The sequence below is a fragment of the Glycine max genome, chromosome 7 (genome assembly GCF_000004515.6).
Source record: "Glycine max cultivar Williams 82 chromosome 7, Glycine_max_v4.0, whole genome shotgun sequence".
Classification (NCBI taxonomy): domain Eukaryota; kingdom Viridiplantae; phylum Streptophyta; class Magnoliopsida; order Fabales; family Fabaceae; genus Glycine; species Glycine max.
The window spans coordinates 39,954,172-40,015,119 of record NC_038243.2 but is presented as its reverse complement, the minus strand read 5'-3'; the positions used below and the strand labels follow the sequence as shown (position 1 = coordinate 40,015,119).

The 60,948-nt window shown below is 35.9% G+C and overlaps 5 protein-coding genes and 2 long non-coding RNA genes across 12 annotated transcripts; 4 read left to right on the top strand and 3 right to left on the bottom strand.

The window, feature by feature from the left end:
• Positions 1–294: 294 nt before the first annotated feature.
• LOC121175206 (uncharacterized) lies at positions 295–1,140 on the top strand. Its single transcript, XM_041017543.1, has one exon. It carries the CDS (start codon positions 295–297, stop codon positions 1,138–1,140), a length of 846 nt encoding a protein of 281 aa, XP_040873477.1.
• A 4,060-nt stretch (positions 1,141–5,200) lies between these two features.
• LOC100787801 (GPI mannosyltransferase 2) lies at positions 5,201–9,194 on the bottom strand. Of its 2 annotated transcripts, none has more exons than XM_006583860.4 (6): positions 8,575–9,194; positions 8,103–8,298; positions 7,211–7,389; positions 6,773–7,017; positions 6,134–6,309; positions 5,201–5,797 (listed from the first exon to the last, which is right to left on the bottom strand). In XM_006583860.4, the coding sequence occupies exons 1-6, from the start codon at positions 9,105–9,107 to the stop codon at positions 5,630–5,632; spliced, it is 1,497 nt and encodes a 498-aa protein (XP_006583923.1). In that variant the 5' UTR covers positions 9,108–9,194; the 3' UTR covers positions 5,201–5,629. The 2 variants fall into 2 exon arrangements, with proteins under 2 accessions (XP_006583923.1, XP_006583924.1); XM_006583861.4 differs by having other exon boundaries at positions 6,134–6,306.
• Positions 9,195–9,822: 628 nt separating this feature from the next.
• LOC100794501 (uncharacterized) lies at positions 9,823–14,936 on the top strand. The gene is made up of 3 exons (XR_415280.4): positions 9,823–10,058; positions 12,657–12,745; positions 14,729–14,936. It is a non-coding gene; the product is annotated as an uncharacterized lncRNA (long non-coding RNA).
• An 8,688-nt stretch (positions 14,937–23,624) lies between these two features.
• On the top strand, positions 23,625–26,377 carry LOC100305815 (glycine cleavage system H protein 2-like). Its single transcript, NM_001250152.3, has 3 exons — positions 23,625–23,756; positions 25,458–25,717; positions 25,943–26,377. Exons 1-3 carry the CDS (start codon positions 23,678–23,680, stop codon positions 26,069–26,071), a joined length of 468 nt encoding a protein of 155 aa, NP_001237081.2. The 5' UTR covers positions 23,625–23,677; the 3' UTR covers positions 26,072–26,377.
• Positions 26,378–27,253: 876 nt separating this feature from the next.
• LOC100793972 (UPF0047 protein YjbQ) lies at positions 27,254–30,233 on the bottom strand. 2 transcript variants are annotated; one of them, XM_003529378.5, is made up of 7 exons: positions 29,939–30,233; positions 29,775–29,835; positions 29,408–29,502; positions 29,271–29,304; positions 28,857–28,911; positions 28,719–28,761; positions 27,254–27,510 (listed from the first exon to the last, which is right to left on the bottom strand). In XM_003529378.5, exons 1-7 carry the CDS (start codon positions 30,104–30,106, stop codon positions 27,439–27,441), a joined length of 528 nt encoding a protein of 175 aa, XP_003529426.1. In that variant the 5' UTR covers positions 30,107–30,233; the 3' UTR covers positions 27,254–27,438. The 2 variants fall into 2 exon arrangements, with proteins under 2 accessions (XP_003529426.1, XP_014633665.1); XM_014778179.3 differs by lacking the exon at positions 27,254–27,510 and adding an exon at positions 27,999–28,449.
• A 5,800-nt stretch (positions 30,234–36,033) lies between these two features.
• LOC121175174 (uncharacterized) lies at positions 36,034–40,845 on the bottom strand. Of its 3 annotated transcripts, none has more exons than XR_005892380.1 (4): positions 40,672–40,845; positions 37,140–38,245; positions 36,419–37,038; positions 36,034–36,324 (listed from the first exon to the last, which is right to left on the bottom strand). It is a non-coding gene; the product is annotated as an uncharacterized lncRNA (long non-coding RNA). The 3 variants fall into 3 exon arrangements; XR_005892381.1 differs by having other exon boundaries at positions 36,419–37,010; XR_005892379.1 differs by having other exon boundaries at positions 36,419–38,245.
• A 6,368-nt stretch (positions 40,846–47,213) lies between these two features.
• LOC100786724 (chaperonin 60 subunit alpha 2, chloroplastic) lies at positions 47,214–55,244 on the top strand. Of its 2 annotated transcripts, XM_003528501.5 has the most exons (9): positions 47,214–47,545; positions 47,636–47,801; positions 48,743–48,864; positions 48,966–49,173; positions 49,262–49,407; positions 49,954–50,260; positions 50,847–51,097; positions 53,751–53,951; positions 54,608–55,244. In XM_003528501.5, the coding sequence occupies exons 1-9, from the start codon at positions 47,471–47,473 to the stop codon at positions 54,893–54,895; spliced, it is 1,764 nt and encodes a 587-aa protein (XP_003528549.2). In that variant the 5' UTR covers positions 47,214–47,470; the 3' UTR covers positions 54,896–55,244. The 2 variants fall into 2 exon arrangements, with proteins under 2 accessions (XP_003528549.2, XP_006583922.1); XM_006583859.4 differs by lacking the exon at positions 47,214–47,545 and having other exon boundaries at positions 47,664–47,801; positions 48,743–48,844.
• Positions 55,245–60,948: the final 5,704 nt, after the last annotated feature.

Genomic DNA, 60,948 nt, shown 5'->3' with positions numbered 1-60,948 from the left:
ATGGGCTGAACTTTTCAAAATTCACGCACGATCCCATAGGGTAATTGATCATATAATTCCTCTGCAGGATGGCAAGCAAAAGGCGCCACCAACGGAGGAGGAGACAAAACTCTGGTTGACACTAGACGCACCGTTCTACAATGGATTTATGCCACCATTTCTTAGGATCTTTTAGATACTATTCTTGAACTCGACACCACGGCAATGGAGGCTTGGAATAGGTTGCGTGATATATTCTAAGATAACAAACACTTTCGTGCTGTTACACTTGAGTATGAGTTCTCCCACACAACCATGGAAGCCTTTTCAAGTGTCTTTGCTTACTGTCAACATCTCAAGTCACTGTCGGATCAACTCAAGAACGTCGACTTTCCGGTCGATAACAGTAGGTTGGTTCTGCAATTGGTGTTCAGTCTCACTGAACCCTACAAGAGAGTGGCCACACTTATCCGTCAAAGTGATCCCTTGCCTCAATTTTATCAAGCACGGTCGATACTTGTTCTCGAAGAATTCTGCCTCAAGAAGGCGGCTCAGACCTCGTCCTCCGCCATGGTGGCTCGTGACTTGGACGAATCTCAAGAAATGTCTGATCATTCATCAGCACGCCTCACAAATAATGGTGGAAAACAGTATTCAAACCGTGGCAATTCTAGAAAGAATCGCAACAACACTGGTGGTTGTGATAACTCAGGCGCTGGCAAGGGAGGCTTTGGTGGCGGGGGTAAAAGTGGCGGTGGCAACAATCGTGGGGGTGGACAACAACAGCCCCAGAACAACCCCTGGCCTGCAGGACAGCAATGGCCTTGGCCATGGATGCAGTGGGTTGTTCCTCCTTGTCCGTACCCAGCTACTCCATGGGTCAGGCCCAATTATCAGCAAACTCCACGCCAACAGCCCGGTATTCTTGGGTCTAGACCTCAGCAGGCATACACAGCCACAACTCCTACTCCAACAGGCATCGAGGCTGCAATGCACACCCTCGATATTACTCCTCCAGATCTGAATTGGTATATGGACACTGGTGCCACCTCTCATATGACGTCCACCTCAGGTAATCTCACGTCTTATTTTAATATGAGCAATCATCGTGGTATCACTATTGGTAATGGTCAATCAATTCCTATTCGTGGTTATGGATAGACTAACTTGCCTTCCCCACATCCTCCTTTATCCTTGAAAAATGTCTTTGGGTTTTCTGTGAAGGATTTTTAGACAGCGATGCCTCTAATGAGGTGTGAGAGTCGGGGCGCGCTTTATCCTATCATCGAGTCCACCACTCCAGCCACTTCTTCCTCTACTTTTGCTACCTTAGCTCATTCTCTTTGGCATGAGCAGTTGGGACACCCGGGAGTATCTATCTTGCATTCTCTTAGGAAGAATAAATTTATTGAATGTAATCAAATTAGAGATTCTCGTATTTGTCATTCATGTTCTCTTGAAAAACATATTAAGTTACCATTTGTTTTGTCACATTCTCATACTCTTATGCAATTTGATATTGTTCACACTGATCTTTGGACATCACTTGTTTTGAGTTCCTCAGGGCACCGATATTATATCTTGTTGTTAGATGATTATTCTAAATTTTTGTGGACTTTTCCTTTGTCAAACAAATCAAATGCTTATTCCACATTCATAAATTTTAGAACTTTCATCCAAACTCAATTCGAACGGGAAGTAAAGAATATACAATGTGATAATGGTAAAGAGTTTGATAATAAGCCTTTTTGGGATTTTTGTAAAGTGAATGGTATTTCTTTCCAATTGTCTTGTCCTCATACTTCTCCTCAAAATGGGAAAGCCGAAAGGACAATTCATACAATTAACAATATTGTTCGTACTTCACTTGCCCATGCGTCATTACCTTCTTCCTTTTGGCATCATGCCTTGCAAATGGCGACTTACCTTCTCAATATTCTTCCTCATAAGTTATTGAACTATAAATCTCCTCTTAGGGTTCTTTATCATAAGGATCCGACCTATTCTCATCTTCGGGTTTTTGGGTGTTTATGTTTTCCTCTATTTCCTTCCACTACCATAAATAAACTTCAACCCCACTCTACTCCATGTGTTTTTTTGGGATATCCTTCGAATCACCATGATTATAAATGCTATGACTTATCTTCTGGGAAAATAATTATAAGTCGTCATGTCATTTTCGATGAGACAATTTCCATTTGCTAAATTACATACTCCTCATTTTCAGACTTATGATTTCTTAGATGATGGCCCAAACCCATACGTGGTCCACCATTTAGTGTCTCAATCCACTACTCCTAATGCTCAAACTCCTGGTCTAGTTCCATTTGGGCCCAACTCCCCTAATATTGCAACCGGCCCAACCATTGAGCCAAAGAAGAATATTGTTAATTGTACGAATTGTCCAGCGACTGCTTCCCCTCCTCCTAGTCTAGCCCTTCTTCACGTCCTAGCCCACCTCTTTGGGCTGTTACACGCAGCCAACATGGGATAGTTAAGTCAAAGAAGATCTTTAATCTTCATACTGCTGTTGCTAAATCCCCTCTGCCACGTAACCCCGTGTCGTCCCTTCGGGACCCGAATTGGAAAAAGGCTATGGATGATGAATTTGATGCTCTTATTAAAAATAAGACGTGGGAGTTGGTGCCCCGTCCACCTGATGTTAATGTAATTCGGTCATTGTGGATTTTTGCTCATAAAGAAAAATCTGATGTTTCTTTTGAGAGGCATAAAGCCTGTCTAGTAGGTGATGACAAAACTCAATAGGTTGGCATAGATTGTGGTGACACATTTAGTCCAGTGGTCAAACTAGCAACTATTTGCATAGTTCTGAGTCTAGCTTTGTCTAAGGCATGGCCCATTCATCAACTTGATGTCAAAAATGTCTTCTTACATGGTGAACTTAATGAGACTGTCTACATGCATCAGCCTATGGGTTTTAGGGACCCGCAAAAACCAAATCATGTTTGTCTATTAAAGAAGTCTCTATACGGGCTTAAACAGGCACCACGAGCTTGGTATAAGAGATTTGCTGATTTTGTGCATACACTTGGGTTCTCTCATAGCACTTCAGATCATTCTCTTTTCATCTATTGACAAGGTACTTCTATGGCTTATATTTTGTTATATGTGGATGACATCATTTTGACTGTTTCCTCTGATGAGCTTCATAAGTCCATTATTACCCTTCTTAGCTCGAAATTTGCTATGAAGGACTTGGGACAGTTGAGCTATTTTTTGGGCATTGCTGTAACTCATCATGCAGGTGGTTTGTTTTTATCTCAAAAGAAATAAGCCATGGAGATTATTGATCGTGCTGGCATGTCTTCTTATATGTCATCACCTACCCCTGTTGAGACTAAACCAAAGCTTAGTGTTACATCAAGCACTCCATTTGAGGATTCGACTCTCTACAGGAGCCTTGCTGGGGCTCTACAATACCTTATTTTTACCAGACCCGACATTACATATGCAGTGCAACAGGTGTGCTTATGCATGTATGACCCAAAGGATGAACACATGCACGCTCTCAAGCGCATATTGCGCTACATTCGGGGTACTATAGACCATGGTCTTCATCTTTATCCATCATCTACATCCACTCTTGTTTCTTATACAGATGCTGATTGGGGTGGATGCCCGGATACGAGACGGTCTACTTTTGGGTATTGTGTATTTCTTGGTGATAATTTGATCTCTTGGTCAGCTAAACGATAGGCTACTTTGTCCAGGTCTAGTGCAGAGGCTGAATATCGAGGGGTTGCCAATGTAGTTTCAGAGTTATGTTGGTTGCGAAATCTGCTTTTGGAGCTTCATTGTCCGATCCAGAAGGCTACATTGGTTTATTGTGATAATGTAAGTGCGATATATCTTGCGGGCAATCCGGTTCAACATCAACGCACTAAACACATTGAGATGGATATACATTTTGTTCGTGAAAAGGTTGCCCGTGGTCAAGTTCGAGTTTTACATGTCCCGTCTTGTTATCAGATTGCAGACATATTTACCAAAGGACTTCCTTTGACGTTATTTGAGGATTTTCGAGATAGTCTTAGTGTCCATCGACCTCCCGCTTTGACTGTCGGGGTGTGTTAGAATATATGATAATATATTCTGATTTTATATAGTTATTATATCTATTGGGTTTATCTATAGCTTTATAGTTATTATATCTGTTAAATTTATCTTTAGTCATATCTTTAACTATTAGGTTCATCTTTAGTTTTATAGTTGTTATATTTATTAGATTTATCTTTAGCCATTCTATTAGATTTATCTTTAACCATATCTTTATCTTGTAATCTTGTATATAAACAAATGGTGCTTAATGAATTATTCAAGGAAATAATTTCTTTCAATTTCAATCCATAAATTTAACTTAACAAAAGTATTAAAATTTAAGTGATTTTCATTCGATAAGAGTTAATTAAGGTTAAATTACTAAGTAACTTTCTAAAATTAGTTATTTTTGGTACAGTTTCTAAAGTTGGTTTGTGATAACTTAAAATTATAAGAAAATAATAATTTATGATAGTCTTAAAAATTATAAAAACTCGGTTAAAAAAAATACATGATAAGAATTAGATTAAAAATAATTTAAGGACCTATTTAATAATTTAACCTTCAATTCAAATCCAAAACTTAATTTTCCTAGACTTTTTGTTATATAGAAATTAATTAAAATACATTTTCTACTGAGAAATTATTCATAGAACAAATTTTATAGAAAATAACAAACTTACGGTGTTTCTAATTGGGGTTGGATGAAAATTCCAACTACAAAAATCCACTTTCCAAATTTCATCCCCCGAGCCTTATTTGTCCGACGTAATGTATGTTTTAAAAAGTTACAATACATTCTTTAACATTTCATATAGTCTTATTATTTAAAATATGTTAAAAATTACAAAAAAAAAATCATTAAATTCTGAAATTTTCAATAAATTTTAACTAATGAGAAAAAAGTATATTCAAAAGTGTGTTAGAGAAAGTCATCAAACATTTCTCTTTGTTTTATTCTTACACTTATCTTTCACGAGATATTTACATAATAAAATCAGTTCAATTCTGAAGAGGAAAATGAATTTCATCTATGGCTATGTTTCTAAGATTTCAGATTTCAATTTTCCTATGATAGAGTTCTATTATAGAAATACTTTTCTATTGTAAAATACAAGAAAATTGGCTTCTATACTAAACATAAAATATATATCTATAGAGATAGATGATAATTTGAAACTAGATAAATTCAAATATGGAAAAGGTACTCTAGGGGGATTATTTGTCTTTTCCTAGAGTCCGATTCACTTTGGCACTCATTGGAAACAAAGTGGTCTTGAACTTCAACTAAAGCCATCGAACAGAAAGAAAAATAATAGACAAAAATGAAAATTACAACAAAGGAAAAGGATTTCTATTAGTTTACTCATCTAGATGATAAGAATCCCGGTTGACCAACGTAAAAAAAAATTGCTAATTTGAGGGAGGGAAGGGGGCATTTTCTCCACTACTCAGGCGTGTAAAGATCAAACAGCAACCAGCAGAAATCTGAAATTCAGCAGCAACGCTTCAGGGTGGATAGTTATGCCTTTGTGCATTGCATGGAATAAGAAGACCAACAGCTTTCAAGAACCATCTACCTTTCTTCTCGTTAAGTAAAAGGATAGAAGTTTGAAAACAGCAAACTGCCAAGAAAAATATATGCTATAGAGTATGCCCACATCACGTATCCCCATCTAGAGTATTTTCCAGGATATGCCATTATATATGAAGCAAACCAATAAAGTGGAGGGCTGGCAGACAAGAAACGAGTTGAAACCTGTTAAATGTCAATTACCAAAAATTCCCATTAGCAAACACTTTTCGCCATTCTTAAGCAACAAATGGATATGATAGAAATTGATTAAAGGTGCAATGGGTAAGAGTAAAGTGGGATAGCAGAAAATGAAGGGTGCATATATACTTGTGGCCAAATACTATGTCAATTTTCATTACCCATTTTTCACCAAGTACAAACTCGATAACCAAGTTTAGAACATTTAAGCAATATTCAGGACCAGGTCTTAAAACATGATTACAAAAGTTCAAGATCACACTGGCTAGTTTTCTTAACATGATAAATAGAAGCAGAAGAAAACAAGACAGTTGACACTACCTGTACATGCATGATGAAGAAAGCAGTGCATGCCATGAATCCCAAGTGTAACACAAATGGAAGAACAGAAGCAGACAAGTATCCTGGCCAAATTGCTGCTGGCTCAGATTCTAGGTGAACATTAGCAGCATCTCCCTTGCTCACATTCTTTCTTCTCCTAAGATTGGAATGTTCTGCTGCAGGAGTGAGTAGTGTTATGGTTGCAATGATAAGATATAACGTTTTATTGTATATCCCAAGTCACAAGATTATACATGCTGTATAGAACAATGAATGAAGGAATTAAGCATTCACTATTATCACCAGGCAGGAATGACCTGACAATTGAGTTATGCTGTGTAATACTGTAATTGATTATATGTGTATAATCAATTATACAGCATAACAACGAATGAAGTAATTAATTATAACTGTACATATATCAATTATCACCAAGCAGGAATGACCAGACAAACAATAAAATGGCTGAACCACAAATGTGAAAGAATGAAAAAATAGCGCCACCACAAAAAAACTGTTGGTGGATGATTTAATTGTTATACCCAAGTCAGTGAATTACTTATCACCATTCCTCACAAACCAATGTACTTCCAACTAATGCAAAATAATTCTAAAACACAATCTGTTTCAGAACCATACCTTCTACCCTAACAGAGGATTTCTTCACACTTCGGGCTTCTTTGGACCTTGAGAGTTCATCTAATAAAAACACAACTCCACGGCTCTTTTCTTCCATAGGAGCTAAAAAACCCAGTGAGAGAAAGTTTTGAGGCCTTGACTTAGCATAATGGACAACTGAGCAAAGTGCCAGAGACAGTATTGGGGAAGCAAGAAGAAAGTTAGGCAACTGTTTCAGCTGAAAATATCTCAAGAAACCTACACCCCTGGCCAATCAGAAATTAACCTTCACTGAAAAATCTGATTATTTAAATTTTAAACATACAAGTTCCAACTTTATAGACTACAGAGAAAATACATCATAATAGGTTGCATAGACTAGAGTATAATAATTCAGCCAATAAGATAGCATTGGCAAAATAAATCAACAAAACTATTGTAACTTAAAAATAAACTTACCAATAATGACTTTGGATGTAATTGTAAAGTAATGGTATTCTTGCCTTGCACCATGGCCTTATTTCATCAGGAGAACGTCCAACACACATATTGTAGTAGCCATAAGCCTGGAAAGCTACAAATGGAGCAAAAATACATGCAGTACGTAAAGCTCCAGCAATAACAATCTGCAAAGCCAACTGGTACAATGACAAAGAATCAATCAAGTATTCTAGTTGATAATTCAAACTAACAGCATTTGAAATCTTTTTTCTTTTCAGCTGACATGGAAATCAATCCTAGAACATCTACTCTAACTACTTGAGTTACATCTATATGTCAGTTTACAAATGTTCCCATACCACATAGTTAAAAAACAAAATTCATCAGGAAAAGAAAAATTATTAGTTCTATGCATATTTACTTTCTACTCTACTCTATGACCTATCACGTGAAAAATCCACAACAGCCAAAAAAAAGACTCAAACTTATTTTTTTAGGATACAATATGTCACCCTCACCAGTCTCACACCCCCCAACTTCCACACCTAATATCATAAGCATCCATACTCGGTCAATAAAATTAGCCATCAAACACTCCAAATAAAAAAGAAAAAAAAACTTATTTCTTCAGACAGTAAGAGCTAGAGCTAGCAGCCATGTTCATAGAATTCACCCTCTCTTTTACCATAAAGCAGCAATGACTATATTCATAATTTCGCAAGTGCTTGAGACAGTTGCTTCAAATTCACAAGCACAGAAAACCGATTCTAATATTAACAATCACAGTCATGTGAGACTGAACGCAATCGACATTTTCCAAATTCCAACCCACTTCCATCAAGGGCAAAATAATTAATATAGATACTCTCACATGACAATGTAGGAAAGAAGAAAGAGTGAAGAAACTAACAGTAACACGCTTTTCTTGAAACATAGCATGATAAGCGCGATGCATAGTCTGAAAGCAGAGATAGCCAGCATTCAGCACCCCATTAGACCTAGCACAACCGGAGAGCGCAAAGAAAAGAACAGCCAAATTGTTCCCACCAGACATGAAGTGGTACATTCCTCCGAAACACAGAAGCGCGTACAAACTCTCCGAGTATCTGCCATCACACAAACCAAACACCAAGTCACAAAGAAACATAAATATGAATTCAGTCCCTGTAAGTTCGCGTTTTTTTTTCTTTTCAATTTTAGTCCTTGTAAGATCGTGTTTTTCCAACTTTAGTCCCTGCACAAACTTAGAAGCACTAAACACACTTAAAAGACCAAAATTGAAAAGGCACACAAACTTACAAGCACTAAACAAAACACTTACGGGGACCAAAATTGAAAATGCGCAAACTTTTGTTGTTTTCAAATGGAGAAAAGAGCATTACATGGATGAATAAAATATAGAGGCAGGATTAAAGCAGAAGAAAACGGTGGCCCGAAGCGCTATTTGGGGGTCCTTCAAGACGGTGAGGGAGAGCTTGTAGAAGTAGAGAGCGGCGAGAACGAAAGCCATGTTGTTGATGACGTAAGCGGAGAGAGCGAGGAGGGGCCTTTGGTTTAGAAAGGGAGAGAGAAAGGCGAAGAGGGTGTGAGAAGAGAGGGAGAGAGAGAGAGGAAGGAGGGGTAAGAAGGCGAAGGTTTGTTCGTACTCGTAGCCGCATTGGGCGATGCGGAGGAAGTAGACGGAGTCCCAAACGACGCCGTTTTCGAGGGGGGAAGGGTGGGTGGTGGAGTTGGGGTTGGGGGTGGAGAGGCATGGAGGGTTTAAGGATGCGGATGTGTCGTAGGGGGAAACGAGGGTTCGGAAGAGGATGATTAGGGTTACGAGGAGGAGTCTCGAACATATTGCAGATTTTAGAACCAAGACTTGGTGATGGTTAGGAGGAGGAGGAGTATGGTGTGGTAATGTTTCCACCATTTTGGAATGAAATGAGCCCTGCTAACTGCAGGGCGTCCACTCCAATATGTATTTCTTATTTTTGTTTTTCTAGTAGATCGATTATGTATTTCAAACACACAAAAAAAATGCTTTATTTAACGAAATATACAGTTTAATTTTTAATTTATTTTTGGGTACACCATGGAGGGAATGGTAAAAGCAAATAAAGGAGTATGCTTGAAAATCAAATGAAAAATTACTTTTAAGATAAAAGTACTTTTGTAAAAAGATTAGGACTTCTTGTTTTTATTTTATTTTTATTTTTATTTATTAGATCTACATTGAAATGCATAATGCAAAAATAATTTCAACTGTAGAACAAACATGTACTAAGAAAGTAAGTGCTTCTATTAATTAATGGATATAAAAAGTATAAAAAGTTATGCTATCAACCATTATTATAAATAAATTTTGGTGTACTTTCTAGGATAATTTATCAAAGTCAAATATATCATTTTTTTTTTGGAAGGAAGGTATTCCATATTTAAAAGTAATGAGACTAACGCTTAATACGTAAAGATCATCGAAGGAATCAAATTTTTATCGCTCGTTTGGATACGTCAATTCAATCGGATGATTCATTTTTATTGGACAATTTGCTTTGAAAAAAATATTTAAAAGGAAATTAAAATATTGGTATTTTTATGGGGAAATTAATTATACTAAATCAATGGAATTTAAAATACTCCCAAAAATAAAGAATTTAAAATTCCACGCTGAACTCACTCTCACCGTCTCGCAACTTCATGCTTAGAACCCTAGCAACACTGTGACCCACTCTACTCTCGTGTGATGGTTCAGAGTGTGTTTTCACACTCTCATGCAGCGGTTCACGCTCTCACTCTCTCTCACGGTGGTTCACACTCGCATTGTGGTTCAGAGTGTGTTCTCATTCTCTCTCACACGGTGGTTCACGCTCTCACTCTCACGGTGAGTTCATATGTTCATATCTTGTCTCTGATTTTTGTTAATTTGTGTTTTGTTATTTAACTTTATTGATTTCGTTTTTTTATCTAGGGTTTGGTTTTTTTATTTTGTGTTTGATTTGTTTGTCTCTTTCTTTTCATCTCTCATCTCTATACCAAAATATGTTATTTAAGGGAGAATAATATTTCCAATTTATAGCTCCCTTGCATTTGTGCATGTTGATATTCTACAAAACGACTTTGGAGAGATCCTTTGCGTATAAATGTTGTAGATTATTGCAGAGGGCCATGCTAAACAAAGTTTATTGTTGTTGTGCATTCCCCAGTTACTAAACAATGCTTTGACGGGATTCAAAGGATAAGTAAGGTTCCTAAAATGCTAACCATGTAGATTTATTCTATAATTCCAGTAGTGATTGTTCAATGATAGAGTTGCATATTGTTACTGCAAATTGAGGACTTTGCAAAGCTCAATTTAGCTTCACAAACCAAGTTTATCTTCTAGTCCGTTCTTGTTATTCCTATTTTTGCTAGAGAATAGTTTTTATGTTTCCGCCAATTATGAAGGAAACAATAGGCATTGAAGAGAGCTTTCCACAGTCGACGGATAATTGTCCCATTTTTATGCTAGTTACACCACAAAAAATGTTTGGGGTTCTGCCAACTGTGGTTAGCAGTGTAAAAGGAAATGTTTCACTTGAAAATAAGATACTAGCTAGTTTTAGTCCCATGTTTGTAAATTTTCACAGTTGCACTTGTCTTGGATGATTGCTTTTCACAATTGTACTTGTCTTGGATGATTCTAACTTTTAATCTGCAAAAGCACCACTAGTTGATACTTGTGTTACTGGATAGATATGAACTCGTGGCACACGTTTTCATTTGTCCTCTTGGAACTTGGAAGCATACAAGATATTGAAAACAAATCTAAATACTCAGCTTATGCTTCACGTATGCTCCTTAGGCCTCTATTTCAGAAAACTGGGTTTCTCTGATTACATTTTGCATGCACGACGCACCAAATATAATTATCTATTTTTTTCTTATTATCTAAGGGACCATTTTGTTTGAGAAAATGCTTGTTGTTTTCATTTTCAATTCTTACTCTGTTTCTTGTATTTTGAAGTTTGTGCAGGAAAAAAGTGAAAATGAAAAACAATAAAAAGTTGTTTTCACTGTTTCTACACTAAAGGTTTAGCATTAGAAACTGGTTAGTGTGTATCATTATAAAGGTTCCCAAAATTTAACATTATTAAATTATTAAATTACGATACATTAGGATTATACCGAGGGCGAGCCCTGGTGCAGCGGTAAAGTTGTGCCTTGGTGACTTGTTGGTCATGGGTTCGAATCCGGAAACAGCCTCTTTGCATATGCAAGGGTAAGGCTGCGTACAATATCCCTCCCCCATACCTTCGCATAGCGAAGAGCCTCCGGGCAATGGGGTACGAAAAAAAAAAAAAAACATTAGGATTATACCGTTGTATACCAGCTTCTGATAGAAACTTAGCTAATACATCAGTGTCAAACATTATTTGTCCATAATATACTTGTTCCTTTATTCTTGGAGTCTCATCATAGCATAGAAATAAGCAGAGGAAAAATTTATTCTACTAACACTCTGATTAATACATCATCGTTATACAAGACAAAGAAAAATTAGGCACAACGCACCTTCAACTAAAGTTGGGCACATGCAAAATATTCAAAGTTAAACAACACACAAAGGCATACTACAACAATTTGGATAAGTGCAAGTAATCAACCAATGATAAGTATATGAAGGGGATTTTACAAATTCATAGATAGATATGAGTTTGTTTGTGCATTGTAAGAGACTTATCTGCATGTTACTACATAAAGTGTACCTTATGCTATTTATGTTATTTTGCCATCATTAAGAAAAAGCACATACAAAAAACAAAGAGAAAGAACTCATTTTACAAAGAAGCCCACAATATTACTGTTAGATATGATTATAGAAAGTAGTATTAGAGATCAACTCTCATGCTTGCACTGTACTTTTCCTTCTTTTTTTCTATTTGGGCTTTAGTTAGTGGTCTGGGTCAAGCTTATCAGCTAGCCCATAGTCAACTTCTATCAGTTGTAACTTACTTTTACAAGAATAAAAAATACAATTTATTTTCAGTTACACAAATCTTTTTCTCTTTGTCTAAATTCTATTAGAATTAATGTAAACCAAGTGATTATAGGTTGATTATGTAATTAGTGATATCATGCAATTATGGTATTCATGTAACTATAAATCCTTGTATGATATAGTTTGGGTGTTAAATTGTGATATAGTCTTATTCCTTATTTTGATTTGGAAGTTAAATTGTGATAGCTGCATAAATCTGATGTAGACCACGAATTAGGAATTTCATATCCAAATCTTGAATTATTTTAGTCTATCTTGTTTCTTTATCTTTTTCTATCTTAATAAGATCTTGATATCAGAATCTTGATTCAGATCAGATCATTATTTTATCCATTTGGATAATTGTTCGGGATATCTTTGTAGCTAGCCTATTTAAAGGGGAAACTTGATTGAAATTTCATCAATGAGAAATAACATTCTGAAAAACTTGTGTTGGTTTAGGAGGTGCTCTATCAAGGTCGAGTTTACTTCTCACTTTAGTCGAAAGAAGGACTCTTTTGTATCTAGCAGTGTCTCGAGCCTACCCAAAGGTTCATTCTACTCATTTTTCTGTTTAATTTTCTATGCCTCAAGAATATTTTTTTAATCTTTTGTGCATTCTGATGATGCATTATTCTTCTTGTTGAGTGAAGTTCCCTCTTCTGACATTAGGCCTTAGATAATTCATCACTATATTAAATCAATGCACAAAATAATTAATAAACTTTTTCTGCCATGACTATATTAAATCCTCACTAATTAATTGGAATAGTTAGTTAATTTGGACAAGTGTTCAAGTATATATATACCTACACACATAGGAACTTGCCTGTAATTACTAATTTTTTTAGAAACTTCATATTTGACAATTTCACAAGGGTTTGGATTGGGAAGAAATTGATGCTAACATAGTTGACACCGCAATTACTTCAAGAAAACCTAAAAGAGAGGAATTTAAGAAGATAATTAAAATTGCTTTTGTTTGTGTCGTTTATATGATTATGGGTGTAGTAGCATGGCATGATAACAGTCATTTTGTTAAGGAACCAATCCGTAAATGGGAATTGGAACGACGCAGTCACCTTAACCGTCTCATTAGAGGGTTAGAAATAGATTGTTTTGAACAACTAAGGGTTAGTAAGAGTGTGTTTTTCAAGCTTTGTAGAAATTTACAAGAAGGCGATGGATTAGTAAGAACAAGAAATGTTCCAATAACTCAAGCGATGGTGATGTTTTTACACATCGTTGCTCACAACCTTGAGTATAGAGTTGTGCATTTGGATTATTACAGATCTAAAGAAACAATAAGCAGTCAATTCAATAATGTCTTGAGAGATGTAATGAAAGTGAGCGAGGACTATTTGAAGTTTCATACATATAATCTAGAAGGTTTAGAGGCAATTAAATGGAGTTGGTTTGAGGTAAGTTGATCAATAGTTAGGCTAGATTAACTAACTATAAAGATTTTTCAAAAACTAAATATATTAATAAAATTGGGTTGTTTGTAGAATTGCGTTGTAGCACTTGATGGAACACATATTCCGGTATTAGTTTTTCTTGAAGATAGGCCTAAATATCGTAATAGAAAAAGTAATGTCTCTACAAATGTGTTAGCAGCTTGTGGTCCAGATTTAAGGTTTATTTATGTGTTGTCTGGGTGGGAAAGGTCTGTTGGAGATTCTCAAGTATTATGAGATGTTTTATGTGGTTAAAATAAACTTGAAATTCCAACTGGTAATATCTCTTGCAAATAAAATTTTATTTAACTTGTGTAGTTCAAGCCTATAATTTTTTTTAAACCATTATAGATAAGTACTTTCTTATGGGTGCTGGATATACCAATGGTCTTGGATTTTGAGCACCATATCGAGGGACTAGATATCATCTTAATGAGTGAACTAGAAACACCCCTCAAAATTACAAGGAGTTATTTAATTTTGATCATGCAAGTGCACGAAATGCAGTAGAAAGGTCGTTCGGGATATTGAAAGAAAAAAGATGGAATATATTAAGAACACCTTCATCTTTCGATATAAAGACACAAATAAGAATCATCAATGCTTGTTTTGTGTTACACAATCTTATAAGAGATGAGAAACAAATTGATTAACTTTTAGAGGCTGGAGATTTAGAGCTTTTATTCATTGTTGATCAAGTGTTAACTCGACCAACGGAAAGAGTTCAAAACAATGTGACAAATGATGTCACAACTATTCAAGTCACTGAAGAGTGGACAAGATTTCGAGATACATTAGCAACGAACATGTTTGCTAATCATCAAGTTAGAAGAAACTTTGCATAAGGAGTGTTTTATTATGTAGTTTTTTTATTGAAGAGAGACTTTTTTATGTACTTGGTTTAATTACATACTGTAATTTGCTACTTTAAGAAAAAACTTTTGGTGGCTGCCATGTGTTTCTTCAGAAAAAAAGTATTTATTCATACACTCTATAATTGTGCATTGTATGTGATATCTGTTATGTGCGGGTTAATCAAGTTAATAATGTGTTGTATGTGATATTTGTTATGTGCAGGTTAATAGGTAGTATTAACTTCAATGGAGCCATCCAAAGGAAACATCAAAGGGAGAAGAAAGGTGACAGGAAAAAAAAAAAAATAGGAAACAAGAAGTTATCTTAGATGGAACTTGGACATGAAACGTGTGTTGGTTGAAGTACTAAGAGATCAAAGAAATCTGGGCAATAAGAGCGGCAAAATATTTTTTGGTAGAATAATATAAAACTTTAATTTTTTTTTCATTTGTTGATAGAAAAAATATTTTTTATTTTATCAATTAATTACAAACTATTATAAAACTATTTTTTCATAAATATTATAAAGCTACATAGTAATTTATTATTAAATAGTGTACTATAAATAAATAAATAAAAAGGCTTCTATTGAACAAAACTTTAACCTTTAACTTAAGTTGCATATCAAGGCTTTCGAGCTTGAAAGGAAAATCGAGAAATTGCAATCGTTTCCAACATTTGAACTAAGACCCACATGCGTACCAAACATGACTTCAACCTTTGTCCTACTAACAGTAGCCTTCCCAAAATAAGGTCTACCGCAATTGTCAGAACATTCTTTAGATCTTTCTATACTTTCCATTTTCCAACTATACCATCATAGAGAATGGCATGTGTGAGCCATAAGTAAATGCTCAAGCCTTAAGCCATTTTTTTTTTGTGGACAATGGAAACTAATTAAAAGAAGAAGAAGCAGGCTAGAAACCCCAGCATTGTCAACTAACAAAGCCAAGTCCACAAAATCAGGGGGAACATGGAAGATCATCTCTATGGTTTGCAAACTCAAACCATCGGAGGGGGAACATAAAAGATCATCTCTATGGTTTGAAAACTCATGATTTGCAAAAACTCAACAACTTGATTTGCCTCTTAGTAAGCATGAATCCAATGAATGTGACCAAAATGATGAGACACCCAACTGATGAGACACCAAAATGATACACGGAGGAGCCACACCTCTTTGAAATGACGTTTCAATCTATTTTAGAATTAGGCTCAAGCCATCTTGTGTAGTTCACAAGGAGTAATTGGAGCATTATCTTCTTTATGGTTAGAACCAGAGGATTGCGTCGAGTTTTAAGTAGAGTTTTAGGAAGAGCCTTAAATAGACAGGTTGTTGATGATGAGGAAGAAGCCCCCTCAACGTTGAAGGTCGACAACATCAGCAACATTGACAAGGGCAACTGCTTTTTGTTTTTGAGTGAGCATGTGGATCATGATGCTAACAAGGTTCATGAGAAGCCTTAGGAGCCAATTACGAATCATGTAGGTGTTGATACTGTAACATCCCAATTTTCATAAACTAGATTAAAAACAATTGTTATTTATAAATAAATAGAATTTTAAAAATAATGATGAGATTTTATAAATAAATAAATAAGGAGATATAATTATTAATTAAAATAATGATTTGAGAGAAAATAAAAAGAGTATTTTATTTATTTGTTTGATAGAGAATAAAATAAAGTTTGTTTTTATAAAATAATAAATAATAAATAAATAAATAGAGTAAATAATAGGTCGAAAATGCCCCTAGCTATAAATAGCAACATGATAGGTCAGTTTCAGACTGCCTCCTCTGCCTCACAATTTCGTTTTTTTTTTCTCTTTTCTCCCAAAACTCTCTCTTTTTTTCGTAGGCCACCTAACCTATCTCAGAAAAATGACGATCTCAGACTCATTCACCGTTGGATCGTCGTGAAATTTGGGCACCACGTTCGCAACCCAATTCCGAGCATTCTCACTGTTGGGAATTTCGATATTGTGTCTGAGCTAAGAGAAATACCCCTCACATTGTAGTGTTTTCCTTTCCCGCAGAAACCCAGAGCTGTCTCGAAAAAACTACGATCCCGGTTTCGTTAACCGTTGGATTTTCATGAAATTTGTATATGTTGTTCGAAATTCAGTTTCGCACGCTTTCACCGTTGGGATTTGCGAGATAATATTTGTGGAGGGAGAAAAATAAATCTCATTATGACAGTACAAGTGGAGACTTCAATCCCTTCTCTGTCTCTTTGACGTTTGGGAACTCTATCGGAGCAATTAGGAAAAAAAATTGGAGGAATGTCACGGAACCGCTAGAGATGCTGCTATCGCTGGCTGAAGACACGTGAGCCCGCTTAGAGGTAAGGGATGAGTTATTCACAATTGGGAATTAGTGAGAACATGTGTAGGGATCCTTAGAGATATCAATTGGAATGAGTTTTTGGGTGTTTTGCAATTTTCATTTTATCCTTTTAATTATTACAGTGAATTATATATGTTTGATGAATCAGTTGATGTCCCAATGAGAAATTGTTATGAAATTGATGTGTTTTTGTGTTGAGTGTGAACTCCTTGGAAAAATTAAGCTCTTTTTATTAACGTAAACTATATTTTAAATAATATTATTCAATGACTTGTTTTATATAAATTATTATCTTGCTCTAATTTTTCTACGACGATGATCAACATGTTATGTGTATATAATTATTGTAATACTAGAATAATAAATTAAAGAAAATGGTAAGGTTAATGTCTAGTGATAATTTCTTTTGACGTAATATTAAATTAATTGTTATAGAAATCCTTTGATAAAAAACAATGTAGTTTAATTTACTATATACATATACATATATATGTTTTGTATCATGCAAATATTATTATTGTGTGATGTGTATGAGTTATAAGGTGTAATAAGTTATTATAATGATATTATAATATTATAGTGAAAATTGAGTAGTACAAAGTTGAATGTGTCAATTTGCGAGATACATATAAAAATAAGATGATTGATGTGATGTTATGAGATGTTAAATTGTGGGCATGATATTTGATTGTGAATAAGTGTGTGTGTTTGACACTTGATGTGACAATAATTATATTGTGAGCTATGAATTATACAATAACCCGACCAGTGTTATCTTGAGAAAAGCGTTGACGCGCAGTGTTTAAGAGAAAATGTAAGTTTCCTAGTTAGGAACCAGTGTTAAATTGTAGTGCAATTGTGTTAAACATGTTTGAAACATGAGTATGAGGTCGTGATATTGTATAATTCATGAGCAGTGTTTATAAATGAAATATGTGATGAATTATGGAATAATATGTTGCCTTGAGATTATAATATTGTTATTGAGATTGAGTAAAAGTGTAAAGTAGAACATGTGTTGAATTGTGAGATATGTGAAAACATGTGATGGTGGATTGTGACATTATGAGATGTGAAATTGTGAATGAGTTTTGGTTGTGAATAAGTGTGTGATTAACTCTTGATGTGACATTATTTGTGTTGTAAGCTGTAAATTGTACAATAACCCGACCAGTGTTATCTTGAGAAAAGTGTAAATGCGCAGTGTTAAAGAGAAAGTGTAGGTTTCCTATTTAGGAACCAGTGTTAAAGAGAAAGGGTAGGTTCCTATTTAGAAACCAGTGTTAAATTGTAGCGCAATATGTTGTACGTGCTTAAGACACGAATGTGAGATCGTGGGTATTGTATAATTCACTAGCAGTGTCTGTGTGCTAAAATGATTTTAGGGGTTGGACCTGAATCAGGAGAGAGAGGCCCTCACGGACTCTTCGGAGTGTAGGCCTTGGGGGCCACCGGGTTTGAGTGCTCCTTTAAGCCTATGTTGATCCCATATGGTTGGAGCATTCTCGCAAAACATCGTGACCCTGACTGGTCTCCCTATGATCTTACTTAGTGAGAGTGACCTGACAAACCCATTGTATGGTGTGTCTTGTTATGTACTCCTAAGCACCCCAGGGTGGTTTTTCACTGACATGGTACCACATTGCATGTAGGCTTGAGTCTTAGCATAATTGTCTCATGCGCTTGTTAATTGTTTATTATGAAATTGAGGTGTTATTATGTCTTGATTAGAACATGTGATTCTTGTGTAATGTGATTGATGATTGAAAAGTGTGATTGATGGATGAAAAGTGAATTTTGAATGACAAAGTGATAAAATAATGTGAGATATGCTAAGTAAATTGTATTTGGCTACTATATGTTGTTTTGTTTCTCTCTAATAGTTAGGAATGTGATAGCTCACTCCCGGTTTGCTGTTTGCGTTTGGATACTGTGATGATCTTGAACCTTGTGTTCGGGGGAGTAGATGACTAGGTGAAGTGCTTAAAGGAATCTTGTGCTGAAGGACGTTGAGACACAATGCTCTGATAGGATGTGACAGTGAGACATAAGTTTTAAATTAATTGCATAATGTTAGTCTATTTTATTTTATCTCACTGATTTAACAAAATATTTTTGTAAATTTTGAAGGCCTTGTTTCGAGCCGAATATATTTTTAATAAGTTTTAATTGATAATAGTGAAGTGAACGTGAACCTTTTACCCGTGTGAATTTGGTTACCGATATTTTTATATATTTTATTTATTTATATGTCAGGGTAGAGGGTGTCACATTTAGTGGTATCAGAGCAGGTCGAACCTTTCGGCCAGTGTGTTATGTGCTTATCATATTCTGGTGTGCACTCTGTGTGATTACTTATGACTAGTTTTGTTGAATATGCTTGAATTATTATTTTTATTTTCTCCTACATGATTAAATGAGACTTAATAATAATGCTTATATGTGTCTTGCATCCTTAATGTTTGTTATACCATAAATCCACTGTTGAGTCATGAGTTATGAGCATCTCAGACAAAACTAGTCACGCAACACTTGTAGGCCTGATTCCTCCATGTTTGAGCATCTCAGACAGATCAATGAGTTGGGATCCTTCACAAGAGTGTCTAATTTTATTAACTTCAAGATTTTTTTCAGGCCCAAATAAGCCTGTTATTTTCTAAAGATATATATAATTTTGATTGTGGGTCCTCATGTATTTATGATAATAACTAGTCAATGAATTGACCTTTTCTATTTATTCAGAGTGATCTTATTTTGATGGGAGCTATTCAACCCCTATGCTGTTTGAGAAGCTACCATAAATAAATCAGGAGGGGTCTCAGTAGACAAACTGTGAAATAAGAGATGTTATCAATTCAATTTATCAAAATTTAGACAAGGTAGATTCATACATATCTTTTGTTGTAAAAGCTTCTTTATTATGTTATTTCATTAATTTTGGAGACGGTGGCTGTCTAAATTTTTACCTATATCATGTCACTACTGGATCAATTAACTTGTTCAAATAGTCAAACTATAGATGGACTGCGTTTAGAGTTCAAATATTATTAGCCAAACTATATATATGTAGTCACATGACTAGCTAATTAAAATAGTGAAGGTAGTAGTCAAAATTATGTGATAAAAGATTATTCACTGCCTTGGAATGGAAAACCATATTTTGATAAGTCAGAGAGAGAGCAAAACTTCTTGAATTTAATTGGAAGAAGTTAATTTTTTTTAAAAAAAAAACATTCTAAGATGGTTTTTTGGAAAAACCATTTTAGAATACTCAATGTATTTTAATTTTTTTTTAAATAAAAAACATTCTAAGACAGTTCTTCAGAGAACCGTCTTAGAATGATGACATTTAAAGACGAGTTTTAGCTAAAAACCATTTTTGAATGCTACCATTAAAAACCGTTTTTGAATGCTACCATTCTAAGATGGTTCTTATACGATTGTTAGATAAGAATCGTCTTAGAAGAATCGTTAGATAAGAATCATCTTAGAAAGATACGTTTTTCTAAAACGGTTTTTATGAAACTGTCGTAGAAAGCTGAGACTTTCTACGATGTTGCCTATGACGACGGTTAATAACCAATGTCGAATGTGTAAATTAACCAACGTAAATAGCGCTTTTTCCAGTAGTGTGTTCTGTTAGACAAGTGACCTCAATAACTTAATAGGGGGGATGAATTAAGTTTCAAAATTTTCCCATTAACAAACTTTTAATCTCCTTCTAAATGATAACCTCATAACGCAGAAGAAGAAGCAGCAATCAATTTAATAATGTTCTTTAAACATGCAAGACAAAATTGATTGCAATAACATAAATGAGATAAGGGAAGAGAGAAATGCAAACTCGATTTATACTGGTTCGGCCATTTCCCGTGCCTACGTCCAGTCCTCAAGCAACCCACTTAAAATTTTCCACTATCTTTGTAAAAAATCCTGTTTTTTGTTTTGAGGCAACGCTTGATCTTTATTGAATCTTGAAACAAGGCTTTGTTTGTTGAAACAATCTTGTATTAATCTTGAAGCATTGTTTATCCTTTGAAGCAACCTTGTTTGATTCTTCTTTGGCATCATCAAAATCATGTATGCATACATTCACATTCTCCCCCTTTTTGATGATGACACTCATTATCAAGCAAATTCTTTTTGACATCATCAATACCTGCATGATTTACATTCTCTCCCTTTTTTATGATGACAACCACCTGTAGGTTAGGAACAACAACAAAAAATATTTATTTGTATGTAGTTTACTCTCCCTTGGTTTTGCAATGATAGCTTATATGAGACAGTTGAAGATTTCATAGATTTCATATATAAAAAGTTGTCTCATAAAGAATAGATAAATTATCTTACTCTCTTATCTTTTATCTATCTCTCCCCTTTTGTCAACATAAAAAACAAATCATGAGCAGAGAGGAAGTATGAGATTAATCAATCAATTATTACATACCTCTTGTAAGGAAGTATGAGATTAATCAATCAATTATGATATTTAACCAGATTATAGGCATGTTTTTCATGCATGGGATATGCAGTAGCACAATCAATACAATGTACAACATATGATAACAATCAAATATCAAAGATGTGTATCAATTGCAAACAAAACAACTAAAACAAGGACCTAATTATTCTTGTGGTTCTGATTTATCTATCTTAAAACTGAAACATAAGCCCACGATCTTGTGGTTCTGATTCTAACTCATGGGAGGAGTGTTATATTGGGGTCACTGAAATTTAACTTTTCCAAGGACCTAATTATTCTTGTGGTTCTAATCTTTTTTAGGCACATGACAAGACAGCCTCAAAATTAACCCTAAACCCTAATTTAATATCATTTTCATAAATAATAAACTAATTTTTATTTTTAAAAATTAAAATACATTCATGCGGATCAAGTTGATCCGCAAGCTTCATGCGAATCAACTTGATCCGGATAAAGCTCGCGGATCAACTTGATCCGCATGAAGGAACTTCATCGAAAATACTCATGCGGATCATATACCTTGTACTTGATCCGTATGCTAAACCATGAATCTGGCGAATCAACTTGATCCGCATTCAGCCTCAGAGAACCTTACCAGCGGCGGATCAAGTTGATTCGCATAAAACTTGCGGATCAACTTGATCCGCCTTAAGCTTCACATAATCCTACCAAATGCGGATCACCTAAAAACTACGCGGATCATCTACATCCCTAGCATTACTGCGGATAAACTATAACGCAAACACGAAACACCTAAATGCATACGCGGATCAACTACCCTAAGCACTACACAAAGCAACAATGGAAACGAAACGATAGCGACGGAGGAGTGCTTACCTCGACAATGGCGACGTGCTGAAGAAGAAGAAGAAGAAGAAGAAGAAGAAGACACAAACAATGGCGCCGCGGAGGGAGAAGACAACGATGGAGAACGGAGAGTTGCGGATCAACTTGTTGGGTCGCACACGGTTGCAGAAGAAGGAGTCGCGGGAAGAAGAGAAGCCAATTGCTGGGTGCAAATGTTTTAAATAAATAAGCAGGGGCATTTTGGTCTTTTGTGCTTAAGTGCTGGGTGCACCTAGCATGAGCCCTCTACTGCAGATGACCTAAATCCCTATGTGGATCAACTAAATCCCTACAAACTACACTACACCAGCAAAAATGGAAGCACAAACACAAAGGAAAGGGAGAAGAGGCTTACCTCGACGTCGATGAAGCAACACGAACAAAAGAAGAACGTGCACAGCCGAGGTGAAAAGCACCACGAACACGCCAACAATAATGCTGAAGAAGAACGTGTAGTAGAAGAACGGGCTCAAGAAGAACACGCAGAAGAAGAACTCGCAGTCGTAGAAAGAAGAAGAAGGGGCTCATGAATGCAGCGCGGAAGGAAAAAGAATGTGCTGAATGCACAAATGTTTTTAAAAATAGGGCAGGGATATTTTAGTCTTTTTCCAATAAGTGCCGGATGCACTAGCGATAATGTTGAATGCACCTAGCATCACCCACCATTCTTCACCACTATGGCCCTATGGGTCTTTCTGCTCATGTTGGGACTGTTTAAGATTCCTTCGGCTGAAAAATATTAATCCAAGACTCGCATAGCACTTATTTCCTAACGAAACACAAAGACCCACATAGCACTTAGTTCCTATCTTCTGTAAATATAATAACAATTTGCTTATGATGCATAAAAAAGTAACAATAACAGAAAAATATACGTTCAGTTTTTCTATATTCTAATTCTATATGAAAATAATATCATTTTAGAAGTATTCCGTATATGTTTGATTAATATAAGTATATGTAAAATGTGAAACTGTATATATTTTAAAAATATTTAAAGAAAAAAAAACTATTAATACTAAAAATACAAATTAAAATATAAAAATATAAGTATTTAAATTTAAAATTTACAAAAAAAAATTAAAAAGTGTTTTCAATGATAGTATTTACATGTAAATATTGATTAATATACTTATATTTTGATTAAAATGATTGAAAAGTAAAATTAATTTTATTGAATAATTAATTTAATATAAACTTTACAAAATACATGTCATAAAATAAAAATATGTAATTCTATAAGAAAGAAAAATTATATGTAAAATATTGCATCAAAGACTCAATGAATCGATTTGATTGTGACTCATTAAACAATAATAAAAACAGAAAGAATTTTTTTTTTTGTATTAAAAGGGATAAAATATTTTTGAAGGAATAAAAAAAGAACAAAAACTTTCACCAACCCCCTCAATATAAATAAATGGATGCTCAGCATGACCACAGCATAAGTGTAGAGAGAGAGAGAGAGAGAGAGAGAGAGAGAGAGAGAGAAATGGCTTGCAGGCAATTGTGGGCTTCAAGAGCTGCCTCTTACCTGAGGATCTCTGTGTTTCACAGAGGCTTTTCTAATGGTAACATCTCCTTCTCCTTCATCCTCTTCTTCTCTCTGTGATCTGCTTTTCATATGTTTTGTTTCATTGATTGATCACTTACGATTGAGTTGTTGTCATGTCATGTCATATGTTATGTTGTGGATCTTGATCCGTGTCCTTTGAACGTTTCATTTTAAATCTCAGGTCTCTTCTCTTCTGGATGGGAAATTCACATTTCTTATGTTTTCTGATGTATAATATGATGCATCATAGTGCTAACATATAGTGTTGTTTCAGCCATGCATAGAGATCTCTCAGTGTCATGGTCTTGTTGACATTGCTCTTTCCACCTTTATCTATCTATCTATATATATTTTAATGCCAAGGAGCTTTCTAAGAGGTGGTGGGAAGGCAAAGTGCATCACCCAGTCACCTACCCCCCAACAAAATAGCTCTAAAAATGCTATGTGTCCAATTTCTTATGATTTTTTAACCTTTATTAGTGCTCCACATTCTTAATGGCATGTACTATCTGTGATCTACTTAATGGACTGCATTCTGAACCTAGTGAACCTTATTGGCCCAATTAGTTACATTAATCTAACAGCAGAATGACAAGGGTGGAGCTGGTAATGGATAGTGATAGAAGGAAGAAAAAAAAAAGAGATTTTTTTAATACTAAATGTATAGAAGAAACTAGGATAAATTCCTAACTTAAAATTGAAAATATTTCATGTTTGTATACGTTTTACAGAGAGTTTGTTTCTGAAAGTTTGAATCTCGGGCTGTAGCTATGCCGTTTGTTACATTTTCAATGTTGAAGCTTCAGTATTACTACATCAGAACAAAAGTCTGTTTCTCGTTTTCTAGTGCATATTTGGAAATTTGGTGGAGAATTCTTTTATGTGTTTTGGTCTTTTATAGCAAATTTTACATCAAATAAACTATTACTTTTCATTGCCGTTTTTACATAACTTTTATCAATTGCTTCTCATTAAGTTTTTTTTTTTTTTAAAGATATGCTTCTCATTGAGTTATACATTAAATTTTGCCTAATTCAATACAAATAATACTCGTTAATTGGCTGGGTAAACATTACTTAACAGTTAACACACAACTCATTGCTTCGAGGTAATTTTTCCAAATTAGATTCTGCTCAAAAGTAATTCTCCTCCTTGAACCAAACAAGCCCTTTAGTATTCCACTATTCACTATCCAGATCTGATGGGATCTTGAAGTTGCTTAAATTCTGTTCTTTCCTGAACTAATATTAGGTACATTACATTGGAGCTTTATATGTTAAAATTTATGTAAAATCAAATTCTTGGATTATCAATGTCATTGTTTGCTAGTAAACATTTTGGGAAAGAAGTAAACAAAATTGCAATTTGTAGGAGGAAAATTATCTTGGTATGAGCTTGCCTGATTGAAAATGCCTCCTGAGTCCTATGTGCCTATTTAGTTTTATATCTTGAATTTAAACATCTTATGGGTTTTGGTGATTTTCTGATTCATTGCATATTCACATCTCCAATTATATGCTAAATGTAAATGTGCATTTGAACATGTAGGATATGAAAATTATTGTTTTTGTAGTTGTTGCAACTAACATTTCTGAAGTTAATCTACATAATGGCTTCAAAATGTGAAAAGAACACTTTGCTTAAAGAGATTAAGATCATTGTGTTTTAGTTATCCCTCTAACATGCCTTCTTGGCTTCTTCTATGTTGTACCTCTAGTTGTTAAAGATTTGAAGTATGCTGATTCTCATGAGTGGGTGAAAGTTGATGAAAATTCTGCAACCGTCGGCATAACTGATCATGCCCAAGATCATTTAGGTGATGTTGTATATGTTGAATTGCCAGAAGTGGGAGCAGCTGTAACACAAGGAGGTAGTTTTGGTGCAGTTGAAAGTGTGAAGGCAACTAGTGACATTAACTCTCCTGTTTCAGGAAAAGTTGTTGAAGTTAATGAAGCGCTTAACAGCTCTCCTGCTTTGGTGAGTTTTATTGCCTAATTCTTAAAGAACTTTTTACATGAAATACAAGTTGTGTATGCTGAGTTTATGTGCATTAACTATTTTTTTCTCCTTTAAGTACTTTGTAGTTTCTACATGCTACATCTTGGATCAGTATGCCTATGCAATGCTGAAGTATTGCAATGAATTCTTTTTTTTTTTATGAACACCAAGTGTTTTCATGTTGTCCTACATTTCTGCATACAGATCAATTCAAGCCCTTATAAAGATGGATGGATAATTAAAGTTGAAATAAGTGACAATGGTGAACTAAACAACTTGATGGATTCAGATCAATACTCCAAATTCTGTGAAGAAGAAGATTCCAAGCACTGATGATCTTGGCAAGATCTTTCAGCACTCTTCAATCTCCATGGTGTAGATCATGTTTTAATTGGGAAAGCTCAATTGCTTATTCCATTTTCTCCTTGTGTTATGTCTTGACTGCTCTATTTTTATTTTTCGAGGGCTTATGATTCAGTGGAATGATATTTTTCACTCTTTGCAATGGAAAAATGAATTTGACAACGTGGCAAATTGATGATGATAATAATAATAACTTAAATAGTTTTATTTTAAAGTTATGCTATTGTTGTTAGATGACGGCTATAATAGTTTGATAAATAAGATGGACAGTAGTTATCAAGAATTGAGATTTCAAGTTTCCATATTCTTTACACAAGATAGACATCATTTGCGTATGTTGCATATAACAAATTATTCTTATTGTTAGTTTAGAAGCCGATGATCTTGTCACTAAACTCCGTGGATTCTAAGCAATTTCTTCGATGATCATGTAGAGGTATCGTTCCTTAAAATTTCAGAAAGAATTTAATGGGAAAAAACATGACTATTTGATATATATATATATATATATATATATATATATATATAAATTTACTTGATGACGCTAAACTGAGTTTAATTCATGAAATTATTCTTAAGTCCGTGCTACGTTTCTTTCTTCACATCAGCCACTAGTCAATTTATGGTGCCCTGTCAGTCTCATCTTTCACGCCTCAGATCCACCTATTGTGCGCCATATTCATTCATAATTTTGGATACTCTAATCTTATGGTGTCTCCATAATGGTAGTGCAAAACTTTCGAGCCATTGGTGATTGATTGTATATGGAAAGCAAAATTTGCTGAAAGGTAACATCTTTATGAAATGAAGGATCCATCTTGTGAAAGAAATTAAAGGCTCAACGGCCCTGTTTTTCTTTTTTTTTTTTCCAAGTAGAATAATGCCATATTATTCAAGTGAAAGGATAAATGTAGTACATCAGCGGCTAAAAGGGGTTCCAATTGGTAAAATAAAAAAAAATTAGGTAAAATATATTTCAACATGTATAACGATATAACAATACAAGTCATGGAAGGTTTCTGTTAATGGAAGTATATAGTATTACGTTATATTGAGGGAGGTTTGTAAACGTTAAAAATGGGAAGGGCATCATGTATAAGTGTTACCTTGTTGAATCTTAGAGGATGTTAATGTAATTAGCCCTCATAATGATTATTTGGAATACTTATATGCATTAAAGGGTCATAATGCTATCTGCAGTTGTGTCCATATCATATCAAGGCACTCAAATTACATTGGCAAAAAAGGTAGATCTGTAGCACACATCCTGTTATAAATTACAAAGCGAGATTGTCTTCATCACGAAGGTGAGGTATAGCAAACAGATCTTAGCACTCTCATATTCCATTAAGAGTGACAACAACTCTTCGTGAGGTAGGATGATCCCGATGCTCGCAGAGCCATATACCCTTGAACATAAAAGAAGAAATAAATTATTATTAACTTGGATGCAACAACTGAATGCAGTGCTAACATCTGCAGAGAGTAACTAAATAGTTATTCGTGTCAACCAAACCAACTCCTTTATCACATATCCTATCATAAATATAGTAAACCAACACCAATGCTAGATACTAAACACTACCATATTAAAATTTTATTTTTCAATTTATAAAGATCAATTTTATTGAAGAAAACCCCAGTACACAACATATGAAATTTAATACTTCATGTCCTCAAAACCTACAAAGCATAAATGGCTCATAAGCAAATCAAATACAGAGTTATTTATATTGTTCACACACACTCAACACACTCAACTCCTGTGAAAATCATTTTTTCATCTGTTCTTACGAGAACGAATGCATGTCTTGTTAGTTGTGCACGGTTAAGTTCAGGCATCATGTAGCAAATATACTCTTCCAAGTCAAAATGGATGAAATGTCATACAGTGATATATAAACTTCAAATATGCAATGTGAGAACTACAGATCCTGAAGGACAGTATTGTGAGATTTTAAATTTGTTCGTGAAATAATAGGTTTGTCCTAATCACAAATAGTATATAGAGTATTATGTATCAATCATTATGAAATAATGAAATATATATATATATATATATATATCCCTCTCCCAGTATATGGCATCACTAGTGAATTACTGGAGACCAGTGTTATCAATGACAGATGGCAGAATATAGCGGAAGGCCAAAATTCCACCATATAAACACACCATTGCGGCCTATGGCACCAGCATAGCAGGCCTCCCTTCACAAATTGCCTATGGCGGTCTGGAAAAATCCACCACACCATTCCGCCATGGTGCTGCCATTTAACAACATTGCTGGAGACAACTACTTTTGGAACACTATCGACAATGGAAGCATTGATTGAACTCCTTGAATGTGCCTGTGCATAAGATAAACATGGGTAGCTGCTGACTTTTCATGCAAGGCCATGATTCTTTTAAGAATTGGTCAGCAACAGGAGTGTTCATGGATGGATTCAAAAAAATTCCAAAAAGTGCAGTGAAAATTAATTCGTTATCACAGAGCACTTAAAAGGAGTTCTCCCCCCTCCCCTAGTCTCTACATATATCTGTGCTCGTGTGCATGTGGGGTAACAATATAAATATTAATAAAGATCATTTTGGATAGATCATTGCAAAGATGAATTACCTGCCATGTCCCCATGTTAAGCTTGCCATTTGTAATCGGTATCCTAAAAAAGTAAAAATATAAGATGCCAGTAGTTCATAACATTACCATAACTTTTCAGCATGATAAATCAAACTGAAAAATGGAAGTATTGCTCACGTGAGTGTACAACCAAACATCGATGATTTAATATGAGCTGGCATGTCATCTGGCCCTGCAAAATTTCAAATCCAAATCAGAAAAATATGTATATTATAATGGAAAACTAACAGCCTAACAGCAGCATTACACTTAATAAGTAACAACTGACTTATGATGTTATGAGTTATAACAAATACAATATATTAGCACATAAACTTCAATTAGAATTTCAGCAGCTAAAAGAAACATGTTCAGGTGAGAGGTTAAGAATGGACTATAAAATTCATCTAATCACAGAGGCTTTCTGGTGAATATATTAAAGTATAATAATGAGTCAAAAACAGAATCACATTATTGAAGCTAGATCAGCTTCATTTTATTCAAAAATTAAAAAAAACGATCACACATATTGAGAAATCACCAAGTACTAACCCTCTAGAGTATGCTTCCATGGCGCAGATGACCCCTGCCCGAGACATTAACACACGAAAACTTGATATAAGGACATGTTGTGACACCAGAGAACAGTAATAATGAATACATCAAATTGGTGATAGAAAGAAAGAAACCTCGGGAACTATCCGATTGAGGAAGGTTTCGGTATCCTCGCGAACATCTGAGTCATAATTCTCATTGATGGTAAGAGAAGCACTGGTGTGCTGCACTGTCGTTTTAATTTCACATCACAATTTCCAAGTTCAATGAATTGAAAACAACTTAATTATTCATGTACCTATGCATGGTTTTAAATTGCTATTGCGGTCGCGGTAACTCAAAAATCCTTCACGTTGGGGGCAATTGCGGCCGCCGTGCGGTTGTGGTGAATCAAAATATCTTTATTTGCGGCCGCAATTGCGGTTGCGGACCGCAATTTAAAACCTTGTTAATTAACCTATGTATGTGTATAGTGTATAGTGTATAGTGTAGTATACTCACAGAAGAGATGAGCTAGGCCACACTTGAAGCCGGAGAGGTCTTGCTCAATTTCCTTCACTATCTGATTTGGACCAAATCAATCCCAAAATAAATGATTAGGGTTTTGCCAAAATTATTAAAGAAAAGAGAGAGAGAGAGAGAGGAGGAGGAAATGGAAATGGGACCTTGGAAGTGACAAGATGACAGCCGCGCCGGAGAGGGGGCAAGCTGACGGTTTTTTGGGCCCACTTGGGGACGGTGCACTCGGCCATGGAGTCTCTCTTCACGGTTGGGTGCTGCTGCGCCCTTACGCCAAATGGAAACTTGGCTACCCAGAACGACGTCGCTTGCATGCTTATGATGCTTTCCAGTGTTAGCCAAAAACCCGAGTGGGTTATGCAACAGCACGAGCCTGAATGAACCGGGTCTAGTCTCGTCCTCACGCAGACATTTACTTTCTCCACTTTATCATATGCTTCATACACTTCTCTTTTTTGGTTGTGTGGACATAAGTACCCTTAATGAGCTTAGTATTTCCTTCATCAAAATAGGCTAATGCTAGGTGCATCCGGCATTATTGCCTATGCACCCAGCATTTTTTAAAAATGTCAAAATTATCCCTTCGTTGTCTTTTTCTTTTAAAAGTTGTTATTTTAAAAAGGTTGTAGGGTGCTTAGTGTTTTGCCATATTTTCTTCGTTTTCTCTCTAGGTTGTGTTTTTTTCTTGCGATCGGTGAGCTTCAGTGAAGGTGAAGGGGTCGGTGTTCATTGTTGCAGTGGTTGGTTCGTCGGCGATGGCATATGAGGTACGCATTTGTGCTGGATGTGCGTGAGTGGGTGGTCCGTAAATCGTACGGATCAAGTTGATCCGTAAGGTTGATACGGATCAAGTTGATCCATATGTTGATATTAAGCATACGGATCAAGTTGATCCATAAGCTTATACGGATTTTGTATTTGTAACATTTAGTTAAGTTTAAATTTTTTTTAGTTATTACCTTATTTGTATTATCATTTTAAATAATAATTTAATTGTTTATATGTGTAGAATGATATAGGATTTTTGCATTTTACTAATCATGAGTTATTGTGACTGACAGTAAAAGATGGACGAAGTTATTATGTAGTGTTTTCTATTATATATAGTGTGTGGTTAGGTGTTGTATGTTTGTGTTGAAATTTATGATTTATTGTTAAGATGGACGAAGATCAAAATGAAGAAGAATGTGGTGTGAATGAATCACATGTTGATTGTTCGGATGCGTTCAATATTTCTCAAGTAATAATGTTCATTATTGTGAGTGATTTAATAAAGTGAATGTGTTGTAGAAAACTGAAATTGTTTGGATTACTTTGTAGGTGTTTGACAATCGAGACGATGTTTTGCAGTGGGCTCGATCCGTTGTTCATGCAAACGGATTTGTGGCGATCATTATAAGGTTTGACACAAACACTAATAGTAGAGGAAGGACTTTGTTTGTGTTAATTGGTTGTGAAAGGAGTGGCAAGTATAGGTGTAGGAAGAAAAAATTTGTTAGAAGAGATACTAGGACTAGGAAATGTGGGTGTCCCTTCAAGCTTCATGGTAAACCAGTGGTTGGAGGACAAGGTTGAATGGTAAAGTTGATGTGTGAGATTCATAATCATGAATTGGTCAAGTCATTAGTTGGACATCCATACGTTGGGCGATTGACTAAAGCTGAAAATACACTTATTGCTGATATGACCAAGTCAATGGTGAAACCAAGAAATATCCTGCTAACTCTGAAGGAGCACAATGTCAACAGTTGTACAACCATCAAACAAATATACAATGCAAGAAGTGCATATTGTTCCCCCATTAGAGGAAGTGATACTAAAATACAACATCTAATGAAACTTCTTGAATGAGATCAATATATTCATTGGCATAGATTAAAGTATGAAGATGTAGTACGTGATATCTTTTGGTGTCACCCGGATGCTGTGAAGTTAGTCAATGCATGTAATTTGGTGTTTTTGATAGACAATATCTACAAAACAAACAGGTACAGACTCCCACTGCTCAATTTTGTTGGGGTGACACCAACTGACATGACATTCTCTGTTAGTTTTGCATATCTAGAAGGTGAACGTCTTAATAATGTGATTTGGGCTTTAGAACGATTCCGAGTTATATTTTTAAGATGTGATGCCCTCCCTAGAGTTATTGTGACTGGCAGAGACCTAGCATTGATGAATGCAATGAAAACTGTATTTCCTGAGTGTACAAATTTGTTGTGCAGCTTTCACATAAACAAGAATGTCAAGGCCAAATGTAAATCATTAATTGGTTAAAGAAATGATTAGGAGTATGTCATGGATGTCTCTAGTTGATTGTCCTTCAGAGCAGCAGTTTGATGAGTGCCTGAAGAAGTTTAAAATGGTTTGTTCACCTTGACCAATGTTTGTTGACTATGTCATGGAAACATGGATAATCCCACACAAGGAAAAATTTGTTACCGCCTAGACGAATAAGGTGATGCACTTAGGAAACACAACAACAAACATGTATGAAAGTGTTCAATTATTTCTATTAACTTTGATGAATTGATGGAATTTTATTGTTGTATATGTTTATTGTTATTTGTGTATTTGAAATGTAGGGTTGAATCTGCTCATTGGGCTTTAAAAAGAGTGTTACATAATAGCCTTGGAGACTTATGCAATATCTGGGATGCCATGAACAACATGATGATGCTACAACACATGGAAATTAAAGCATCATTTGAAACAAGTACATATGTGGTTGGACATGTGTTTAAAAAAACCTTATACAAGAGGCTTCTTGGAATGATTTCAAGGTATGCTTTAAATCAGATTGTAATTGAATTTGAGCGTGTTCATTATGCTAGAAAAAATCCTTCCACTTGTGGTTGTGTCATGAGAACCGCGCATGGTCTTTCTTGTGCTTATGAGCTATCTAAATATGGTGTTGGTTGCATCCTACTGGATTCAATCCATATGTTCTGGAGGAGACTCATTTTTTCAGACCAAGGGTTATCTGAGCCCGAAATAAGCATCAAGGAAGAGATGGAAACCATATCCAAAAGATTTGAAGAACTTGATGTTTGTGGTAAGTTTACTCTGAAGAGTAAACTTCATGAAATTGCATACCCTGATCGAAATTCGATGTGTCCTCCTCCAGCAAAGGTTAACACAAAAGGTGCACCGAAGAAACCGATGAACAGAAACCCAAGGTCAACAAAGCGTGACCCATCTTACTGGAAGTATGTAGATGCTTTTCATTTTGTGCAAAATAGCAATTCGCCAGTGAGGCATAGTGCATCATCTTCTGAGCAGCCCAATCCAAGAAGGATCATGCCTATGTTGGATCAATTTCAGTCATTTATCCACGACTTTATTGATAACATTGTTGATGTCAAAGCTGATGGAAACTGTGGATATCGGTCGGTTGCCAGTTTATTAGGTATGGGTGAAGACTCTTGGTCGTTGGTCCGCAACCATCTGCTTAAAGAACTTGGCAAATTCTCAGATAACTATATCAAACTCTTTGGTGGCACGGACAGATTTGAGGAATTAAGGATGTCACTACTTGTTGATGGGTTAACCAAGGTATGTAATTTATGTTTTGATTTTTAAGACTTAACTTTAAAATTAGCTTTAAGGTTTATATTTGTTTCATTCAGGTGACTATGGATAAGTGGATGGATATAACCAACATGGGATATGTCATGGCATCAAGGTATAATGTAATCCTTGTATCCTTGTTTCAACAACAAAGCATGTCATTCTTTCCTCTTAGAAGTCAACCATCGCCAGATTCTTCAGTGCATCGCATAATTTGTATTGGTCACGTGTATGTCAATCATTTTATTCAGGTACATTCTAGATATAAAGTGTTTTTTTTTATTTATGCAATCAGTTGTGTACAATTGAGTTAATATTTTTTTTGCATGTACAACAATTTATTTAAAAGACCGTTGTCCTTTACCGCCTGTAGCATTGTTATGGTATAACAATTGTCATCCTTAAGCGAAGTAGTGGTCAACTCCATATATTAGTAAAATGCAGCATTACAGAAGCTTCATGATGTTCAAAAGAAACTATATTGACATAAATGATGATTGAACATGTACCTTTTAATGACTGATCGTTATGAATTTGAATCTCAAATTAGAGTTATCTATCTTTGTATATTTGTTGCGTTAACAAAAAAATTATTACTTAATTCTTGTGTTAAGAAAAAAATTAATCGGTGCAACTAAAATAGAGTACGCATGTATGATAAATCGTTGTCTGAGTTGACAATACATTGTGAAATGCATGCTTGTTAACATAAAGCGTGACAGGACATTGTAAGAATTGACTACATATTCTGATCTGATGCAAGATAAAGCATGTCACGTCATTGGTGTAGTTGACAACACAAACAGAAACCATGTGCACGTGTATGTATTTATTTTAAAAAATTAAAGCAATGATACTGAACTCATCTATATATATGACACAACCGAACACTTTAAAAAATCACACGTTCTCTCCTAACCCAATTCTTAGAACAAAGTATGACATTCTTGGGAGAAACAAACAGTCAGACAATTGTGAACTCGACATTAGGTTTTATTTTTCCAAATGGATCCATTGTTCACAACAACAGTGGTGTTTATTTTCAAACTTCCACTCCAGTACCCATTCGAGTACCTAACGCTTGTGATTTTCAAACATTAAAAACCAGAATACACAATATCCTTCAGCTAATTGACAAAAAATATTTGGATGAAATTTACTACTAGCAGTCATTCAAGATACAGGTAACCAATTTCACTTTCAATATATGCAACTGAAAAATTATGATGATGTTAACACAATGTTAATGTGTAATCATCAATTTTCATGTATTGGTCCGATTGAGTTATTATGCACCATTGGTAGAACACACTAGATGATATATTAAACGTACTTGAAGCCACTATGACCCCTACTCATGATGCCCTACTATATTACAATGGGAGATGGAACATGCCACACTAAAATGAGTTTGTTGGTTACTCGTTCGCAGGAAAAAATCTCAAAAAGTTTGACATTCCTTCTAGATGTACCATGGATGAACTGAAGGATTTGATCAAGCAAGTTGCGCCTCATGGGATTTCCCCTTATGGTATTCATGAAACACAAACGGTAAGGTGATTGTTTTTTTGACAACCAAGCCACTTTGAGTATTCAGATAAAATTATCAAATTCAAAATTATTGAACTGAAAACCAACGATGACGTGCAAAAGATGTTAGTGCAGTCTAACTACTGGAAAAAATTTGGCCCAATAGAAATTTTAGCTGTTTTTAGTAAACATGTAGTAGAAATGGAAGACGACATGTCATTGTCGCAAAATTAGCATGACTTAGTTGTAGTATTTCATGCAAAATTTATTTCTTTCCACTATGTTGAAGTTAATGTAATGTTTGAATTCATGTCCTTTACCGTATGATGATTATTTTATGTTCATGGTTTACCTAAATCAACAAATTCATTAAACTAAAATGATAACAATGGGACCAGAAAATAATTTTGTTGGTAAATAAAAAAGTATAGAAAGATAAAAAAAACAAAGAGAGTAAATATAAAATAAAAAAATAACTCCCCATCTATGAACTAAATAAAAAACAAAGAGAGTAAATAAAAAATAAAGAACAAAGAGACTAAATAATAAATAAAAAAATCTATGATCATACTACTTGTATGAAATTAAAATCCCATGTCGGTTTCAACGTCAAATTTTTTTTTTTTAAAAAAAATCAAACTAATTGTTTTATGTAAACTAATTTATCTTATAACTTTGAAAATGCGTAATAAAAGTTGTCAAATAATCTAAAGCAAATAATTGTATATACATATTTTTTATTTTCATAATTTTACTGAAAATTTAATTACAAATATTTTCATAAAATTTATTAATTATTAATTAATAATTTAAATTGAAAATTATTTTTAAATGAATTAAAAATAAATTAAATTAAAAGTGATTTAAAAATGATGTGATTTATGTTTCAATGTTTTTATAATAAAATCAAATGGAAAATAATATTGATGAGATAGAAATGAGGTAGTTTGCTTCAAAATAGATTTTAGTAAGAGAATAAGAAAAACAATTTCTAAATTAGTTACATCCATATTGTATTATTTCAAATTATTTTTTAGTTGTTTGTTTCAATTTGGAATGACATTCATACTATTTCAACGAATTTCGAATGAATTTGGAATCAAGTAATTTAAAAATAAGATTTAAACGAAAACACTAATATTATAAACCAAAATAACTTAAAACATACAAAATGTTCAGTAAAAAACTAAATGTTTTCAAATACAAGAAAAGTATATACATCGTCCAAAATGATAATATAAAATGTGTAAAGACACTATGGCTGATCCGTGCGACGCCTACGTCGAGACCTCACATCCACAATGCGGTCTTCTGTGACACCCCTGGCAATCCTAATGCATTCTTCCATGACCTCGTGTGTCGCTATGCCTTCCGTGACTATCCTAAGGTTGAGCAGACACTTCAACCTTTCAGTAATCGCATGGCAAGCCTCCTGTGAAATAGAAAACAAACAAATTACACAAATTAGTATTAAAATAATTGACGTAAATGACATTTGATACAACTAAGCAAATAGTAACACTTACCATTGCATGTCTGGGCTACTCCACATCAGAACGGGCATGTGTCGATGCTGCTACTGGCTTCGGGACCTGAGGGATATGTGGCTCCACAAATGATGCATCATGTGTCGCAGGTGCATCTCGTGGCGGATCTAATGGTTGTGCCGCGATCATGAATGGATGAGAAATGACGAAGAACCAGTTCATGTACTCAAGTGCACACTGACCTGACACAACACATATCTCACCTGCTGGCGCAAGATGGTCTAAGTAGTGCATGCACCCGTCGTTTATTTCATCAAATGACACCCATGAATCAACAAACTGTGCAAGAATACTCTGGAGTATCCGAACTAGCGCATGACCCGCTCTGGTCGATGTCTGACGACAACGGGCCCCAAGCAGAGTTGATTGGAAAAACATGAAATCAAATGAAACTCTCGAACCAATCGATGCTCCCCATAAGGCATACAGCAGACATCAGGAATCCTGAGTCGATCCAGACGCTGCCTGTACATTGCTATAGATATGGTCTTCACAGTCGGCTTTGTTGCAATCCACCGACATGCACGTGGTGACACCTCATCGTAGTTCGGATTAGCGATGCACTCTGCAACTGACAGAAAGTGCTCATATATCCAACACTACAAAGATTACATGAAAATCATACAAATTTCAAATGAACGTCTAAAATACCCTATTTAAAACATTGTTGTAATTAACTTATGAAAAACATATTAATTACCTGTAAGAGAGTGATGTAACCAGCAAGTTGTCGGCTGCTTCTAATACAAGCATCATTCAAATGATCGTACATATGCACTAGGGCAGTAGCTCCTCATGCATAGCTCATAATTTGACTTAGGTCACACAGAGCGTCTAAGAAGACAAGATGAACATGGGTTGCACTCTTGTTAGCAAAAAGAGTGCAACCTAGAAGATGAAGAAGATAGGCATGAGCTGCAACTGTCCAATGTCCGGCCTGACATCTACTCTGATATATATCTCGTAGCCAAGATAGGCGTATGTATGGTCCATGACAATGTGCTGTCTCGACCCTGGCTTCCTCTCCTAAGACCTCTAGTAACTCAACCAACATCAACACCGCCTCGTCGACGTGTAGAGGCTGGAAGGTATGGAAGACGCCAACAATGGGAAGATGAAGAAGAGACACCACGTCGTATAGGGTGATGCTAACCTCCCCCACGGGAAGATGGAAACTGCTAGTCTCCCTATGCCACCTCTCCACAAATGAGGATATAAGCCCCCGATCGCCAGTGTCTACTGAAAAAACGATCAAAGAACTTAGTCCTGTGCCAGCAACTAGCCCCTCAATTTTAGGAGCAGACCTACCTAATTGTTGCACCTTCCTCCCATGGGAGGATAACTTCAATTCAGGATGTTCCTGAATTAAAGTATAAAGGAACAAACACTTTATTAACATAATAATTTAAAGGAACACAAATTTCAATAATAACAGATACTTAACAATTAAGTTAACTTGAAAATTATAAATACCTCCCTGCTCCATACGTTAACTGCAACATGGTCAGCATACTCCGTAAGCACTGATGGGTCACGCAGCCCACCTGGAAATCCCTCAGGCTCATCTGCACCAGGTGCATGTACGTTTGCATCTACCACAGACTCATATGTACCTACCACAGGCTCATATGCAGGTACCACATGGTCATCCTCGGCAACAGCGGCAGGTTCTCGTTGCCTACAGGCCGATGCTGTAGGCCTTCGCCGCTGGGGAGCATCATTTGAATCATGACGATCCTTTCTCCCCAGAGCTCTACTAATAACCTTACCTAAGGCACAACCTAAGCCTTTAGTCCTGACCATGGTCTGCAAATGTCTACCACAAATTCCATCACTAAACAACACAAATTCATCACAATATTAACTTGTTCAAACAAAACAAAATTGAAGGTTGAATTAGTTCTTCATTGGAAGACACTAAAGAATATGAGAAGCAAGTTGTCAGTGTTAGAATCGGTGTGGGGTTCAAGTTGTCAGTGTTGTCTTGTTTCTATGTTTTGTTTTTGAATGTTTTGGAGTTGGGGTTTGAAGGGGATGCTTTGGTTTGGGGTGAGGCTAATGGGGATGCTGACGTGAATTTGTCTCTTCTTATTGTCACTGCTGCACAGGGTTTGGCTTGGTTTGTGTTGAGCTTCTCGGCCTTGTATTGCAAGTTCAATGTTTTTTTGTCCTTTGTTATTTGTTTGTGTACTTTGTATGTTGATGGGAGAGGATTTTGGGAGGGGGGGTTCTGAACATCTATGTTCTAGTGTTGTTGCAAATGTTGTTGTCACACCAGCCAGCTCTTGCATTTTTGTGTTTGGTTGCAATTAGGGGTGTTACAAGTATAAGGGTTTGCAGGAACTCTGATCTTCAAGAGCCATTGCTTGTCAATGAGGAACCGGGGTCTCTCAATGTTAATCCTTATAGAGATACTGGACTTTTTAGTTTGGCCACTCTTTCTTGGCTGAATCCACTTCTTTCCATTGGTGCAAAGAAACTGCTCAAGCTTAAGGACATTCCACTTGTTGCACCAAGAGATAGAGCCAAGACTAGTTATAAGGTTTTGAATTCTAATTGGGAGAGATTGAAGGCTGAAAATGAGAATCCCTCTAAGCAGCCTTCGTTGACTTATTTCAAGAATAGAAGAAATGATAAATTGATTATGAGGAAAAAGCTACACAAAACTAAGTATTTTCATTGTCTAAGGTAATGGGCATATACAATGTAAAAACATGTAAAATCGAAGAGAAAACAATATTGTATCAATTAGAATGAGGGACTTAATCCCTTGAAACTTCAAGTAAAGAGGAAACAGTATTTGGAGAAAAAAAACACATGTAAACTTTCAGGCACATCCATCACAAAAACAGTTTTCTTAATGCTTTAAGCACATCCAGAAGCTTCGCACCCTAACTAATATTAGAAGTGTCCACTCAAGTTTTCAAGGTTCACATAACACAATGACAGACAATTCAAAATACTGGAACTATAGACTTTATAAGTTAAACTTGGAAGAAGTTTATCAGTTAACAGCTAATACTTAAAGAACTATGGTTTGCACTTTGCACAAATAAAGTACAGAAAGTTTTAACCGTTTAGTAGAAGTAGGACTTTTGAATTGAACAACAGTCTTTCCAACAATAGCATGTCATCAAAAGCACGTCCAACTACTGTAAATTTAAATTTTCACTAATTTCTTTTATGATCCCTAACAGGTAAAAGTATATTATTAGGTACATTTGTAACCATAATAATATAGTATATTTTTCTGCAACAATTACAGTGCTTAGACTCTTCTAGTATAAATTTACTTCCAACACATAATGAATCACAAAGAAAAGGTATTTTGCTTTTTCACTTTATCCATCATAACCACCCAATCCTAGAGATATTTTTCCTTGCACATATATATCTACCAACATAATCTGTTAACTAATATTTGGTTATCAAACAAGGAAAGAGATCAAAATGAAGGTGAGTCTAAACTCTGCCCATTGACAATTAAAAATTTATTCCAGTCCTTCAACTTCATCCCTGTCTTTCCTTATTGCAGCTATTTCAATGGGTGCATCGAAAAGTTCGGCAAAATAGTATAGATCCTTTCAAGGATTTCACACTTGGTATTGAGTTGTCCTTACTAATCTCTTGGAATTCAATTTTTCCTCTTTTTTCTTAATGGGAGTGATGAAAATTGAACAGAAGGTTGGCAATGAAAATGGTCTTTAAGGAACTCAATCAAGGCTAAAAACTGTCACCAGTCACAAAACAAGCCTCAAAACCAAACCAAATAGCATTTTCCAAATTGAACCGTACTCTACTTCAGCCTAAAAGCCTCAAAACTAACCCTAAACACTAATAAAAACCATTTTTCATAAATTATACATTTTTTAAAATTAAAATAAACCTTTACAGATCAAGTTGATCCGCAAGAGTATATGGATCAACTTGATCCGCAAGAAGCTTACGGATCAAGTTGATCCGTATACTTCTTACGGATCAAGTTAATCTGCAACAAGCTTACGAATCAAGTTGATCTGTATACTCTTGCATATCAAGTTGATTCGTATTCAGGTTATTTCATCCCTATGCCTAAATCCTATTACGGATCAAGTAGCTAGTACTTGATCCGTATGCTTAACCCTGTCACCTAGCTCTAATGCGGATCCAATGAATACCTATCCGGATCAACTTAAACAAATTACAAACCAAAAGAGAACCAAAAACAAAAACCATAGGGAGAAGACCCTTACCTTGATGTCGACGGTGGAGCACAATGCACGTCCGCAATGGCGTCAAAGCAAAGCTCCAAAGACCAACGCATGTTGAAGAAGAAGAGGACGATGCAAGAAGAAGCACAGCGGGCCAAGAAGAGGTGAAGAAGCACGAACACGTGAGAGAAGAAGCGAGGAGGCGCTGGGTGCACGATTGGGTGAGAGAAGAAGAAAAGAAATTGGGTGGGGGGGGGGGGGCTGCACTTTTATTTTAAAAAAATACCCAGGGATATTTTTGTCCTGACACATAATATGCTGGGTGCACCAACAATAATGTTGGGTGCACCAAGCATGACTCATCAAAATATTGTTTCGAAATGGTTATTATGTAATACACTTGCAATCTAGTCCAGAATACCTATTTTGTGAAAAAAAAAATCCAAAATAATTTCTTGGAATGAGTATTTTATAATAGGCTCGAAAATCCTAAAATGTCTTTTGAGACACCTACACCAAAACCCAACACTACAATGGACTAAAACATTTTTAACCAAAAAACGACCATCATTTACCTTCGTTGGCATTGCACCTAGAGGCCAAGGGAAGTGGCGTCGCGCGACTGTTGCGTGGGATTGTCGACTCAGGGAAGGGGGTCACAATTTGGAGAAAGTGCAAGAAGCATGTGATGAGTGCAAAAAGTAAAAGCCCCTCCGACACGCTCAACCTTGTGAATTTTTATTGGGCCAGCCTATTGGTCCATATGAGTTTTAATAGTGAACTTTTGAAATTCGGTTATAAAGAAAAAGCTTATATACAATTTTTTGGTCCTAATTTGCTTGATATGTTATTTTGATTCTTTCATTTTAAAATAAAAGTATCTAGTCTCTATTTTTTTAAAAAAAATCCATAATTTTAGTCTAATTCTTAGACCTAACATATTCATTTAATGTATCATTAAGAAATATTTTAACTAATTAAAATATAAGAAATAAAATAAATAAATATAGACAGAATTGAGAATTGGACTAAAATTACAAATTATAAATTTTTAAAATAAGAAAATCAAATATGCGAATTTTAAAATAGAAAGACCAAAATTTTGAATTTAGCAAAGAAAACCAAAATTTTATTTAAACCTAAATTTAATATAAAAAATAGAAAAAGGAGTGAGATTATTTAAGTAAATTTTATAGTAAAAAATAGAAAAACTGTGAACCACTACTATACTAGTATAATAAGAAAGGGAAATATGTTAACAATTGGCTCTTTTAAATTCTGAGATAAGACAAATGGTATTGTAAACCACTTTTGTTGAATATATAACATAATAATAATAATAGTTATATTTTCAGTGAAATTTGGATTTCTTAAAATAATATTGATAATAAAATTTATATTGTTTATATAAAACCTTTAAATCTTCAAAAAATATGACAATTTTCTACCTACACTTCATTTAACATTATGATTTTCCCCCCTTCTGAATGGTATGTGCAAAGAGCCAGACACAAACCAATTAAACCCATCATGGGAGTTAATAGCAACATCATCCTCTATAAAAGGATTTTACAACAAAATCAATAATCAAACCAAAATAATTAACATAAGACGACAACGATAAGTCATATTTGGAAAAAAGAATCGGTCAACTTGATGGCTTCCCCTGCAGATATGACCTATAAAGAACTACTAAAACTAAAGCTTCAGCACAATGATCTCATCAAGAAGGTCACAAAACTGGCTTCCAGAATGGTCAACATCATCCAATAGTTGAACAGCTTTAAGGCAATCAGACTCAATTATCAAACTGTCTACCATAAAAAAACAACGCCATTTTTATCCCATAAAGGGTTACCCATGTTTCACTTCCAAGATAGAGCAATGGCCAAGTCTTCTAGAAAAAGCTGGAATAAATTTCCTGCCGCTGTTGCAAAGGACAACTCCACAAGATGTAATATTCGTTGCATATACATAGGAACCATCACAGTTAAGTTTAAATAATCCTTGAATAGGATTTGCCCGACTGTTAGACATATCACGAGATGAAAACGAGTACGTGGGCGTGAGAACATTATGGATTTCCTTTTACTCCTAAGTATTGTGTTTGTATAAAGACTTTTAAAAAATTTGAGAATTTAAAATGCATTTTGAATTGCTTTAATTTATACTTATTTCATTTTATAAATATTTTAGTTTGATAAATTAATTTAAATTTCTTAAATTTTAAATTTAATTTAGATAGGACAATTTAATTTTCACTACATATAAAAAATTAATTTTAATTTTTCTGGTTTAAAAAATGCTTTCTTAATTTTAATTTTATTATTAACGAGCCTTGAACCGTACATACGCACGGGTCGCTTCATTTCATTGTTTTTTTTTTATTTTAGTATTGAAATTGTGTTTAGATTAAAAAATAAATATTTTTTGAATGTTTGGAAAATTAGAATCAGAGATAAATTAATAGATCTTATTGGACAATAATTTAAACGTAATTTAAATATAATTATAATTTATCGTTTCTTTCATACACAATTACATATTATTTAATAAATTTTTAATATATTAAGTTATAGATATGATAAAAAAATATTACATTTTAATTTAAATATGTTGATCAAATTTAATTTAAATTCTTTTTCCACGCTTGATATCAATCCTACTATGTGGATATTAATTAGTAGAATTTTTATCTTAAATTAAATGAAGTTCAAAAAAACATATGTATAAATTGAACTTTATACCTTGTTTGGATTAAGAAAGAAAGTTTAAAAATGAATAAAAAGAAAAAGAGGAGAGATAAGAAATCTGGTGTACCGGATGCTTACGAATAAGAGTATATCATTTAAAATTACAAAATTCTCTTTAATTACATTTTAAGGACTAAATCAAATCAAGTTAAAAAGAATGAATGGACACATAATTATAGTTCAGGAGCATTTTTAACTTACTTGGACGATCCACTAAGTCTTTGTAAAGCCTCAGTATACTATTGTAAGCAAAAGACACATGAAGTAGTTTATATTATAGTTCACAACAGATCAATATGACTAAATTCACATTTGGAACAAAAGATTATGCACGATGCATCATAGCAATTGCCCGAATAAATAACTTAATAACTTGTTTGTACATACTACATAGAACTGCATAATGAAATAGTAGCTATTTGGGCAAATTCAATTTATTTATTGGTAATAATATTAATATAAAAAATATTGTTGCAATTATAGCATACTACAACTAAATCATAACATCATTGTTCCTAGATAACAATTACTAACTCTACTAAAAACAAAATGAACAGGTTCATCCTTATCCTTGTCACAGGTTACACCAATCTTATAGTTCTAGTAATAGGATACAATTAGGTCCATTTAGGCCTAAACAAATTTTCAAAAGAAATTAAAATGTAAGGACAACCATCACAAAATTGATCAAATTAAGTTACTAAGCAACTAAACTAATTTAACATAGCACTAAATTGTGCTTATCAAATGTTGGGTTGCTTAACAGTTTTCGCACATTCTCAACATTATCAGGAATGTCAGACATTGCTTGAAGAGCAAACCATTTGTTCACCACTTGGAAAGGAAGGGAAAGTATAAAGTCATAGGTAGGAAGAACTTCTAAAACTAAACCGACCAAATGCGCACATATAGGTGAGACAAACATGAGAAATTTAATAGACATCAGCCAGGCCAAAACAGAAAAGATTAAGCAAAGCTAGAGTAGGTATTAGAAGGGAGCTTCCTCGTCATAGATAACAGTAGGGAAATTGTTATCAAATGACATCATCAATTAAATTCAGCCTCACCATCAACATATGACGTAAAGTTTATAACACATGATACATTGACAAAGAATGGATATGGAAACATGCCCAACATCAAAAGAATAATTCCAACAAAAAAAAAGTCATAGAGATGAAAATTTACCAAGAAATCATGCTGCCACTTGCCATAAAAGTCAGCAAGAACATCATCACGGGTTTTACCAGGGTTTTGGGCTATGGAAGCCAAAGCAGCAAACCGTTGAGTCATATTTGTAGTAGTTTTATACTCATGCAACACAATATTGGTGAATTCTTGTTCCTAAAGGCATCCAAGAAAAGGGATCTTCTAACATGGTTTTAAAATTTCGAACACCTTTTTTCTTCAACTCAATTGTTTGATTGGGATGCTCATAATAACAATACAACAACAACAACAACAACGCCTTATCCCACTAGGTGGGGTCGGCTACATGGATCAACTTCCGCCATAATGTTCTATCAAGTACCATACTTCTATCCAAACCATTAATTTCGAGATCCTTTTTGATAACCTCTCTTATAGTCTTTTTGGGTCTTCCTCTGCCTCGAATTGTTTGTCTTCTCTCCATCTGGTCTACTCTCCTCACTACAGAGTCTACCGATCTTCTCTCGACATGCCCAAACCACCTAAGTCTATTTTCCACCATCTTCTCTACAATAGGCGCTACTCCAACCCTCTCTCTAATAGCTTCGTTTCTAATTTTATCCTGTCGAGTCTTACCACACATCCACCGCAACATCCTCATCTCCGCTACACCTACTTTATTCTCATGTTGGCTCTTGACCGCCCAACATTCTGTTCCGTACAAAATCGCCAGTCTTACCGCAGTCCGATAAAACTTTCCCTTTAGCTTGATCGGTACCTTTGCATCACATAACAATATGTTCATAATTTAACTACATATAGTGATGGACTCATAAGACATAAGTAGTGGAAATTAGGAATAATGCATATGATTGTAACTTTCCCAACCCTAAAGAAGTGCATGATTTAAATGATCAATGAATTCACAGTCAAATGCTACTTCACTTCCCTTGAAGAAGAGGAACAAGAAGAAGGGATGAAATTACAATCATACATTATCCACATGCTACAAAATATATGTCAAAAACCTGCCTGACAGGTATAATTAACTTAAAGAGATCAAATAAAAATATGAGATAGAAATGCATATAAAAAAGAAGTTGTAAACAACCTTGGTCACTCTAAGGACTGTAGTGTAGACTGATTGATCATTACTTGAAAAAGATTGTAGAGTCTCATAGAATCATAAACAATTGAAAGAGGAATGTCCTTGCTAGTGGAATCAATCAAACCCACTACAATTGAACCCTTCAAGAACCTGAGCTAAAAATTCAAAATTTAATAATATATTTTTTTAATTATCCCACACATTTTTTGGCACCCCAACATGACAAATCTATCAAAACCAAATCAATTGAGAAAAAAGCAATATCGTGGACAAAGTGGGTCTGGACTCAATTTTGTTCCCTTTGCTTAAAATCACTCCACAACACAATGCCCACCACAACACATCTGTAACCCTCCTACGCACTGGGCCGTCGCTCTTCGTCGCATTTTTCAAACCCCAATTGCGCCTTTCCTTCACTTCTTTCCTCGGAAAATTGGTTTTTTAGGAATGTAATGTTCAAAGGAAAGCAGAGGGAAAAAAAGATTCAAGACTTTGGAGAAAAAATTGATTTTGCTTTGGTGGGCATGCGCTGGTGAAGTGCAGCGTGATGTGGTTGGCGAGCGGCAGAGACTTAACGATCTTGGTTCTAGTGGCGTCGTCGAGGCCGAGGCAGTGGAGCGCAATGACCTCGTGGCAAGTGGTGTCGAAGACGCATAGAATGCGTGAACCAAAATCCTATAGAACTCGGGCGCCAAGGGAAGATACATCATGGGATCCTTGGCAGCCAACTCGCTAAAACTTTCAAGATTCTCAACCAAATGCTTGAAGCAAACCTTAACCGCGTCGGAGTAAGTATAATAGAAGGAGTGTGAGTGGAGTATAAATTTTCAAAATTCCCATTTTGTCAACTAAGGGAGGATAGGTGTCAACAATATAAGATATCTATTTGGACTTTTCGACATACTATTCTTTTACATGGATTTATATAGATAAGTTTAATTATTCATTTGGTCCCTATAGTTTCATCATTTGTACCTTTTAGTTCTTATATTTTTAAAGTGATTTTTTTAGTCCCTATAATTTACATTTTAATTCTCTTTTAATCCTTATAGTTTGAAAGTGGTTTTTTTAATCCTTATCATTTGTATTTTAATTCCTTTTTAGTCCCTATAATTTGAAAGTGATCTTTTTAGTCCATATACTTTATATTTTAATTTTCTTTTAGTTCTTACCATCAAAATATGAGTAATATTATCAATTACAATTAACTACAAAATATTAGCAAATAATTCATAACTAATTTATTACAAGATAATTTGTAATAAAAAATAGTTGATAATTTATAATTAATTTGTAACTAATTATTTATATATTTTTTTTTTGTAAAAATGATAATGATTAAAATATAAATTATAAAGACTAAAAAGTTTATTTTCAAATTACAAAAATTAAAATAAAAATGATAAGAACTAAAAAATCACTTTTAAATTATAGTAACTAAAAAAAATTAAAATTAAAAATATAAAAATTAAAAAAATCAGTTTCAAACAATAAAAATTAAAAGATACGAACTGTAGGGACTAAATCACTCATTTAAACATATAGATATGAATTCTTAACTTTGGTTATAAAAATATTTCTTTTTATTTTTATCTGATTTTCACAATATATCAAAATGGCTCGCACAAACGACATCGCAAACAAGATCGTTGTGAAACCGTGCGACGATTTTGGTTTACGACTTCAGTAACACCGCAAAACCGCCGGTGCCGACGAGCCCGCGACGGCGGAAACAGCGTAAGCTGCGGTGGTTGTTTCAATCCATACAAAAACTCCTTGAAGAAGCAGTGAGCTTCCACTTTTTTTCAAACTCTGTCTCCGACAACACATCATGAGGAGCCACGTTTCTCTCTCCTCGCTATTCTTCTTCCCTCCCAATAAAACCCCTTCCTTTTCATCATTCTCAGTAAGTACCTTTGCTTTTGCTTATTGCTATGCTATGCTCTCACACTCTCTTCCATGTTTCTGACTTTACTACATTGTTTTGTTGTTGCAGCCTTTTCATTGGAACCAAACGATGGCATTTGGGGTTCGCAAAATGCCGCGTTTTGTGGTGTGCGCTGGCCCTAAGAAGATATTATTTGGCAAAGAGTGCAGAGAAGCCTTACAAGCTGGGATTGATAAACTCGCTGATGCTGTCTCTCTTACTGTTGGACCCAAAGGTATATGTATCACTATGGACTATGCTTCGCAATTTGATGATTGACCAAATCATTGTTATTGTGTAGCTAATTTGTTGCATTGCTTAATTGCTATCATATTCAATTGCATTTTTCTGCCTCAACAATGACCAATACCTAGAATCTCTATCAGCAACTGGTTTGGTTAAGTGTGTGTTTGGGTGAGCCCTTGCGAAGTTTTTTTTTTTTCTTTTTTATGAAAATGATTTTGAAGTAAAATTATGTTTGTACGCTTTTATTTCGAAGTAAGATAGGAGTAAAGCTCATTTTTTTAATCCAACATAAAAGCTACTTAGAATCAACTTTACACCCAAAAATAATCTTCTCAACGTGGGACCAAACACATGAACATGTTTGAGTTCATCACGTTCGAATTCCAGCTAATATGATTTTAGGTAAGTGTTCACATGTTTGGTTTCACTTTGAGAAATTACATCTAGGTCCAAAATCGATCAAGTTGAAGCAACTTTAGATAACTTTTGTGCTGTATAATATTTTTTGTATTGAGTTTACTGCTAACTTGCTTTTAGAGTTAAAACATTAAACATCTGACATAAATTACTTCACTTCAAGATCAATTTCATTCAGAATTAAGTTTACAAAGCTCACCCAAATACACAAAAAATTAACTAAAATCATGTTAGCTGGTGTTTTAACATTATTTTGGATGATCCATTATGAATCCAAACATGCACCAAGTGCATTTTTTGTTTTGATTGGGCTTTGGTTTGATTATAAGCTGTTTTGTATACAAAATAAGCTAATTTGAAGAAACACTAACAAGCCTCAAAATTGCTTTAAATTATATTTGAGCTGGAAATTCCTTGCTTTTGAATCTCAATATTATTATATAGTCATTGGTTGATTCTAGTCCAGTGCTTGTTGACTTTTCTTGCTTATTTATTTCATTCCTAACCATGTAGGACGAAATGTAATTCTTTCTGAATCCGGAAACCTTAAAGTGATTAATGATGGCGTTACAATTGCTCGATCCATTGAGCTTTCGGATGCAATTGAGAATGCAGGTGCCATCCTAATTCAAGAGGTTGATCATGGTTGTTAGGATTTTGCCACAGGTTAAATGGATAAAATTTGAGACAATAGTAACCAGAGATGTATTTATGTTATTAGTTTTCCTGCTCGTAGGTTGCAAGCAAAATGAATGAGTTGGCTGGTGATGGTACTAGCACTGCAATTATTTTGGCTCGGGCCATGATTGAGTCTGGACTACTAGCAGTTGCTTTTGGGGCTAATCCTATTTCTTTGAAGAAGGGGATGGAAAAGACTGTAAAGGAGTTGGTCAAGTTCTTGAAGGAGAGAAGTGTTCCTGTTGAAGGAAGGGAGCATATTAGAGGTCTTTGCTTCTGTTTGTTTGAATTTTGTCAAATTAAGGGGTTTTCTTCACAAGAAAATATTGAAGATATCTTCCTTCTCTTTTGCAGCTGTAGCATCGATTTCTGCTGGAAATGACGAGTATGTTGGTAACTTGATTGCTGAAGCTATGGAGAAGATTGGTTCAGATGGGGTGATCTCTATTGAGTCTTCCTCATCATCTGAAACCTCTGTGATAATTGAAGAAGGGATGAAGGTTGGGATATTGTTAAAATTGTGGGGATTTTAGGTGTATAGGAAAGAGATTATGAGAAAAGACAATTTGAATAATAATAGAGTACTGTAATGTTTACAATGTGATAATATGGTCTTGTAACGTAGACCTAGAGCACTACTTATAATCCTAACTTATTAGGGAAACTAATAATGAGATAATGAAATATGGTAATCAATCCTAAGGGAAACTAATGTTAAAGGAGAGTCTAAGTAAGATACTCTAAAATATGATAAGATATTATTTTTTTTTATATTCTAACAGATAATATTACTCAATAACCTGGTCTTATTTGAGTAGTTTGGGCTATTTTAGCTACTGTATCATGTTTTGTCCCGAACTACCTGTAAATTGGCTCTAAATTTGTATTATCTAGTACCTCTGGTACTCATCTATAATATAATATATTATTTTTGCTGAGCAAAAAAAAAAATATTACTCAATAACCAACATCAGTTCTTCTTGCTCATATCTGAATAATCCTTGTGTTTTGCGCTATGACATATGTTGTTTGTCCTTTTTGTACAGTTCGATAAGGGTTACATGTCTCCTCACTTTATTACAAACCAGGAGAAGTCCATTGTAGAGTTTGACTGGGTTAAAGTTTTGGTAACTGATCAAAAGATTTCAAATGTCAAAGAAATAGTTCCTTTGCTGGAAAAGGCTATGCAGTTGAGTGTTCCACTCTTAATTATTGCAGAGGATATCACAAGGCAAGTGTTGGAGACCTTAGTGGTGAACAAAATGCAAGGATTACTAAGAGTTGCTGTTGTAAAATGTCCAGGATTTGGAGGTGCAAAGAAAGCTTTGTTACAAGATATTGCCCTTATGACTGGTGAGTTCCTACAGAATTTGATAATCTTGGTTGATATTTCTGCCAACTTCCTCTATACTAGTGTTATGCTTCCTATTTTTGAGTTCTTTTCATGAAGCCTATTTGTTTGAGACAAGAAACTTTTCTGTCATTTCTTTTTGTTTTCATTTATTAATTTGTTTTAGTTAACCAGTTTGACTGCATTGGGTACTAATGCGATGCCACCTTGTCATTTAATATTTGCCTAGGTCTTGCTGCCAAAACTTGCAATCAACCTTGTGTAATGTTTCAGGACCTCAGTTCTGTTAATAGAAATAATTATTGATAAAGACTTGAATTACATATGGGGTGATGTTAAATTTTGGAGTTGCTTTTTGTACGTTGCATGTGACTATCTGCATGAGGATACTTTGAAATTCTGATTTTGTTTTCTTAAATATAACCAGGATGTATTTTTTTTTGTTTGCATATCTCAGAAAGAGTCTTCTGTCTAGCCTTGTTTAAGACCAGCACACTTTTTCTGTTCTGCTTGTTTGGCCTCATGTTTAAGATCAGCACACTTTTTCTGTTCTGCTTGTTTGACCTCATGTTGACATTATCGCCACAGGAGCTGATTTTCTTTCTGGAGACTTGGGTCTCACACTTGATGGTGCCACATCGGACCAGCTTGGCACTGCACTGAAAGTGACAATAACCAGTAATGCGACAACTATCATTGCTGATCCTAGTATGAAGGCTGAAATTCAGGCTAGAATTTCACAGATAAAGAAGGATCTTAGTGAAACAGATAATGCAAACCTGTCAAGAAAGCTCTCAGAGAGAATTGCAAAACTCTCTGGTGGTATAGCTGTTATAAAGGTACCTAATTCATTAAACATGTCAGGGGCTGCCTGTATTCTGGTAGCCTTTGTTCTTTACTTTGCTAATTTTACTTTTGCATCTCTTACTCTGTTGTCCCGACTGAGATTCTATATATTATTGGTTTTTAGTGGATCATAGTGTTATTTTTCTTGCTTTTAACTTGACTTGAGAAATGGACTGATGCCAGTTTGTCCATCTACTAGCCTTCTTGATATGTTATCTTTACAAAACTGAGATCCTATAAAAAATTTCACTAATCACTTCTATTTTATTCGTGTTATATTTATCATAAATAATATATCATCTATTTGTTGCTTATCTTCTCTGCAATAATTTTTCTTCTTTTACTTTTTAATTTCTTTTTTTTCAGTAAAAACTCAAAACCAAATATTACAATAATACTATATCATTCATTTAACTAATAGCTCAAAATGGCCCATTGCTTCTCTCATAACTCAAATCAGAATTGTGGTCGTTCTATTTTTTTCCCTATCAATTGTTGTAGGGTTCTGAATTGTATGAGATCGAGTCTTGTAAAAAATTAAAGATAATATAAATCTAAATTCTTGATCTCACACCACGTCAGTTTTGGCATAAAATTCTTGTTTGAGGTTGAGCTTAACACATCAGTAAGGTCGGTGCCTTGCCTTGTGACTTGGAACAAGGTTAATTGTGGAAACAGACTCTTTGTTTGTAGTGGGAGCATTAGGGTTGCCCTTTTATTTATAATATTTGTATGAGGATTTCATAAAATAATAAAAAATATTATTAAAAATAGATTTTGAATTGGTTTCCCTTATTTTTGGTTATAGGGCTTTGTTCACCTTTAATGTTGGAAAGTCCCGCATCACCTACCTCAATTATTGGGTGCGATTTGTATATCTATTGGACAACTCCACTTAATGTTAATTGGTTTAAGATGAAATCTAAAATGGTATTACCTCAATTAGTAGTGTGCAGTTCATGTACCTATTGGGCAATTTCTGTCTACGCCAATTAGTATTTGTTACAGCGTGGGTTTGAGTCTAACTCAACCTTACAAAACCGGATTGTAAAATAAGGATTGTTTCCCACTTATATATTCTATCTTACCACTATTTCTAGTTAATGTGGGACTTCAACATGTCCCATTTTTTCCCAAGCTATCCGTCGTAATGTGGGTTTTCAACACACCCGTCTTTGCACACAACTACCTAAGGGTGACCACAATTAAGGTGACTTTTCAACACTTTCCCTCACACTCAAGGCTACATGCCTAGAGCGTGATAAACACAAGGGACCCACCAATGAATCTAAGATAGATTCTAATATCATGTTAGTAAACAAACTTGAATAGTCAGTTGCTTCAAGATCCTCATTTTTGTTTGATGCAAAATCACCCTTGTTTGTCCAACTCACAATATCAACTCCTGTGTCCTCAAAGTCTTTTGGAGGGTTAATTTGTTCATCCAGAAAGGACTCCACCTTAATAATGCGCTTCTCACAGTGATCCATGTTACTCAAACGCTTCCATTGCTCCTCCTCCTACCTTGATGCTACACTTTTAAAGAAGGGCATAAGGTTGTATTTCAAAAACTTAGCTCCATTAAAGATTTTTGAGAGAGTGAAAAAGGGTTGAGATGCGAGCGAGAATGTTTAAAGTAGGTTTATAAAGTTAACTGTTGCTACTCACTCACGTTGCTCCTCCACGCTGCCAACTTCGCCATCCTCACTCGCATCTCAACCTTTTTTCACTCTCTCGGAAATCTTTAAATGGAGCTAAGTTTTTGAAATACAACCTTATGTCCCTACTTTAAAAGGGTTGCATCAAGGTAGGAGGAGGTGCAATGGAAGGGTTTGAGTAACATGGGTCACTATGAGAAGCCCATCATTATGGTGGAGCCCTTTCTGGATGAGCAAACTAACCGTCCAAAGTCTTTGAGAACACAAAAGTTGATATTGTGAGTTAGACAAACAAGGGTGATTTTGCATCCAACAAAGATGAGGACCTCCATGCAACTGAGTATTCAAGTTCGTTGCTAACATGATGTTAGAGTCTATCCTAAATCCATTGAGGGGTCCCTTGTGTTTATCACACTCTAGGTGGGTAACGTGAGGGGGAGTGTTGGAAAGTCACCTTAATTGTGGTCAATCCTAGGTACCTGTGTGCAAAGAGGTATGTGTTGAAGTCCCACATTTTGGCGGGTAGCTGTGGGAAAAAAAGGGTGTGTTGAAGTCCTACATTGTGGTGGGTAGCCGTGGGCAAAAGAAGGGTATGCTGAAGTTTTACATTGGCTAGAGATAGTACTGAGATAAAGTATATAAATGGGGAGCAATCCCCATCTTACAAGCCGGTTTTGTAGAGTTGAGTTAGGCCCAAAACCCAGGTTCTAACAGTTTTAAATGAAAACTAACAATTAGCTTGGATCCTATAAAAGAAGTGAAGTATCTATTACATAATCCTGGTATAGGTTATGCATGAGACCTAGTAGGTCATCGTGTTAATTGCACAGATCTTACTGACTTTCATTTGTTTTCTGCGTTCTCAATTCTTGATTGCAATTTGTCGTACAGAAAAAAAATAACTCTCTTAAATTTTGTCCACAAGGTTACATTAACATTATTTTCACTCTCAAGTGTTTATTACATAATGCAATAACCAATTGCATAGGTAGGTGCACATACTGAAGTAGAACTTGAAGATAGGAAACTTAGAATTGATGATGCAAAGAATGCAACATTTGCTGCCATAAGCGAGGGAATTGTTCCTGGAGGGGGTGCCACATATGTCCACCTATTGGACTTGATACCAACAATAATGAACTCCATGGAAGATCTAGAGGAGCAAATTGGTGCTGATATTGTAGCAAAGGTGTGGTTACATTTTGTAATATACTGGTTCTCCTTCATATATTTCTTCTCCTATTGATTTTACTTTGTAGTGAATGTTCTAAGCTTATTTTCATGTAAACTGTTTCTTTCCATGAAAAAATTTAAATTAGTGGAGTGTTGACTTATGAGATTTGCATCTTTTGAAATCCAGGAGATTTGCGAGTTTTCTTTTTTAAATTCTTGTTTGGATTGTAATTGAAAGAAAAGCTTTTACTTCATAAAATATACCTGATTATTTTGGTGGAACATTCACTTTTCTGAAAAACCTGCATGAGCCAGACAGTGAGTGTGTTAGGGGTTCAACCAAGGTTTCTTACATTTTGACTATACTTTCTTGGGTGAGTCTTTGCTACTTAGAGGAACATAGTCTTGAATTATACGAAGCATATTGGTTTGCAATGTTAATATAAAAAGAAAATATTAACTCTTGAGCAGGGTATTTATTGATATTTTATGGGTCTAAAATAAAAATCTGTAGTTGTAATGATGTTTTTTGTATTAAATATTACTATCCGTATAACTGTATAACCAAGTCCAGCACATAAACAAAGGTTAAGATTCCATATGAAGTATGAACTTGTCTGGACTCTGGAGTGCTTTTAACATATATAAGGGGTTGTATATGAATCATTGCAGGCACTCCTTGAACCTGCAAAATCAATTGCAACTAATGCGGGAGTTGATGGAGACATTGTTGTCCAGAAGATTAGAACACATGATTGGAGAATTGGATATAATGCAATGACAGGCACATATGAAGATCTTTTGAATGCTGGAGTAGCGGATCCTAGTCGTGTTGCAAGGTGTGCTCTTCAAAGTGCAGTTTCTGTTGCTGGTGCAGTTCTAACTACTCAAGCTATATTGGTGGATAAAATAAAGAAAACCAAGCCACCTGTACCCTTGGTCCCTGGCATAACTCCCTAGGATAGAGAAAACAGTTACAATTTTGATAATAGAGTTTAGTCTTTTCCAGTGTGCATGCCATTGGTTTAGTCAAAGCTTGTGAATGTCCCTTGGGTTGGTTAATACTCCAGCAGCAGTAAGAATGCTCGTTTCAAGTTGCTTCTTACTTGAATTATGACTTGATGAAACCCTTGTGTCATGAAGCAATAGGAACAATTGGACAACTGAAGAAGTTCAAGTGCATTCCACAGGGAATTTTGATTAGTGTTAGGTTTCTTTCTCCATTGTACCGATTAATTTTGTTGACACCATAGTTGTTTTAATATGATATTATCAAGAGATTAATCGGAGATTGTAGTTTGCTGTGTCATGGAATCTGCTTATACCGTTAACTTTATTCTCTTGATAAACTATATTTTATATGCTTCAAAATAAGCAAATAAGTGTTACCTTCAGTTGTCTTAGGAGGCCTAATTATTGATTAGACTTGTATTAATCAAATCTAAGGGGATAATTTACGGAAGGCAAGTACATAATATACACCATCTTAGTTTCAAATTTAGTTTTGTCGCACAAAATTTCTTTGTGCAAGTTTTATTATGGATGACTAAAGAAGCCTTGATATTAGTCAATGATCTTTTCTAATTTAATTCGATGAGTAGGTACACCAGCTAATAGATTTGATGTTGAAGGCTTACGTGCTACGTGGACTCGCGGTTTTGTTGTTTAGTTATTGAGACCGGAATGTCAACTATCAAATCAAGTTTCAAACTCAGTCATAAATTTATAATACCGGAAAGAAAAGGCTTTTTGATACAAAGACTGAAGCAAGCACAAGCAAGAAGGAGGTGAAAATAACAACAACAGACCAAGAACACGAAACAAGGGTGCAGTCACAAAACACATTGGTGCAGTCAGTAGGAAAGTCCAAGAGGGTCATCACAAGACCTTCTTACCTAAACGACTACATATGATGAGGCTGATATGAAGGGAAGCTGACGTGGTTGCGCAAAGGAGAATCCGCAATTGCAGAATTGTTGGTTGATGGTATTGCAGGGGACAACATGATCACAATAAAATTAGCCAATGATTTGGAAAATATTCCCTGAGCATAAGAAGACAAATTCTGTTAGTAGGGAAGTTAGTATAAATAAGCAATTGTAATAACAATAAGACATGAATGAAAATACAACTTCCTTTCTCTCTATGTCTGCTTCCCCTTTCCCTCTCTTAATTCTGGAGGAGCTGGCCTCGAACCCAGCATTATTAGTTTCTGTGTCTAACAAATTGGTGCTCTCGTTGCGAATCCACCTCCATGAGTTCCTCGGATAAGCTTGATGAGGCTCTGCTTCGCCTCTCTAACCATAAAACCCTCCTTGGTGAATCCATGAATACCCTCACTCAGAAGATTGACGACCTTCTGACTCGGGTCACCCCCATGTTTTCGTCTCCTTCTAGCTCATACACACCACCCCCACCACCTGTACCTACACAAAGCCATAAAATGAAGCTTGAGGTTCCACGCTTTGATGGCACAAAATCTCTTGGTTGGATTTTCAAAATCAACCAATTTTTTGAATACCACAGAACACCAGAGAATGAACGACTTACCATTGCGTCATTTTACATGGAAGGGCGCGCGCTTTCATGGTTTCAATGGACGACGGTCAACGGCCAGTTCACGTCGTGGATCGTGTTCCTCCAAGCTCTCCAGACACGATTCGCCCCATCCTAATATGATGATCCTACGGGGGCGTTATTCAAGCTCACTCAGAGAGGGTCAATGACTCAATACCTCTCCGAGTTCGAAGAACTAGCAAATCGAACCATTGGCCTTCCCTCGTCGTTCTTGCTCAGTTGCTTCGTCTCCGGGCTCACCCCAGAGATACGCCGCGAGGTTCAGGCGCTTCAGCCACTCACTCTGGTCCAAGCTACAGGGCTGGCGCGCCTCCAAGAGGAGAAACTCTTGGACAACCGTCCTCCACCACGACCAAGACCTGCTCCGCCAGTCCCAACCCCAGCCTTGGTTCCGCCTTCCCCACCACCTCATTCCCCACGCCTTACACCATTACCACCCCTCCTCCCTGCTCCCACCCGCACTGCACCACCCCCAATACACCGTCTATCTCCGGATGAAATCGCCTCACGGCGGGAACGCGGTCTCTGTTTCTATTGTGATGAAAAATTCCATAGAGGACACAAATGTGTCTCTAGGGTTTTTTTGTTGATTACAGACGAAGAAGACAACCCCACTCCTCATATAGGATCCCCTAACCTGCCCTGACCCACCAGACCATATTGATATTACTGACCCGGGCCCGACCCAAATTAGCCTAAATTCACTTGCGGGTCACCTCGCCCCAGAAACCTTACGACTCATGGGCCAACTTTCCAGCCACCCTGTTGTGGTCCTTGTGGACGGTGGCAGCACCCACAATTTTATTCAACAGGAGCTCGTCACTCAATTGCGCCTTCCTTGTCAGCCCACTCCTTCACCACTACGTGTTATGGTGGGAAATGGTCTGAATCTTCAATGCACCAGCTTTTGCGAAGCCATCATTCTCGACATTCAATCCACTCAGTTCACTATGGATTTGCATGTCCTGCCCATTGTCGGAGCAAATGTGGTTTTGGGAGTTCAATGGTTGAAATCCTTAGGACCCATTCTCACTGATTATAACTCCCTTTGCATGCAATTCATTTATGAGGGTCGTATCATCACACTTCAGGGAGACAAGGAATTCACTCTAAACCCGATAACTTCATCTCAATTTCGTGGTATGTCGCAGACAAAAGAGACAGGCCTGTATTGCCATATCTCCCTTATTGAGACTGACTCCATCACATCTCAGAACTTCCATCCGGATATTCAAAAGCTCCTCACCAAGTTTGCGAGCTTGTTTCAGCAACCAAACACCCTACCCCCGGAACGTGAAACTGACCATCACATTCATCTTCTTCCTCACTTAGCTCCCGTCAATGTCCGGCCATACAGATATCCCCACTTTCAGAAGTGTGAAATCGAAACACAAATTGACGCAATGCTCCAAAAGGGTCTAATTCAACCAAGCACCAGCCCTTTCTCTTTCTCGGTGTTGCTGGTGAAGAAGCACGACGGCACATGGCGGTTCTGTGTGGATTACCGCGCCCTGAATGCAATTATGATTCGTGATCGTTTCCCAATCCCAACGATTGATGAACTCTTGGATGAGCTTGGTGGTGCTCGCTGCTTCTCTAAACTCGATTTATTGCAGGGATATCATCAGATACGCATGCATTACGATGACATCCCGAAGACTGCCTTTCGCACCCATCATGGCCACTACGAGTTCAAAGTGATGCCATTTGGGTTGTGTAACGCGCCTTCATCCTTCCAGGCCACGATGAACGCCATTTTCTGCCCTTACTTGCGTCAATTTATCATTGTGTTCTTCAATGATATTCTCATATATAGTCCCTGCTTTGCTGACCATTTTCTTCACTTAGAACTCGCCTTTTAGGTACTCTCTGCTCACCACTTTGTTCTGAAACTCACCAAGTGCTTCTTTGCTCAAGATCAGGTGGAGTACTTGGGCCATTTGGTGTCCTACCGTGGTGTGGAGCCCCTCGCATCAAAAGTGGCAGCCATCCATAACTGGCCTATACCTCAGACAACTCGAGCAGTTCGAAGCTTCTTAGGATTGGCTGAATTCTATCGTCATTTTATATGAGGGTATGCTTCTATTGCAGCTCCTTTGGTTCACATCACTACTATGGATCAATTTGCGTGGTCACCCCTGGCGCAGACTGCATTCGATCAGCTCAAGCAAGCTCTCTCTCACGCACATGTTTTGGCCTTACCGGACTTCACCATGCCGTTCACCGTGGAAACGGATGCCTCAGGGATTGGAATGGGGAAAGTCTTTTCCCAGAACAATCACCCCATAGCATTCTTCAGTAAGTCTTTTCCTCCGAAACTGCTACGGGCTTCAGCATATGTCCGCGAGCTCTTCGCCATCACAGCTGCCGTAAAGAAGTGGCGGCAGTATCTGCTCGGCCATCGTTTCACCATCATTACTGACCACCGAAGCCTTAAGGAGCTGCTAACTCAAGTCATCCAAACACCAGAGCAACACATTTACTTGGCTAGGTTAATGGGATATGATTATCAAATCCAATATCGGACCAGTGCCCACAACCAAGCTGCTGATGCTCTCTCGCGATGCTTTGACCAAGATTCCACTCTGCTTAGCCTTTCAGTGCCTTGCCCCTTGTTTCTGACTGAATTGTACAACCAATTGGATGCTCACCAGGAATATAATCAACTACGACAGGAAATTCTGAAGAATCCTGAGAAACATGCTGGTCTCTCCCTCGCTCAGAAATTGATCCTTCGCAAAGGACGAATTTGGTTACCCAGAGACTTGGAAATCATCCCCATATTGCTGGTCGAGTATCACACCACACCAACTGGTGGTCACATGGGGGTTGCGAAAACCATAGCCCGCTTAATGGAAAATTTTGATTGGGAAGGACTTCGAGCAGATGTCACTAAGTTTGTGGCTCAATGTCTTGATTGTCAGTACATTAAATATGAAACGAAAAGAGTAGCTGGTCTCCTGTGTCCATTGCCGGTACCGCATAGACCTTGGGAGGACCTTTCACTGGACTTCATCACCGGACTTCCCCCTTATCACGGCAACACTGTGATACTAGTCGTGGTTGATTGGTTTTCTAAAGGAATACATTTAGGTATGCTTCCGGCGTCCCTCACAGCTCAAGTTGTAGCTACCTTATTCATGGAGATCATAGGCAAAATCCATGGCCTACCAAGAAGCTTGGTCTCTGACCGTGACCCGCTATTTGTCAGCAAGTTTTGGCAAGAACTATTCCGTCGGAGTGGAACGCAGCTTCGAATGAGCTCTGCCTACCATCCGCAAAGTGATGGTCAGACCGAGGTGCTCAATAGAGTCATTGAACAATACCTGCGTGCTTTTTGTTCATCGCCAGCCACGCGAATGGGGATAATACTTGCTTTGGGTAGAATGGTCACATAATACCTCGTGGAACTCAGCCACAGGGACCACCCCATTCGAAGTCACATTTGGGCGCAAGCCTTTCAACTTTCCTGAATACATTGCAGGGACTTCGGTGCTAGATGCAGTTGATGAAATGTTGACAAACAGAGAGGAGACATTTTAGACTATAAGAAAGAAGCTTCTGCGGGCTCAAGAACGGATGAGGAAGGTGGCAGACGCTAACCGGAGAGAAGTGAATTACCAAATAGGGGATTGGGTAATGCTGAAACTACGGCCCTACCGCCAAGTCTCAGCCAAAGGACCTCAGGCGACAATGGGCAAGTTGACCAAGAGATTCTATGGGCCGTTCCAAATCTTAGATCGTATTGGCAAGGCAGCATATCGCTTGAAGTTGCCGGAAGGAACTCGCATACATCCGGTCTTCCATTGTTCCTTACTAAAGCCTTTTAAAGGTAATCCTGAACAAGGATCTGAAGTTGCTCTGCCCAAATGCTTCACTCAGCACCAACCTGTCATCTCCCCTATGGCCATCCTTGATTATCGCTGAGCATCAGAGCAAGCTCCCTGGGAAGTTCTGGTGCAATGGGAAGGGTTATTGCCAGAAGAAACATCCTGGGAAGACTGGAAGCAGCTGTGAGCAGATTATCACCTTGAGGACAAGGTGAATTTTTAAGGGCCCATGACTGATACAAAGACTGAAGCAAACACAAGCAAGAAAGAGGTAAAAATAGCAACAACAGACCAAGAACACGAAACAAGGGTGCAGTCACAAAACACATGGGTGCAGTCAGTAGGAAAGCCCTAGAGGGTCATCACAAGACCTTCTTACCTCAACGACTACATATGATGAGGTCGGTATGAAGGGAAGCTGACGTGGTTGCGCAAAGGAGAATCTAGAATTGCAGAATTGTTGGTTGATGGTACTGTAGGGGACAACATGATCACAATAGAATTAGCCAATGATTTAGAAAATATTCCCTGAGTATAAGAAGACAAATTATGTTAGTAGGAAAGTTAGTATAAATAAACAATTGTAATAACAATAAGACATGAATG

What these genes read in the sequence shown, in the direction of transcription:
- LOC100305815 (NM_001250152.3), top strand. Translation starts at nt 23,678, where the DNA reads ATGGCTTGCAGGCAATTGTGGGCTTCAAGAGCTGCCTCTTACCTGAGG. An exon ending in TCACAGAGGCTTTTCTAATG is followed by an intron (nt 23,757 to 25,457) that starts GTAACATCTCCT and finishes TTGTACCTCTAG; the next exon opens with TTGTTAAAGATTTGAAGTAT. An exon ending in TTAACAGCTCTCCTGCTTTG is followed by an intron (nt 25,718 to 25,942) that starts GTGAGTTTTATT and finishes TTCTGCATACAG; the next exon opens with ATCAATTCAAGCCCTTATAA.
- LOC100786724 (XM_003528501.5), top strand. Translation starts at nt 47,471, where the DNA reads ATGAGGAGCCACGTTTCTCTCTCCTCGCTATTCTTCTTCCCTCCCAAT. An exon ending in TAATTGAAGAAGGGATGAAG is followed by an intron (nt 49,408 to 49,953) that starts GTTGGGATATTG and finishes CTTTTTGTACAG; the next exon opens with TTCGATAAGGGTTACATGTC. An exon ending in AGATATTGCCCTTATGACTG is followed by an intron (nt 50,261 to 50,846) that starts GTGAGTTCCTAC and finishes TTATCGCCACAG; the next exon opens with GAGCTGATTTTCTTTCTGGA.
- LOC100793972 (XM_014778179.3), bottom strand. Translation starts at nt 30,106, where the DNA reads ATGCAAGCGACGTCGTTCTGGGTAGCCAAGTTTCCATTTGGCGTAAGG. An exon ending in TGGCCTAGCTCATCTCTTCT is followed by an intron (nt 29,503 to 29,774) that starts GTGAGTATACTA and finishes TTAAAACGACAG; the next exon opens with TGCAGCACACCAGTGCTTCT. An exon ending in ATGTTTGGTTGTACACTCAC is followed by an intron (nt 28,762 to 28,856) that starts GTGAGCAATACT and finishes TTACTTTTTTAG; the next exon opens with GATACCGATTACAAATGGCA.
- LOC100787801 (XM_006583860.4), bottom strand. Translation starts at nt 9,107, where the DNA reads ATGGTGGAAACATTACCACACCATACTCCTCCTCCTCCTAACCATCAC. An exon ending in ATCCTCTGTTAGGGTAGAAG is followed by an intron (nt 6,310 to 6,772) that starts GTATGGTTCTGA and finishes TCACTCCTGCAG; the next exon opens with CAGAACATTCCAATCTTAGG. An exon ending in TCTTCATCATGCATGTACAG is followed by an intron (nt 5,798 to 6,133) that starts GTAGTGTCAACT and finishes GACATTTAACAG; the next exon opens with GTTTCAACTCGTTTCTTGTC.
- LOC121175206 (XM_041017543.1), top strand. Translation starts at nt 295, where the DNA reads ATGGAAGCCTTTTCAAGTGTCTTTGCTTACTGTCAACATCTCAAGTCA.